The 72089-nt window shown below is 44.8% G+C and overlaps 1 protein-coding gene, 1 long non-coding RNA gene and 1 pseudogene across 3 annotated transcripts; 2 read left to right on the top strand and 1 right to left on the bottom strand.

The window, feature by feature from the left end:
* Positions 1-32147: 32147 nt before the first annotated feature.
* On the bottom strand, positions 32148-62690 carry LOC149372010 (cytochrome P450 3A14-like). 2 transcript variants are annotated; one of them, XM_089566373.1, is made up of 15 exons: positions 62513-62690; positions 52884-53003; positions 50497-50593; positions 49826-49878; positions 46047-46143; positions 45356-45481; positions 43933-44170; positions 42570-42700; positions 39656-39743; positions 38481-38550; positions 37519-37627; positions 37021-37112; positions 35965-36105; positions 34670-34832; positions 32148-32951 (listed from the first exon to the last, which is right to left on the bottom strand). In XM_089566373.1, the coding sequence occupies exons 2-15, from the start codon at positions 52940-52942 to the stop codon at positions 32874-32876; spliced, it is 1542 nt and encodes a 513-aa protein (XP_089422499.1). In that variant the 5' UTR covers positions 52943-53003; positions 62513-62690; the 3' UTR covers positions 32148-32873. The 2 variants fall into 2 exon arrangements, with proteins under 2 accessions (XP_089422499.1, XP_089422500.1); XM_089566374.1 differs by lacking the exon at positions 34670-34832.
* Positions 33276-65680, top strand: LOC149372009 (uncharacterized). Its single transcript, XR_016286951.1, has 3 exons — positions 33276-33438; positions 63972-64045; positions 64425-65680. It is a non-coding gene; the product is annotated as an uncharacterized LOC149372009 (long non-coding RNA).
* Positions 65681-66378: 698 nt separating this feature from the next.
* LOC149372008 (uncharacterized) lies at positions 66379-68657 on the top strand (annotated as a pseudogene).
* Positions 68658-72089: the final 3432 nt, after the last annotated feature.

The following is a 72089-nucleotide window of genomic DNA, read 5'->3' as shown; positions in this document are numbered from 1 at the left end:
TTCAACCACGAGAGTCCGATCTGTATGACCGAATACGCAGTAAAACGCTAATTGTGGGAAATTCGAATTTTTTCCAAATATTTTTTGTATTCTGCTCAAGTTAAAATATTTTTTGCCATGTAGTACTTGTTACAGACAACAATTAAGTTATTATATTTCTCATAAATATGGTGTATGTTTCTTTAAAAAATAAAAAATTCGGTGCTTTTTGGCTGGAACAGTAACGAAGAATAGATTTAAAAATTTGCACTCACCGTTTCTTGCGGATTGAAAGAAAAACAGTGTTTATATACTGTTGATAAAATATTCAGAGCATGAATAAAAAAGGATAAATATTTAGCACATTTTTTTTAATTATACGCAGATTTGCACTCGTCTGAAAAACTCCAAGGGCTGTCAGTGACCGAAGAATTCTTTTTAAGGAAAAAAATTTTCGGGAATGTGTTTCGAAGCCGTGATAAAAAAAGCCATTAATTATAAGCGAGAAATTGGTGAGGGTCAAGAGGAAAGTTCGGTGCGTTTTGGTGCGTAATGAGTAACCCAACTGCATCTGCAAGCTGACATGTGGCTTGTTTATTTTGTGAATCTTTTCGTTCCATCAATGTCGTGGCGGTAGCCTCGGCATTGGATGTACCCTCTCTTCTAAATGGCATTACGCACCAGTGTGCTGCTCAAAGCAGCAGCTAAGATCCTAGTAAATAATCGTCACGCCTGGCTTCACTGATGGCCTAAGAGAATTTGTTCTCCTTGAACGGTTTTGAGCTTAGATGAATAGTGTAAACACCATCATGAAAAAGCTGTCGAAAGACTTTTCGTCGGCTTCGACACGAACGTGAGCTTTATCCCTTCAAGGTGCCGATCGGGCTGCCTTCCAGCCGCTGTCCGACAACAGCAAGCATGCCAAGCGGAAGTGATCCGCTTTGGCGCTTTCATTTCTTGTCCACGGGAGGCACTTGCGCATAAGGCCAGGTTACTGCATTTTCACATTGATGATAGCGCATACGTAGTCATAATAATTTATCGTTCTGGTTTCTAAAGCTGGGTGTTTTCGATCTCTAGGACCTTAGTATAATCGAGAATAGTCAGAGTCGCAAGGCAGCGGGCGAAGGCGTGAGGATGCGTCGCAGTCTGATTACATTTCGGCTTAGCTTTTAAACTAGGCCTGTTCAGTGATGCTCTGCAACAGCTGTTGCCTATGGCTTGACTTTTTTACGTTCATTTAAAAACTGTTGCAGGTTGGCTCGATCCACTCATGCGAGAGAAGCTGACTGAACTGGCAGAGAGAAAAAAAAAAATCACGTGTGTGTCCGGAATGGTAACGATCCGCAAGCGGGACTATTGGAGAGGGACAAAATTGCCAGCTCTGAAACACGTTATAACCTGCACTATGTGGGCACGTTTTCGTGACGTCATTCTTTACGGTTTCACTTTCAGCCAGTGGTTGTTACACGGTGAAGAGACGCAGCGCGGGAGAGATAGGATGGAGTGCGAGACACGGACGAGCGCTCGTCCGTCCATGTTTCTCAATCTGCCCTGCCTTCCCGCAGTGTTTCTTTTCGTTAAGTCATTCTTCTACGGTGCTTCAAGCAGCGCATCTATTTGCACTCTCATAAAGTTCGAACTGCAGCTTGGGTTTGTTGGTTACTCATCTTCAAGTAACAGCGCAAAAATACAGACGGGACACATAAAACAAAAACACACAACAAGCGCTCGTTGTCTGTTCTTGTTTTGTGCGTCCCGTCTGTGTTCTTGCGCTGTTACTTGAAGAAAGTAAAGTCCCTTACCTCACTGAAATAAACACCGTTCATGCACCCCTAGACAGTTTTCTTCTACACCGCGGCTCGTGCAAGAATTGCATGACGGACTGCTATCGTTGACCTGTAACTCAATCTAAATCACACTTCTGCCAAATAATTCGTTATTTCAGAGTTATGCCGCACCTAAGTGACTGAAAACTAGACTGGTATACTTCCCTTTGATCCTTTGTTAAGCCTAGCCTCCCTTCCTGGGTGTTGCTCTAACCTGTTTTCTATTGTTAGGCTGTTTTTATTGCGATACTTGCTTCCTTTGTAAATAGCTGTGCATATTATTTTGAATGTGTTACATTCCGTAAGGATGATGAATATTATAGTGATGGTCTCGGGATCTATACTGGCTACTCGTGCATACGCTGTTGTAAGGCTGGTGCTTTAATTATCATGCCTGCAAAAACTATAAATCAGCCTTACAAGTAGCCACAAATCCCACCGACGCGCACCCAAGTGCGCCGTTCGAGTGTCATGTACAGGCATGTGGACGTCTGTGCGTGCGGACAGCACCCTGTGCTCGGCCCTTTATCAGCTTACGCCAGCGCTGCAACTTCCACAGCAGGGACCGGTATATCAGCGAGACGTGGCATAGCTCACGTCGACCGAAGCCCACTTCCGCCACCCGTCCATCCGGCGGTCGTGCGGATCAATAAGTGGGCGAACAGCTCCTGCAAATTTGATGGCCGGCCGGCCTTGTCAACAGAGCGCGCTCGGCCAAGTCGCCCGTAAAGCGCTCCCGGCGGCGGCGGGCACAGACGCCAAATGTGCTGACGTCACACCCACTGCGCCGAGCGGCACCTTGTTCCCCCGAGCTGGCCTGGTCAGTGGGCCGGGGTGCGAGCTCCGCCCTGGCGATATCAATTATTCGGCCCCCGCCGCGCTCTTTGTGCGCGCAACCCCACCCACTCGTTCCCCTGGACATCGCGGCGGCGCAATCCACGGGCTAAGTGCCCACTCCGATGGCCAGCCACTTTGCCACCGAGCGCTTCGTCCCAGCACGCCACTCGAGCGCGTCTATTTCCTGGCTGTTCGTTCCCTGTATGTACAAGCCTGGACTTCCTTTTTTTTTCTTTTCTATGTCAGGGGTATTCCTGGCGAGAACATGATGTCACCTGCCGCTCTACAAAAAAATATCACTAGAACCGGAGGCTGTCTTCGTGACACATTTCCGACTTGTTCCCAGCCGAAACAATTGTGGTACGCAACCAAAGGTGCGCGCTGCGCGGTGTGTGCCTCATTGTAAATTGAAAAGCGTGAGGCCAGGGGCAAGCCGCCAGCGGCGGTTTCGGGACCAGTGATCGTCGGGTGCGCCCTTCAAGAGTGGATATCTTCCCATAAGCACAACAGAAAAGAGAGGCAGCGCGAACGCAAGATGCGGACGGCAGCTTTCGATATTCTCGATTAAGGGCGGGGGGACCGCTATTCACAGAATGAAAGCCTTACATTATTAACTTTTACCGGCTGTTAAGAGTGGACAACGTGGTCCTGAGAGCCGGGTGTGTCTCATCGCAAAGCAAGGGATATGACGAGGCCTGGCGCCGGCGGCAGAAGCATAGACGACGACGGCCGGGGCTGTTGCACTCCAAATCACCGAACCTCCGAACCGATCGAAGGAGGCTGTCTCCCACGGACCTGGGAGAAATTACTGTCAGACGAGTGTCGTCGTTAGGCAAAGATGCGGCGAGAACTTGCGACAGCAGCAGCAACGCTGGAAGCAGAGATGCACAGGAAGCACGGCGAAAGCAGCGGTATAGACCAGATTTTTTTACCCTCACACGCAGGCTGCGGGCGCGCTCCTACTCTCGACACCAGTCGCCATCTGTCGGCGCGCGCGGCCCGAGGGACTGCGGGTCGCGCCGGCGCCGCGCGCAAAACGCATGTTTACGTGCTCGCTTCTGCCGTTGTTGTGCTCCATCAGCTAACGTATGAGGGTGTGTGCTGTGCGTCACTACTCACATTTTCCCTCTTCCAGACAGTACTGCGGTTATCTTGTGCGCAGTTACTCGTTAACGTGACCTACGAGGGTAGTCGACCAGGTAGTGTGCGGACTGAAAACCGTCACTTCTAAGCAGATTTCTGCGCTGTCGTTTCGTTTGTTGTCGCCTTTTACGTGCGATATCATCTATGATAATTTTATGCATCAGAATGTAGATCTATTGATTTGACTCAGTGGAGTAGTAACTGGATAGGCGAGCTGCAGACTGAAGGTTGTCCCGACGGAGCGCGTGTTTTCGATCACAAGTACGTGTTCGGCATCCTTGCGCTGAGCTTGCTCTTGTTCCCATTAAACACATTTCATGTACAGGATTGCAAGCACGACCGCTACCGATTTCAGCTGCTTTTTCCGCACGCATGTCAGAGGGATCTGGGGGGTAAAGGTTTATCTATAGTATCTTTCTGCTGTTGGTATCTACACTAATTTGGTTTGGTTTATTAAGGTATTACGTCCCAAAGCGACTCAGGCTATGAGGGACGCCGTAGTGAAGGGCTCCGGAAATTTCGACCACCTGGGGTTCTTTAACGTGCACTGACATCGCACAGTACACGGGCCTCTAGAATTTCGCCTCCTTCGAAATTCGGCCGCCGCGGCCGGGATCGAACCCGCGTCTTTTGGGCCAGAGCAGAGAGCCGAAACCACTGAGCCACCGCAGCGGTGCGGTATCTACATTATTCATAGGAAAATATGCGCGATTTCATTACATTTTCCACACTTAGCCAAACGCCTACGCAACGCTCTCACACGCGGCGAGAGCTCCTGAATAACATAACGCGACTTCGGACCTCAGAATTAGTGAAAGCTGGATTAGCTGCTGATATCTATTCAAGCTTTTATAAATTAAGCGAAAGTACGTTTTTATGCACAAGGTTGCATAAACCATGACAAAATTTCTTTTCTGTTGGCGCTGCGACTCAGTTGAGCTAACAGCGGTAATTTGTTGATAAACTGGCGCGGCGACAAGAAAGCCGTTTGTGGAAGTGGGGGGGGGGGGGGCTTTATGGCCGGCAGGAAGGAATAAGAGTGCATGGGAATTGGAACTGCATACTAGCCGCACACCTAATTCTTGATATTGAATAAAAAGTTTCTTTGCGGTGGAGCACCAAGACGGAATTCGATATAAGCACGAGCGCGTTCTAAGCGCCGGCACAATTAACCTGAATGTCAAACTAAATGTCATTAAAACGCGTCAATGTTATCGCTTTGATAACGTAAATACTTCCTGCAACACAGCCACGCAGCGGAAGTATGCTCGACAATGTTTTTTTAGCGCCCGAAGCGCGGCTATATGCAGGCGCGGCCGCGGAACTGCCGCAGCCCCGCAGTCCCCAAAGAAACGCCCGCACCGCGGCGCGCCAGTCGGTGCAAAATGGCCGCGCCCAGGAGAGGCTCAAAAATCTGGTCTATACGTTGGCCGAGTCGGCCTTCGGGTCACCGAACGGGATGATGCTACTCAAGGTCACGCTGAGCGAGGCTGCTAATTGAAAGACGCTGTGTCGAAGGGGTCTCGTGCTTCGGCCACCCGGCGGGGGAGTTCGAGAAGGTTCAACCACCTGCGAGAAGACTGCGGGATTCTGCTTTCCCACGGAGGCAACGTACAGAAAACTTGCGGCAGTGGTCAAGGTGACGCATCTGTGTTTGATGACTGTCTTCCCCTTCTCATCCCCCGAGCTGTGAGAGAGCGAGAGAGCTTCAGCACCGCCCCGTGCCGTGGGTGGTACCGCCAGCGTCATCAATGGCCCATCCGATTGGACAACGTTATTCGAACTAAGTTCCCCAGTCAGGGATCTGGGGAACGCGAACCGTATTTAACGGGATGTTGTTGTGTGATCGGATATTGCATTCGCATTGCATTCGATTCGATTCTCTTCTGTAAATATGTAGAATAAACCCTTCTGTACAGTTTCCTCGATAACGCAGTCCGACAACGTCATTCGGAGCCGGTACCTGTGGGGCTAAACGAGTTAGTCATCTCCAGGACCCCTCCGTCTCCAACACTGGTTCCAGCGGTGGGATAGAAGCCCCATCTTTAACACTGGTTCCAGCGGTGGGTGTGTGGCCCCGTTTCCAACACTGGTTGGCAGCAGCTGGGATGGACCGTGCGACATCGTACTTTCTCCACGGGTGAGCGTTTTGGCTTTTGCTATGGGATTCACCAGGCTGTAAGATTCAGAGAATAATCTTGACTGGGAATCAGGGCTTTGTCATTTGAGAGGGGTTATTCTCAAGGCATTGTGGAGTTAGCAGAGCCAAAGCGGAGAAGGCGTTGTCATGGACCTAATGAGATTGTACAAGTCGGACTTGCTGTTGATATGCGAGGAACTGTCGGTTGAAGTGCCTAGCAAACTAACCAAAATTGAATTGGGCGAATTCATTCTTAAACAAGTCAAGCATAACGATCAGTTGCTGGTAGATACGTGGAATTTGGTACAAGGGGAAAAAGCCCGCAAAGAAAAACACGACCAAGAGTCTAAAGAGAAAGCCGAGCGGGAGAAAATAGCAGCTGATCGGGAGTGGGAAAAAGAGAAGGAACGGCAACGGCAACAGTGGAAGGCTGAAATTGAAACAAGGAAACTAAAGATATTAGAACTTCAAAACGAAATACGAAGAAAGGGCGGTAGTGTGAGAGCCGGAACTCCTGAAAGAGCAAGCGATGCTTACGAAATAGGTCCGCAGGCAAGACCCGCAAAGTCTGTGACCGTAGCCGAGTTGGTAAATCGCGACACCACGAGGGAAGTGGCAGAGAACGTGTGCAACCGGTACGGTAGTCCAAGGAAAGCCGCAGAATCCGAGACCGTGTCCAGTGTAGTTGGACGTAATGCTAAGAGAGAGCATTCCGAGATAGCGTCTCAACGACACGAGTGCGAGGATTCTCCTCCAAGTGAGGCAGGAGTGGCAACGGACAACTTTGTCGGGACTGTTACGAGCGCGACCCTTTCAGTAGAGTCGATACAGGCGTCAAACCGGCAGGACCGCGAAAATGGAGATTTTAATATCGAAAAAGGTTTCGAAGTTGAAACAGCGGAAACCCCTTTTGAGAGTAACAACCGCGGTAAGATCGAGTTGAGTTGTCACAGTGGCTTCAGTGACAAAGGCTCGGGAGAGGCTACCTTGGCAAAGCTGGCACAAGAAGAAGGCGAGGCTGCCGAACATAAAGATAGAAGTAAGAGCCAGACTTCTAGACAAAGAGAGAATGGCGCGCAGAGCGACAGCCAGGCGGGCTCAGTTGTAGCTGAGCACTGCAGTAGAGAGAATGGCGCGCAGAGCGACAGCCAGGCGGGCTCAGTTGTGGCTGAGCACTGCAATGTAGACAATGGCGCGCAGAGCGACAGCCAGGCGGGCTCAGTTGTAGCTGAGCACTGCAATGCAGAGAATGGCGCGCAGAGCGACAGGCAAGCGGGCTCAGTTGTAGCTGAGCACTGCAATGCAGAGAATGGCGCGCAGAGCGACAGGCAAGCGGTAGAGGACAACTCCCGAAGGAATGAGCCGGGGATCTCGGGGGAAGCTTCATATCCGGCTGTCAGCTGCGTGGAGCTGGCACTCTGCTGCGAAGGCACAGAGGCCAGTTTTGAATTCGAGGAAAATTTCCAAAGTGCGACGGAAAAACTAGAGATAACTAGTTGTGATCAAGAAACGCACGCGGTACAGGCTGGGCGCAGAAAAAGGAAAAGGGCCAAGAGGAAACGGATCAAATTCAAAGCCCTAAATTTGGTTGCGCAGACAGGGGCGAAAGAAAGAAATGCGGTGGAAGGAAAGGCGAAGTCTTCCCGCGTTGCGCCTCGTAAACTTACGCTTGCAGTTACTGGTCAGGCGGCACGCGAGTCAAAGGCTGACCGCAGTAATGAAAAGGGGAGAGCACGTCTTCCGACCAGAACAAGCGCGAAGTGCTTCAAGGGGCATCGGCCTGTAAGAATGCCTAGACCGCGACGTCGGGACAAAGAGCCAGTTAAAAAAAAAGCAAAGCGGCCCAAGAGATCAGAAAGCGCAAGGTTGCGCGGTACTCAGCGCATGCGAACGCAGGCGTCGAACAACCGAGACGACACATGCAGGCGTGTTCGGCGGGCGCACTTGAAAAGGAATCGTCGTTCACTTTTGGCCCCGCATTCTAAGAAGCGCGCATGGCGAATGAGTAGCCGAGCTTCCTGCTTGGGGCGAGAGAAAGAGGTACCTTCTCGCGCTGGTCACTGCTCCTCGTCCAGAGCCAGAGTCGGTTATCGACATTGTAGGCACGACCAAGGTTTTCGGAGAGCCTTGAGGGGGCGCGGAAACGACAGTGAGAGTCGGGGATCGTTTTTTTCTGCAGCCTTTTGTCACGAGTTGACCGCAGTACAATCAGTCAAAGCGCGACCCCGGCGGGCGCGTCTGAAAGACTAATCCTTTCAACTCGGCGGCGGGGAGTTAGCTTCCCCCCCCCCCCCCCCCCCCCCCCCGCGTGGCGACTCGAAGTAGCTGTTTCGTTTTTTTTTATTCCTCTTTTTTTTCTGTGTGTGTTTATGAAATCAGGCAGGGAAAGGCTACTTTTGAGTTAAGACAAGTTGATCGGAGGTTACTGTTTTTTTTTCCTTACCTTAGAAAGGCTATGGTGTCACTGAGTTAGAAATCACAGGTGTCGATTTCACATGCTACCAAGAGATAAGGGCACTCACAGGAGTGCAGCTCGAGTAGAACTACGCTTAACGTCGCGTAGACGGAGCGTAGATCCCTTGATTGACTGACACCTTACGAAAAGGGAGCCTCACTGACGTACACTGAAATGACCGAAGAGAAAACTCGTCTGGGGGAAGCGCTCGTGTCCAGACCTTTGTTTCGGGCCACTTATTTCAGTAAAGTAGTCCAGTGTGACGTCAATGATAGAGGACTGGGTGCTATTTTAATTAAGTCAAGTTGGCGACGGCCACGAAGAGCACCATGTTCAGTACGTCAGCCGCAGACTGACATGTAGAAAAGCGTTAAGCGCTTTAGACAAAGAGCGCGCGTTTGGTTTAGGCGGCACAGATGTTGTCGGGTTACCAGAGCTACTTGAACGGCGCGAAGTTCATATTTGAGACTGACCACCGTCTCAAACGTGCTTATGACAGTTTTGTCCCCCCAAAAATGGTCGCTTGCTTAGACGGAGTCCTGCTCTCCAAAACAATTTCTCGATGCGTTTCAGGAACGGAAAACCGCACGGAAATGCTGATGGATTCAGCCGATTGTTGTAGACAGGAGTACTTGGTAGGACCACCTACTGTGTGTGGGTTATTGTTGTTAACCTTGGTCCAAGCAGTCCGTCTTTGGCGATTTCAAAGGGGATATTTTGCGCTTTCTTGGCACCAAAATTACGCCAAAATTCAGTAATGTTTTATTAAACATTTATTGTCATTGTGGGAAGCCTGGTGGGTCTTTGGCAGATTCCGAGCGCTTGCTTGTGGGTCAGTGCCCTGTCTCGTGGAACAGTCCACTGATGCCATTCTTTGTTGAATGTTCGAGCTTGGATGCCATTTCTGGAAACCAGCCCTTCCACCCGACTCCGGCCTCATCTCTTCCTGCCCAGCGGTCGTGAACGCTGGCCATTCGAGATTTTTCGGGCCGCGGACGAGCTGTTAAGAGTGGACAACGTGGTCCTGAGAGCCGGGTGTGTCTCATCGCAAAGCAAGGGATATGACGAGGCCTGGCGCCGGCGGCAGAAGCATAGACGACGACGGCCGGGGCTGTTGCACTCCAAATCACCGAACCTCCGAACCGATCGAAGGAGGCTGTCTCCCACGGACCTGGGAGAAATTACTGTCAGACGAGTGTCGTCGTTAGGCAAAGATGCGGCGAGAACTTGCGACAGCAGCAGCAACGCTGGAAGCAGAGATGCACAGGAAGCACGGCGAAAGCAGCGGTATACGTTGGCCGAGTCGGCCTTCGGGTCACCGAACGGGATGATGCTACGCAAGGTCACGCTGAGCGAGGCTGCTAATTGAAAGACGCTGTGTCGAAGGGGTCTCGTGCTTCGGCCACCCGGCGGGGGAGTTCGAGAAGGTTCAACCGCCTGCGAGAAGACTGCGGGATTCTGCTTTCCCACGGAGGCAACGTACAGAAAACTTGCGGCAGTGGTCAAGGTGACGCATCTGTGTTTGATGACTGTCTTCCCCTTCTCATCCCCCGAGCTGTGAGAGAGCGAGAGAGCTTCAGCACCGCCCCGTGCCGTGGGTGGTACCGCCAGCGTCATCAATGGCCCATCCGATTGGACAACGTTATTCGAACTAAGTTCCCCAGTCAGGGATCTGGGGAACGCGAACCGTATTTAACGGGATGTTGTTGTGTGATCGGATATTGCATTCGCATTGCATTCGATTCGATTCTCTTCTGTAAATATGTAGAATAAACCCTTCTGTACAGTTTCCTCGATAACGCAGTCCGACAACGTCATTCGGAGCCGGTACCTGTGGGGCTAAACGAGTTAGTCATCTCCAGGACCCCTCCGTCTCCAACACTGGTTCCAGCGGTGGGATAGAAGCCCCATCTTTAACACTGGTTCCAGCGGTGGGCTTGTGGCCCCACTTTTAACACGGCCTAATAGGACAGCTTGGGCTGCCTATTATCGATACTACAGAAGGCTCAGCCACACAAGACAATGAGAAAAAGTTTACTGACAAGAAAAAGAAAAATTAGGCAAATTACAGGCATTCTATAAATTATGAGCTTTGTTTGAGACGGACCATCTGAAGTTCGTAGTTTCATTTTTTTATTCCAGACTGTGACTGACAGCGCTCTTTTCTTTGGCTGTAAACCTTACAACACTTTTTTGTTCTCGACAGCTTGGTGCGTGCTTAAAAGTGCGCCTGCAGGTTTCTCAAAGAAATGCGTCGGACAGTTTGGTCTTCATGGACTTGCCTATTAACGTTTGAGTCCTGTGAATGGCTTATTTTCTCATTGTTTTTTTCTACGCTACCCAGTGAATAGTTATGATTCAGCGTCAATTACCGTTGTATTCATTACAGGCTGCTTTCTTCCAATGAGCCCTGATGCACAGTTTCCCTATGTCCTCAGCCGATAACTACAATTAGATGTCTTTGGAAGGTTACGCAGGGGCTTTTTTGAGCTGATCTCGTTCCCGAAGGAGGCACAATTTTCCCACTTCACTCTCAAATCGGATTGAAACACAAACAGCACCTGTGAACAATAAAATATAGACGATTTTCTGCCTTCCTACTTCACCCGTTGTGCACAGCTAATTCTATTCATGTTTGTGGATGATGGAATCGTTTGCCAATGAATGTCTCACCGCACATTAAAAAATAAGGCATGTACAGTATTTGTCAAAAGTAACCAGGCTGCACGTTTTTCTTCATAGTCGTATATTAAAGTTATTAGGTCAACCCGCAAGCTCTAAATCTCTGCATGGTAAGGAGAACCCCTGTTCTCACCTTCAAAGAACTTTTTGATCTTTAGGGAAGCCGTGAGGGCTCTGTTATACGAATGAGAAGCAAACCATAGAGCCTCGTTATTTTTGACAGACTGTACATGTTCGCACCTCAATTCGGCCTTATATTTCATATTTGTTAGGGGGCGTAATCATTTATTCATTTCCTGTGAAAACTCCCCCCTGCTTAGATTCGTTCTCGGCACTATTAAACGATAATTGGAAATTCCTGAAATAGGTCGAGCTCCAGAAGTAAAGAAAGAAAGAAACCACTTCAGCCTCAATGTGCATTTGGCTTCGAACAGTGGTTTGTTACACACAATGAGCGCTAACAGATTAAAAAACGAATTTCTTGCTTATACAGGGTGTGGTGCCTAAGACTTTACACATTTTTTTTAAATATTCTTTTCTAAAAAATTAACTATTCCAAACGTAACTGCAAAATATTAGTTAACCAGCCTGCTAGTTAGCACATCTTAGCTTATTCTGACGTGCTACACCAGTGATAATGCTACGCCGAAAAAAGCGCTCTTCTAACTCGGAAACCCTATGCTTAAAAAATTGTATAAAGTCTTAGGTGAAACACCCTGTACAGTTCTGTAAGTGATGCCGCACAACAAATGATGACTGTAGCAATACCAACCCAGTAAACCACTCTCTCTTTCTCTCGGAAATCTCGAGTCAGCGGTCTGGCTGTGCCTATCATTCTTTACCTCAAGATACATTTCAACACCTCAGCTGTATCAGAGGTGTGGCCTTTTTTTTTTGTGGGTATTAATTTCCGAGTACTCAAGTTGTTCCTGGAGTCGTTGATATCCGTTCGAGCAGACTTTGATGCTGCGCGTAGAAGGTCCTATCAAAGAGATGCCTTCGATTCCTTTCTTTCCTCTCCCAATGAAAGAAAACTATAGCTGAGTTCCACTGACCTATAGCAAAATCAGTGCGTTCTTACTGAACGTGTTGCCTCGGCTCCTCCGGGGACCTGCATTGACGGAAGGCGTTTCTTTCCTTTGAGTCACCGTCTCTTCTCTCTTCCCCTCACTACCGGTCCGGCTTTACCGCCCCCTCTTTTCTTTTTTCTTCGGCCTCCCCCGCCTCCCGTGAAGGAAGCACGGCCGGCTTACGGTGCTTCCGCCGCCGCGTCCACCGCACCGGCCTTCCAAGCTCGGCCCTGGGCTTCGTTCCGGAACGGCGCGCATTCCTTCCGTGGCGGCGGAATTGGACAGCTCGGCATTTCGGCCGGCCGCCGGTCTTGCTACTCTTGTAACCGGCTCGGGCTCCGTTCTTCTTCCGGCACACGACGACGACGAACAAGCCAATTTCAGCCCCCGCGCTGCTCCGGTCCCATCCCCGCTGCTCTTTCTTTCTTTCTAGAACCGTCCTCCTGCTCGGTGGAGCTAGTTACAGATTTCTCTCTTCCTTATCACGTCTCTTCGCTTTCACTCCATGATGGGCGCTTGCCCGACCGCACTGAAATTGATGGTGGCCCTTCAAAAACTTCTTCCGTACGTTTTTTCATTCGCCTTTGTGAAGCTCTTCCTATGCTCCGAGGAGGCCCGCTGGGGTCCGTGACCGCAGCCTTAAAAGCAGACTCCGGCTGGGCAACTACGCAGCGAGCCAGAAGAGAGGAATAAAGAATGAAAATAAACAGGGTCCAAGCGATATTCCTTTCTTTTTTGTCTGTATTCCCGTTCCTTTCGAGAGGATTTTCAATTTTTACGCGTTCCACCGCACCAGCCGTTATAACTGGGCATTTCAGAGAAGTTGGTTTTGGGGAAACCACCATTATAAAAAGGAAGTTATCGAAATTTTCGCTGGAAGAGAATTTTCGCTGCTTTCAGACGCTGTGAAACGTGAATTCGCATTGTTACTTCATTAGGTGTAACACATCTTTTATCATTTCAATGTATACATTCAAGGGTTTCAAAACACACTCGCCAGAGTTTGAATACTTTCGCTTTAACTGAATCCGTACACATAGTTTCCACGAACATAGCAACACCGTTCTTCGTGTTTTAAATGCGCTTTCTCATCGTAAGCTGCACTCAGATTGCGTTAATCTTCACTATGTGGATTCATTAGCAACAATTCACTAGTATATAACTCTGATGACTGCTGTATGCGCTGTACATCGGCAAAATTATCGCCTCATTAGTACACTGGCAGCAGTACTGTAGCAGTGACTTGCCAAAATTAAGTGCGAAGGAAAGTTTCCATAATCGTGTAAACCTGAGCAAACTGAAACTGAAAAAAAATGACGACTGATATGATTCCTCGATTTTCGGTTGCTAGCGGGAGACTAACAGCACAGCGGGAGACATCCTCCTCCCTCTGATCTAACTTTATGCATGGTGTGGCTTCTTTTTTGTTTTGCCTGAACTTTCTTCATTGTTACGTACGTTGGAACTTACCATCTTGTGTTTTTCGTCTTGTTCAGTATGCGTGCAAATATGTGCCAGTAGCACCCGCTCTTATCTACATGTCATTTCTTACCTCCCCGTGCTCCTTTCTATCGAAGGGCAGTACATGACCCTCTTGTGGCGGGCAGCAGCTTCAGAGGGGCACTTAGGAGTATTTTTTTTATTTCAAACGAAAATCCATTTACAACGATACAGTACGCACAATGCTCTAGGACCCATAGCCAGAGGCTAGTTTCGGGTCTCTGTTGCTCTGTTTTGATGGATTGTACCATTTTATGGACAAAGACAGTACTTTATCTGAAAACGGAGCCTATTTAAGTTAGAAAAAGGCAACAAAACGTAATTACTGATGTTGCCGTCACAGGTCGATTTCACTGGTAAACTGTGGTGCGTCGACTTATTTTATTTTTTATTTTTGGCGTCGATTCCAGCACCTGGGACACACCTTCATTCGCTTGAAAATATTTATCAAGCAGTCTATTTGGGTGTACAAGTGACGGATTTGAATCGAGCTGTGGGAAAATTTTGAAACACCATTTTCCTAGGAATAAATGCTTGTTTTATTTGTTGGATAAACATTCACATTCTCTAAGAGAGCCATCGATTTATTTATTTATTTATTTATTTATTTATTTATTTATTTATTTATTTATTTATTTATTTATTTATTTATTTATTTATTTATTTATTTATTTATTTACTTATTTATTTATTTATTTATTTATTTATTTATTTATTTATTGATTCATTCATTCATTTATTTATTTATTTATCCATACTGCAGCATTAATAAGGCTACAGCAGGAGTAGGCAGGAAGAGAAAAAAAAAGTCATCTAGAAAAATAGAAACGTGTAAAAAACGAAGACAATAAAAATGTCAATTAACAAGTGATGGCCACCAAAAACTCTTCAACGGGAAGCGAGCAGTCGTTTCCATGCTGTGAATTCCAGAGCTCAGTTGTTGTCTGTCGCTCCTCCTGCGCATTCTTTTATTCACATGGTGATCCAATCGCAAGAGATGGATTAAACATAACTCTGTCACAAAAGCGAACGTCACGAATGCACGAAGACCGAAATGTTCCAAATGTGTCTCTGCCTGGAAGGGTATGCCCGAGGGTCCCAGTGTGTGTTCCATTCTTCAGTGAAACTGGAGGGAACGTCTTAAGCGACTCGCGTACGTATGGTTCGCGTTTCGAAAACATATGCTGTACTGATTCTACTCACCAGCAGTCGTCAAACTGAAGAACGGCGGAGTTTTCTAAATAACGTAGGTCATTTTTTACAAGTTCATTTTCCAGACTTAGCCGATAACACTGCAGAACTGACGAACAAGTGGACAGAAAGCATTGTATTCAAATAGCCGTTTTGTCGGTACAGTGAAACACAGGATGTTAAATTCCTGGCATCTCGCCTGCAGAAGAGTGCGAGCAAAAAGAGTTCGAATGACTATTTGCTCACAGCGTGGTTGGTCTGCCGTCGACCGTCAGAGCGAGTGAGTGTGTCGTAGGAGTAGAAGTCGGCGGCGTAAACGCTGGTGGCGATAGATCTGCTCGGGTAAAAGTCGCTGTCACACATTACCTTGCGGTCTGTGGCTACAGGTGCGGCAGAAGGCAAAGGGAACGGTGCTTAGCTGGCTGAGCCTGTTCCGAGCTCGGTTTTCTAAACACCGGAGAAGAACTAAGAAACACACTGTAAAGCATGGGTACTAGCCTGCCTTTCCTCACGGCGTTCCATCTCAGCCGCTTCACGAAAGCGCGCGCGCTTTAGTACCCGCTCTTTCGTCTTTGCTCGCGTAATTAAATTTTATCTAATGCCTTCTGCCCTCCTCGTTTTTCGTTAGTCTTTTTCTTGAACCGACCATTTTCCTCTTCTTGGATTCTGACTATTTATATATTTATCTATTTATTTATTACGTAGGCAGAAATACCAAATAGAAGCATCAACTGCAAGCTTGCAGTAGTTGCCGAGTGGTTCGGCCGCCTGCCATGTACCCGATAGGCGAGGGTTATAATCCCCATGCTGCCTAATTTTCTTATTTGTATTTTCTTTTCGCGAGTTTTACAGTAGTGTGGACGGGCGGGAATCGGACAGACAATAATTTGGGGACAAATGAGGTGAGAATATAGCCGTTAAATGCATTCCTCCATTATAACGCGCCGCCGTGGTAGCGCGCAGTGGTTATGGCGAAAGATGCGGGTTCGATTCCGGCCGCGGCAGTCGAACTTTGTTGGAGGCGAAATTCTAGAGGCTCGAGTACTGTGCCATGTCAGTGCACGTTAAAGAACCCCAGGTGATAGAAATTTCCGGTGCCTTTAACTACGGCGTCCCTCATAGCCTGAGTCGCCTTCGGACGTTAAACACCCCATAAATCATAAGCCATTAAGACGCAAATGTGAAGCAAAGGACAGAGTACTTAACGGTCGAACAAATAAAAATGGTTCTTTGCACTCGTCAAGCTGTGTAGATCTCGTTACCTGATTCAGCCGATAGAGAGCTTCTAGCCTGTATGGCGTCACAGAAAGCGCAGTTGTGGTTTAGGTCTCTGCTAAATTAGTAATGTGTTGTGAAGTAGCGAGGCTTTTCACAGCCTCGTAAAAGCCAGAATCACCGCGTGCTGTGGCAGTGCGGCTGAAGGAATTTGTCTTCTCCGAAGATAAATACAGGCAATGAATATTTTGCGTTGATATAATGCCTCCGGGCATGCAAAAGCTGCGTCAGGTAGGCCATGGCTAGGTATTGAACGCGCTACACCATGCTTAAAACGTGAGGTCAATAGCCAATGAAAACACTCTGCTGAGCTAGCTGACGCATTGACGTTGTGTTTCTCAGGACAACATGAGACACCAAGACACACTAGACAGGACAAGCGCCTGTCCTGTCGGGTATTTGTATTATCATGCTGTGCTGAGAACAACTTCAAAAAATCCGTAGCCTTTGAGTCACCCTGGTCGGTGCAAAGTGAAACAGCTACTGCTGGAATTCATGGTGTCCTACTTATTTGAATCCTTACGATAACTTTTTTGTTAAGAGGAGCATGACAAACAAAAAGACGTTCAATTGAATCGAGACTAAACGAGAAGAAAGGTAATATTTCCTCGTTTATTTTTTTGGTCCGTTTCCTGGAAATAATGTCCTCCCGAAGGAAGTTGAGAGTATGACTGCACCCTCAGTAAAATTCAGAATGTACTAAAACGAAAATAGAAAAGAATAATAGGTTTCCGTGTTGATATTTTCCATATTCGCTTCCCTATATCCTTATTGAAGATCAGCAATTCCCCATTTTCGCAGTTTAACATGTTTATTGCTTGTGCATATTGCATATGCTTTATTGCACACTTATTGCTTGTGCATTACTGGTCGTGGAAATCAATAAATAATAAGAGTGTTTGGCTTGCTCAAGAACCAGGCGTTCATAATCATATAAAAATCAAAACAGTGGTCACGCATTACCCCGGAAATTTAGACAGGGCTTCTTCATGTGGCCGTACGAGTAGTAAGTATGGGTTTAGGTTTACGCTTATGGGGTTTAACATCCCAAAGCGACTGAGGCTATGAGAGACGCCGTAGTGGAGGGCTCCGGAAATTTCGACTACCTGGGGTTCTTTAACGTGCACTGACATCGCACAGCACACGGGCCTCTAGAATTTCGCCTCCATAAAAATTCGACCACTGCGGCGGACGAGTAGTAAGTACGTCTATTCGTAGGCCCACAACCATATTCCCTCTTCTTAAAATAGAAGATTAATTTAAGCGGATTAGAAGTGCTAAAAAGGACCGTAATTCATCTGATCTCCTGTAATGCCTTCAGAAACTCTTCGCATTCAGAAAACCAAACCAGCTGAATGACTACCACGAGCCACAACACTTTGGACGCCTTAATTAATTATCGATTTCGCTCCTTGCTCTGAAGCGTGCAGACAAAGGCTTCTGCAGAGAGCACTTTCGCGTCTGAACGAGACGCCGTTCTTCTCCCAGACAATGGTCAGCCCATTGTCCGGGCTTTTCAAGCACTCGCCAGGCCTTTCGTATTTCAACGAGTCCGAGTGTCCTTTCACCTCGACACTCTTTAACTGCGTTATAACAACCCTTCGCAATGGCTCCTTCTCCGTTCCAAATCTTTAGATAAAGCTGCCTCTTCTCCATGAGGTTACAAGTCCAGTTTTTCACTTTACAGGGATGTCGAGCACTTTTGTCTGGCCCTAAGTATCTCGGCCATTTTCCTCCTAAAAGACTAAAGCGAGTCGCAACGTAGGGGCACCCACGCATCGCCATCTTAGCTCCTCCTTTCATATCTTAAAAGGCGAGTGCTTTCGACAGGCACAAAACAAAGCCGCCGAGGATTACGTGTGTATTTTTCTCACGCTCCCTTCACTGTCTGGTAACTTTGCCGTCACCTTTCAGCGTGGCGAAAAATACACGCCCTTTGTTTCAAGCGTTGTGTGCTAGTGTGCCCCTTTTCCTTTCCGCTTCTTTCACTCCCTTGCTATTCAGTGTCGGCAACACAGGGCGCGTCGAATTTCCTTCACGCCCGTTACTGGCTGCGGTAACTGAAAGGCTCATTCGCCCAGGTTGCCTGATGAATCCCCCAGCGCAGAAAAAAGGTAGAAGGGTTAGTTTGGCCTGTTGTCTTCTGGGCCTGTCACCTCCCACGTGGTGATGTTATTAACGTTTCACAAGCGCCAATAGTTTAAAAAAAGAAATCTGAAAAACTTTGCCAAATTTACTAGTCTAACAAATATCTTTCATTCTGTAAAGTAATTCGGTAAGAGAGCACATCTATGAAAAATATAGTTAAAAAAGCTAGACTGGCGAGTGAAAAGTTGTCCAGCTGTATGGTCGGAAAAGCGATTGAAAAAACATATAAAGGCAAGGTTTACTTGGACTTTAACATTGATTTCTGTATGATGCGTGTCTCATTTCTGGTAATTGTACACATTATTTATGGTCAAAGGGGGCATATGTGTGGGGTTTGCAATGACGATGCATTCAGGCATGGATAATTTCGTTTTACTCAAGTTGTTTTTTATGTAATCAGACCGAATATCAGATTAAAAAGAAAGGCAGTGAAAGGAGCGGAATTTATTTGGTTAGTTATTCACTTCGTCAGGGAAAAAACACAGCGCACAGGTTAAGGCAAATGCGATCTAAGAACAGTTAAAAATAAGCGATAAGACTTTATGCAAGAAAGACGCAAAATCTGGTTTGGCGTTTTATAGCAGTCAGAGGTGACAATTCAGTAAGTCTTCTGACTAAAATAAACGTACTAATAATGCATAAATATGACAGATTGTAATCTGCTATGCAAAATGAACCAGAGCAAATACCGTGGTTGAAGAGAAAGACTAATCAAATGGAACGGCACAAAATTTATTAACCTCGAAGCTGCTTACGTACATGTCGTCTGTATATTTGCTAGCAATCTGTGTAAGCTATCATATTAATTATTGGTTTTTAGAGGTATTCAGTGTAGTTGCATAGTTGCACTGTTATGGTACGTTGAACGTTTTTAGACTATTTTGGTGATATACGGTGTTGCACAGATACCGCGATGATGTAGAGTAAATTATGGTCGTGTATTTGGTTAGGCTGTAATGACCGGTTTAAACTAGATTTCATATTGATTTCAAGTGCAATATAATACTAAATAGGGGTAAAGGTGTGATCGTCAACACTCAGGGCTGTCTCCATAATTTTTATAAATACGCAGAATTCGACATCAGTCGAACACTAATCATGCATTTTTAAGCCACAGACAATATTTTCACTGAGGACTATTTTTGAACCTTGGGCAAGGTAAGCGTCTTAGGTACTTTAAATAGCGGCCGCCGCTTTGAAGACTGGCGATGCCTCGACTGCGTATCTCGGGCTTAAAACGAAGTCTTCTGCAGCAGCCTCAAGGCTTCTTGAGGTGCTCTGACATTTTCTGCGGTATGGTGGATGCCCAGTTCATTTGTTTGTGTTCATGTCTCCTTAACCAATGTTATATTTTCCCTTTTGTCGCTGTTCCGATGTGATGGTGAACAAAATTTGCCCCGACGGCTTTTCTTTGTGGCTGCTACGTTGATGTGATCCTTGGGAGTTTCTTTTTGAATGAATGAATGAATGAATGAATGAATGAATGAATGAATGAATGAATGAATGAATGAATGAATGAATGTGCGTTCATTTTCTTCTATAAAACAACTAAGAGTTCGCTCACATTACACAGGAAACATATTGCCTTGAATCTCCGGAATCCTCTTATTCTCTGGAATTTAAAATTCTAGCCCACTCTGAAGAGAGTTATGGTTGCTGCCTTCCGGCAGCCCATCTATTCTGAGACACTGACTTCGGTGCTTTTGGAAGCGGGGACTCAGGCAGTCAAGGAGATTTAATGCTGCCTATTCTGGAATGCTACTCTGGGAACCTGAAAGGCTTCTGCGGACCCGGCCAATATCCGTGACACAATGGTATGGCGCGTGTTATCGTGGGCCCATTTATCAACGTTTTTATGGCCCAGTATCCATCAGTTTATCAGTTCTACGTAACAACAGAAAATACTGTAGGATGCGTAGAACTTATTACGTCATTTAAAGAATGCTATGTTTTCAGTCGTAATAAACAGCAATATTGCACATAGTAAATATTTCGTGTTTTAGTGTCAAAATGTTTTTTCTGTTCTCCACTTTAGGCGTTCTTATACGTTAAGCACTTCAATAGTATACATCTGCTCTGCGTTTCAGCTTAATGTGATGCTTTGCATGTGTAGTGAATCCGCAGGAACAGAACTATCACCTAAAGAAATCAATGAGAAGAAAATATGGGCGATACATGTTTAAATATCAGTTGAATGAGACATATTAAAAAAAACGAAAACAAGGCTGACGCACTCCTTAATTGCACTTTTAATTAAGACCGAACCATAGACACGGAAACAGCTGTTATCGTTTGCCAAAAATGGTTATATCGTTTCACTCTGCCTTTAATGAAGCAAACAAAATAAAATTACTATAACGAATGCGACTTGAGGTGCCCCAATCCATACGGCTTTTCAAAGGTAACAGCCAGAAATTAGCGGCAAGCTGGACACCGATATGTGCAGCTAATCAAGAGGTGATTCGGTCGGCATCACGAGAAAGTTATCGCGTCGTTCTCTTTTAAATGCCGTGTGGTCAGGCACTAGAATTTTGAGTCCTACCCACTAGAGCGGACAGACCATACTTTGTAATTATGCCCTCCTGACACGAGAAAACGATAGCAGCGTACTTTTTAGCAGAATGAAAAACCAGCCTTTGCTGGAAATAGCGACGATTGGCACCTGGCCAGGGCTACGATGTCTTTTATACCGCTTGTATAGAGGCTAAAAAAATGGAAGCTCTCACTCATGAACTCAAAAGTATGATCCGACGAAAAGTGAAACTCGTGATTATACTGACAAATTTTTTGCGAACACGTCCTCTCAACTTTCCTAGAAGAAATTTGTTCTTTTCATCTTTAGAATTCACACGTCAACCACGTCATCTGCTCATCCGTCCACAGCTCTTTCACAAATTTTAATCGAATTTTCCCCGAAGCTAAGAGCTTCTTAACTCTTTCGCTACCGCGGAAAAATGAACGATTTGGAGCGTATTGAAAGAAAATTTTTTTTCTCAAGAACTAATACACCCAGCACATATTGCAATGCATGAAATTGTAGCTTATTAGTTACACTTCTGAATGAAACAAACACCAGAGTTGTGTGTGCAAAAGTAAATGAACATTTATTTGTGAAATTTGCTAAAAACACAAAAAAAGTAAATAGCAAAAACAGAAATTACCGGCTGCACTAAGCCCGAACTTGATTAGAGGAAAACTGGAATATACAAACTGTTGCACATGTTTATAGCTGTCATTATTCACAGTTTCAGCTATGAGAAAAATTTACTGCACTTTCCATGGCTTGTCAAGTCAGGGGTCATGACTGTGGTGCCACTGTGAAGAGCAGTCAGAGGTGAAGATGTGAAGTAGAGGTAGACTGACAAGTGCTTCACATAAGGTTTTATCTTTGTTCCTCCCTTGTTCTCTGATAGCCGAGCTTGTAGTTTCTTCTTTTTTTCATTCTTTTCGGTTGGTGTTGAATGGATTCTATGAGAGGATTGGGGGCGTGGACTTCTTTTCCCTCATCATACCCGAAGATTTCTCGAATGAGCTGCTCCCTGAAAGCCAGCTGATAAAATTTGGCATTTTAGGCACGCTCTAAAACATCAGGATCGATGAAATAAGTTTTATCGATGTGGTTCAAAAGCCAGGACACTTTTCAAGTGTTGCCAATAGAAGCTGCCGCCACTGAATCATCCGGGTCCGTTACGTGCAAAAAAACAAAAACAAAAAAAGCGAAAAACCAATTTTGAGAAAAGATTTTTGGTGGCAGAGAGCCAGAATAGATTATTCTGGTATTTCAGTAGAGATACAGTCGTGGCAGGTCAACAATTCCAATGTATATGATGATTCCAATGAACATCAGAATCTCCAACAGATGCACGTCTTCCCATGAGCCGTCACGCCGAATTTGCTGAAAATCTTCATCCATGCATACTTATTAGTGTTTCCGCACACGATCTTCATCATTTCCGCCGTGACGAGCATCAAAAAAAAGTCGAGAACTCGAGCGAATCTCCGAGCGCCGCTCCGCAGCGATGTGCCGATATGGACACCTAGCTGTCGTCTTGGTTGAAAAACGCGACGCGACCTTGAGCATTTGGCAAACTGTCTTCGCCATACGTTGTCAAGACCCTGAAGCACAAAAATAAACCACTGTCATCAATTACAAACCGTAAGCACCGCAGAAAACACACAGCGAACGAAAACAGAACTTACATGCAAGTACGCGCTGACGTTCCAGGCTCCCGAGGCGAAGTCTTGCTGCCGAAACCGAAATCCAACGTTTGTACATTGTTGCCCGACTAATAACCGCTGCTTTCGTCGCAAAAAACGAAACTGAAACCGGCCGACGTGCTCGGTGTCAGCTTTCGCTTCCGAGGAGCGCGCGGCGACGCGGACGCCATTTTCTCCGGCTGACGGTGCTGCGGCCGTTCAAAGTTTTATTTTTCACGGCGCCCCCTCATGTCAAAACACTGAAACCAAGGCTGCAATCGAAAGAGCAGTTGTTGAGCTCGCTAACTAGATGGCGGAGCACGTCCACAACGCTCCAAAATTAGCTTTTTTGCGCAGGCGATTTGAATCGATCATATGCGAACGATCGCCTATGGCGCGGTAGCGAAAGAGTTAAACCATATTAATTAGGCTGCCTTCTGACATGTTGACCTCAACCACCCGATATTTCATTTCCAGTGCATGAAAATGTAAACACAAAGGCACACTCGAAGTAACAAAATACACTTAGGGTTGAGTTGACCCCACAGAATGTTCGAACGAAGAACATGGCGTTAAGAAAGCACAAAGAGAAGTCGGGGACAGGACAGGCGCTGCACTTGGAACTTAATGAAATCTGAATACGTACGAAAACAATGTTTCTAACAAACCCTAAAGGTGAACCATTGAGAACTGAAGAGAAGAATCATTGTACAGGAAAACTGTTTGGTGAGCATATGTGCATTTCAAAAAATTAAGCATAATTTCTGCGGGAGGTAAACGGAAGATACGCGTGTCGCTAAGTCATTTCTAGATTTCATGTGCTTCTAAAATTTTTCTCGCCAACTAACCTTTGCCAGTCCCTAAAAGCTTGCTACGACTGAGAAAATGGAAACGATCTTTACAGTTCTATCAGTGCTCGGGCAAATGTTCGCCAATTTTCATGCAAAGCCTTGAAGCGTGTTCCCCCAGCCTTACGTTAAGACATCTGCCCACCTGCCTTACGTACACGCTTGCACAATGAAGTGCATAGCACAGGGCAATTAAATCCTAATGGTACACGTTTTGGCGGGCTAGTTGGCTAAGCATCTTGAATAAACAGCGCGAACGAAGACGAGCACAAAAGACAAGGAAACGGACGACCAGCGCTGTGTCGTCCGTTTTCTTGTCTTTTGTGCTCGTCTTCGTTCGCGCTGTTTATTGAAGATGCTACTGGTACAGGTAATACATCAACTCCAAATGTTACCGCCACACCCTCTTCAAGTTGTGCGCGAGCTTGTGCTCATAAGGCAGTGGCTAACAGCTTTTTTTTTTCTTTTTCGGTGCTGGTGTGTTTTCCTGCGGTAACTGGACTTTCTTTTTATTGAAGCTTTTTCTTGAGAATATCTGCGACTACCACTAGAACATCGGTGGGAAAACGAGCCTTCTTCAGTCCTTGAAAGTCGCGATCGAAACTAATTGCCGTTTTGTGAGGAGAGGACTTCAGCAGGGCCGTTCTTACACATACATCGGTTGCTGGCCACCGCTTTATATCGTTCAAATGCGAGTAGCAGTAAGGGAGTAATGTTTTCTTGCACCCAGGCTCGGAAGCCCAGCATTTAATATCCAAGGTGATCAAAATGCAGTTGATATTTAAAAACTGAATTAAATCAATAACCGGTATAGTTCCATGAAAAAGTTAAAAAAATTTATGGTCACTCGGTCATTTGTGGTCATTCCCGTTGTGTTAAGTCCGCACTTAAAACGAAGTTATCACCAGGTTAAAGTTTTCAGAACAAGAACGTCGTTGACATATCTAAAAGCGCATAGTGCGCTCATCACTAAAATGAAGCAAGCGATCAAATTTACCCGCCAAAATTTCGCAGAGCGCAGCATACTTGTGCCGATTCAAGTTCCACATTTCTGAACATAAAAATGACCTCCACGGCTCATTATCCTGAAATTTAAATATAGGGTCAGCATTCTAAAAACGTCTGACTAGTCATACCGCAAGCATTCTGAAAAGACACAGTTTCCGCCTTTTCAATGCACTCCCTCTATGCGATTAACTCCTCATTCTGCTGTGCCGAATAGAAAAGTTATCCAATATCCACTGAGAAAGCACAGTTTGCATACCATACAAGAGCATAGCAAAGCATACCAAATAAAACACGTCCAAGCTGGCAATCTTAGAGGTCCGCAATGATAAGTGTGCTCAGATGACATCGCAGAAACCTCCTTTGTCGGACTTGCCAGGTGTGTAAGTATGGTTCTACAGGGGCGCTCGGAATTGTGTTTTTTGGGTTTTGCGGTTTTTCACTTCCTCCTCCAGCCTGTCTAACTTGCAGTCTTTCAGCAGCTTTAGCGTTGTTGTCCTAGTATTAGCCGGCTTGAGGAGTGAGCGGATGAGGTTCTTAATTGCATTCGAAGCTCTAGCTTCAGACACGTCACGAGGAAGAGCCAAAAGCAACCCTTTCAGGATACAGCCTCAGTACTGCCACCCTCATATGAAATTTCATTCGCTTTCCGTAAATCGTTTGAAAGCTTCAGAGTCATCGTCTTCAAACAAGATATTGTAGACGGAACGCCTTTATTTGTACATGGTCCACTTCCCTTGTGTGCATTTGCATGAAATTTTTATACGTCTGTTAATAAACTCTAATGGCTGATATAAATACATTTTGCTGCCTTCGTCGGGGCTTTTTTATTCATTGATTTTATTGGAACATACTGTTAATCCCATTCGGGATGATTACAGGAGTTCGTTTTTCATACTAGAACATAAAATCCTAGTACATCCAATTCAGTTTTGGGGAAACATACTGTCCAGTGAAGAAATAAATGCACAATCCAGTATACAGTGAAAGAAATTGAAAAAACCTCGTAATGGCGTACACATTAAGAAAAGAGTAGACAGTGACCATCTAATAGACAAACTTTTGTGCAAGTTATGCCATAAGCTGTTTTCCTGCTTACCGCCAGTTCTTTCGAAAGTCTGGCGAATCAGGACGATCGGAAGGTATTTGAATCATTTGTAGTACGAACAAGGAAAAGATTATTCTTTTCTGAGCTGATGACGTGTCTGAAGCCGAATTTATTTCGTCAAAGATGATTTTGTGATGCGGCAGTGTTATTAAAAACATTTCAAAAACGTTCCTTCTGCAAAAGTCAGACACATTGAGCCTTTCTCAACCAAAAAGACAAAATTGAAATCCATATAACTTCACAGACATTATGAAACGAACCTCAATACAGAGATGTATGTATGATGCAAGAAGGATGCGTATACTATAGATTAACTAAATAGGCAAAAAATTGCTGCACTTCGCTCTTTGTTCACTTTTTCAAGTTCCAAGAGGACTGTGAACAAGACATTGTAATTTGAGCACTTGTTTTCACAGTATTCACGTTTTCATTTACCTTGTGTAGTTTCATAGAAATAGCGTTCTACTCTCGAGCACATCAACAATCCTGTTGAAAACACGCGAAGGTATCTTTCTCCTTGTTTGACGGGGCTGGTCGCGCCGCTCGCCGACATCGATTGTCCATTAACGACTTTCTCGGTTCACCGCCACGGAATCCACACGAAAAGAGAATTGCTGACGGTAATCGCTTTTTCTCCCACATTTCTCGCTCTCGAGCTCAAGCTTTGTTCTTTTTCAGTGCTACTTTACTACCCTCTTCGCCAGTTTCACTGGCGCTTCTATAGTATTTACTTTTCCGAAAATCGAATACGAGGATTGGATGAAGGCAATTTTATTTTCCTATACTCACTTGATGCCAGCTGATTCCCATTCCCGGTCTTCACCCCACTCATCGCCTCTATAACTTCGTGCATCTTTCCGCCGCAGGTAAAGTGAAAGTAGAGAGATCAGTGCTTTGCGCATGCAGAATAAATACAGTGGATATGCACCCAAAGATTTAGCCAGTTAAATTATGGCGTCGATTAGAAACGTTACCCTGCTCACAAATGGAATATCTTTGTTTATGCTTAGACGCAGACCTTCCGGTACTTTTTTAAATAAAAGTGACAGTTATGTAGTGCTATATATATAATACTAGCGAAGTGTAAGCTTCGTTAAAGGAAACATATTTGTTGGACTCGACAAACAGAATAATACGGCCACACTTCGCAGTACCAAATCTTCTCTTGTTTTGCGTAACGAAAACAGATAGGTTTGCTGATTTTATGCGTCAGCGCACAAACAAGATTTTGCATAAGTTTAAACACCCATTATTTCGGTTAAGTGCCATCGAAGCGTTGTGTAAAACATTCTTTTTGCGAGTGCGTTTATAGCTACGATTTTCTGTGTCGACAATCAGCGTGCCTTAGATTTGCTCTAAGTATTGTCTTTGCCAACAGAAACCAGGCTGCATGGTTTGGTTCTAAGCCGTATATTGGAGCACTTGATGTGTCTTCCAAACTAAGTCTCTGTAAGGTTAAGAGAATGTTTGTCCTCACCTTTTGAGACTCTATATTTTGGTGGAAGCTGTAGGGCTCCACTTTTAAGCCCTTAAGAAAACCATAAAACTTCGTAACTTTTGTCAAATACGGTGCACATATCTTTTACTTTTGCGCGTTTTATTACATTTTCTTCGGTAACGGTCCTATTTCAATCAAAAGCTTATGAAATAACCTATCATCACATCCACCTTCGCCGCACTGTGCCAGACATGGTGGGATTGCTGGAAGGAAAAGCATAATTTTTTGGTGCCAGAATTGGTTCTTTCGATGCATTTAAATTGTTTCAATGGGTAGAAAATTGAGGGGCTCGTATGACGGAAGCAACAGCCAGTGAACTTAAGACATTAAGTTATAGGCCAGTTGTTAACTCATAATCACAACAAAAAACCTCAAAATACATCGGATGGAGGCAGAGGACAACATAAGATGCTAGCAGCAAATATGCATGTTTAATGCGCAACAGGAGTCAAGATTCCACTTCGTTGATGTGCTTTTTATATTCCGCATATCGGAAGGTGCATAAACGACCCTTTACGAGAGCACGGGTGTTCTTTGTATGCGGCTGTAGGGCACATCTGGCAGGTCACTGTCTTAGTTGAAAGTAATGCTGCCCAATTTCTAATGACAACAAAGTTATCAGAAGAAGAAAGAGGCACTTAGAAGCAGAATTTGTCGAGGCAGCCGCCAGCATAACCTCGCAGCCAGGCGCATGTGACCGGTGATCTTCTGTTGCCGTAGTACAAAACGAGTTATTATTTATTTGCACCTGAGAATCTGGTTGGTTTTTTTCGTATTTCATCCATCCCACCTGCGGGTTATTGTGTTATATATTTTTTTTAATTCTCTCGCATGTTTGCGTTAAATTTGCGTTAATTCGCGTTAAATTTCATTCGCGTTGTTCATTCGCGTTTTGCTCGTACCGCCTTGTGTTGTCCACTGGCTCCATCCCTTTCTTGCAGTTTCTTGTCTTCATTATAAGTGAAACTAAGGGCAGCATAGGGAGCGCATTTTTTAAATAGTAACGTTGGTCTATGGCAAATTAGTACTACGATAATTTCTACCTCAAATATCACTCATTATAAAGCTCGAAAAGAATAAAACCAGCTGCATCCAGTGTGATCCGATCCTAAAACCTCCATGTCTTGTGCACGGCGCTCTATCAACTAACTGAGCAACGGTGGCGGCTGTCTAATCTTCTATTTTCTAGTGTATTTATGTTGCGCGTAGCCTTACTCTGAGTGTGCTCGGCAGCGCCTCCCTCGACCAAGCGGCGCACTTGGAACGTCCTTTAATTCTGCAAGTGGAACGTGGGTCGTGATCGAATGGTTTGGGCGGCAATTGAGCGAGAACCTTTTTATGATAGCCAGGACGTCAAGACGTGGACAACCAAGGCGCCCTCCACCTTGTGAGCAGACAGGGCTAGGAAAATAGAAACTTTTTACGACACAGGTACGAAGGAAGCCAACAGTCATTGAAACCCAGAAAATCGTACGAGAGTGTCGTTTCTTTTTTGTTCTTGGTGGGAAAATAGCAGTGGTATTATTTTTAGTAGGGGTGTGCGAATATTCGATAATTTCGAATATTCGTTCGAATAGCACGGTATTCGATATTCGCTTCGAACCGAATTCTCGGTATTCGAAATTTCGAAGTATTCGCCTCGCGCGAATAGTGTTTCTGGGGCGCTTGCCCGCTTGCTTTATGTGGTTTCGGTTCCGAGTATTGCCGCATAGATGGCTTTTTTTATCGCGCTTTCAACGCTCGAGGGTCAGTCAATACACGAATCACAACCAGGTCGGGGTGCGAACCCAGCTACAAACGAAATAAAGCTGAGGGCGACGCGCTCTTGCGGAAGATCCTGCGTTCTGGCCGTCTCCGAGCCTCCGCACTAAGGCTGCCATAAGCCGCGTCGCTGCCACCGTGTCGAGGCAGACGCAAAGAAGGAAGAGCTTCAAAACAAGAAACCTCAGTTTACTGTTGTTGTTGTTGCGACTGAGCGAAGCATGAAAAGGAAAGTGTACGGGCCTGCCGACTGGCACGAGCCGAGCCACCACCGCTGCCACGTGCAGATAGAGGAGAGTTCAAAGATAAGAGGAAAGAAAGAAAAACGAAAAAAGACGCGCGTCACACAACGCAACAACCGCGTCCGCCGCGGCGGACGCTGGCTGGAAAATCAGATAAGCACCGAAGCCGCGCCCGCTCCACCGCCTCTCGTTTTTTTTTTCCCGTTAGAGTTGCGGAAAAGATTACCAGATAGGACAGATGCCAAGATAAACACGCAGCCCTACCGCGCTATCGCTTCACCCAGTCAGGTGACGAATCATGCGTAGGGAACATGAGCGACCGTTCTCGGCAGCATTGAAGCAAGCCATCATATTACCGGCGGAGGCGCGAAAAATTCAGCGGCAGCGCGGGGACTCGATGTCGCCGAAGTGTATACTTCAATGGGAAGGGCGCCTTTAGCGTGTGATAACGCTAAGCTTATTGTGCACCCGTGGAGGATTACTGCCGTTAACGCTCGGCATCTACGACTGGCGTCTTTTCTTGCTATTCTGACTGCTTGCGCGTTGATGGGAACGGAACGCCGCCGTAATTGAGCCATCTTCGGTGGTGTGCTGAACTCCGTCGCCGCAACTCGGGCACTCCCATACGTTGGAGGCTGTGAGCATTCTTGATGGAAGCGCGATGCTGAGTGCTGCTCGGAGTTACGACCGGGGACAATTTTGCCAGGACGCGCGAGCGGTGCGAATGACGTTGCGCTTGCGGCGCTAGAGTTTTGTACAGCCGTTTCCATTCTTGCTCGAGGGAATGCAAGTCTGGGAATGTAAAAGTTGTTCTTCCAGTATAAATTGCCAGTAAAAATTGTTCTTCACTCTAGGTGTTAAAATTTTGAAGTGTGGTTTTATATAAAGCCTCAGTGCAGTGTGTAATGGCATCGTGTGTTGGGAAAATAAATGGTTTTGGAAATGCCTACTGTCACTCAGCCTCTTTTTAGTGCGAGAAGTACTATTCGAACTATTCGCTTCGAAATTATTCGAAGAAAATTGCTATTCGCTTCGAATTCGCTTCGAATCAAAAAACCACTATTCGCACACCCCTAAATTTTTTAGCTCAAAGACGATTTATTAAAATCGGAGCAAAAGGCAACCACATGCAGCCGTTGTCATCCTAACCCATGGCCATTCAATCTACTTTTAAGCAGTTATATTTAAGTTTAAACGTTATGAAACTTTTAATTCCCTGTTAACGACACCACGAACAAAGAAAGACATTTTCCTTTGCTTACTTTGGTTTCAATGACTGCTGGATTCCTTGAGTGGTTTTCTTGGGCCATAAGCCCATGTGTACGTTGAAAAATATTGCATGATACTCGCCGCTCAAACCTTTGCGCAGCGCTCTGCCCGTGAGCCCGTGGCGAAAAATATGTGAGGCATCTAGAATATTGACCTTTTTCTAAATGGTGGACTATGGCTGCCAGACTGTTTTAATCGAAACTTAAGATAGATAGAGAAAGTCGTGTCTTATGCCTCATATGTCAAATAAGCCAGTAGTTGAAGACTAATCAGTGCAGCATTTGGTCATTTAATTGCGTTTGCTTTTTCTTACGCAGTACATTAGGCCTTTCCGTAGCATCACGTATCGATCTGAAGATAAATAGTGCCACACACCTTTGGAGTGTCAAAGCCATATGTTTATTTTGGAGCATAAAGAATTTTGAAAGCATCATCTTTTATCTTCTGCAGTTTCCTTCTCCTTTAAATGCGGCGCTCATTGACCAAGCTGCTCTTGAGCCATTAGAATCCAAGTTTGGTCACCAAAACTGTATTCTCATCATATCGCACTGTAACATTTGTAAGCTTTGTATCATAGAAATCCAGAACTTGTTAGACATTAGTACAGTGATCCTGTCCACCTCTGCTACTGTCTTTGCGTATTTCTTTGTGTTCACAATTTCCCACCTTACGTAAGGCTCATTCATGTCAAGCCATAAATTTAGGCACCATTTCTTTCTAAATTCCTTATCGTAGAACCGATAACGGCAACCCAGAAGCGGCGTGATTAGATTTGTAACTTTTCTCTTTTTCGTATTTATGGCTCCCAGAAGACCAGAAATTGGACATTATGCGCTCACAACCGTAGCGTGGCGAGACCTGCATTACCACTGTCCAGGGACAAGAGCCGGTACACCTGTTATAGCCCTCGAAGAAGAAAAATTTGTTGCCAGCCTACTTACGGGAGCTGACATGCGATAGGGTCCAGGGCGCGGAACAATACTAAACGGCATTGGAATGTTGACATCCCCTAGTGATTTTGCTTTATTATATGACACAAGACGTTCTTGCGCACACTTACAAGTTATTTAGAAATTTTCATTCGTCTTTAAGTGTCAGCAGATTGAGTGGTAAGTCACTATTCGCTAGAAAAAACGATTGGATGAGCTATACTCAAAGCTTGCATTCAAATGGAGCCATATGGTTGCATAATTCTGCAATATATAAGCACGCACGTTCAGCGTGATGTACTAAATGTCTCAAATTTCAGTTTCAAATTATTGAAACCTCCCTTACACCGTAAAAGGATGAAAGCTTGAATTTCTTTTTTTGATAATAGTTCTTGATGATGAGCTTGCTTTCCAGGACATACCATTGGCGCAAAACATCGACACCCTGCGATAATGGGGCATCTCCTTTCCTGAGAATGCTTTTTGAAGTCTGTACTTCAGTCTTCTGTTGGTAATGTGTATCAAAACTAGGCTGCGCCTGATACGACAATGGACTGAGTAGAAACCTGCCTTCGTCTCCGTCCTGCCATCTACCGCTGCTATTTACAGCGAAACCAGAAGGTGCTGCTGTTTCCCTGCAGGCGGCGCTTTCTGCGATTGACGGGCTTCCCTGGAAGAAAAAAATCCACTGTCTGCCTTGGATTATTTTCTAGTCGAAAAGCTTCAGTTCATGAGCTGTATGCTTAAATAAATGTGTTAGTGCTCGCAAATTCTGCGCAGGCTGTCGTATTAGTTGTCTTCAATGCAATCCTGCTGTGCAGAGAACAGTGGTAAAACCACTGATCTCCACTAGTGGCAAAAACAGACCCCTGATAATAAAATTCTTAGCATGTTTATCTGTTAAGATAACCTACTTGCCCTGCAAATCAATAGTCGAATTCAAATTTCAAGTTGAAATTTATTCGGCATCATGACGTGAAGCTTAGAGGGCGTTGAAAAAAAAACAAACCAACAGCGCTGACTTGAAAAATACCACGCATGTGTTTACAAGGCGGACAGCAACAGGTTTATTCCAGAAACAACTGCGCAAGACAAGTTTCTCGAAAAAAATAACAAAGATACAGTATTCTCTAATTTCAGAGTCATGCTTATAAGTAAATGAGCAGAATGTGTTAAACAGTTGCGAGGACAGTGTAAATGGCAGGTTAGCACTAAACGATCAGAAATAGCTTAAAGGACAACTGCATATGTTTTAGACATCGGCGAGCTTAAAGCGGTCGAATGTGTGAAACTTGGAGGTAAAGCATGCGAATTCCTTTCGGGCTAGCATTTTAAATGGTGACGTAATGGCCGATTGAAATCGAGACTTCCATCAAGCTCCTCCGCAACGCAGAGCTCCAAGTGGGGGGCGCGTCATGACGTCACCGAAGGTACCAGTGCGTTTCCAACTCATAAACACTTGCTTTCAAAGGAAAAATCAACGAAGGCGACGGACTCCAGCGTTGTTTGGCAGCATCCAACTAGGCACGGCAGAGTGTGGTTGGCGGCAGCGGAAATTTGAACTCTCACCTTCCGTGACGTCACACTGGTCTTCTCCGCACTCCTATAGTGCTGTGAGGAGAAGCCTAAAACTTGATAGTCGTTTACGTGACAATTTTAAACGCTAGCGGAAAAACGCCTGGCATTTTTTACCTGCAGCCGGCGCATCCATTGTTACAGGTGTCTGTGGCAAAAATATGAGTTCAGTCATAACCAAGCTAGATTATATCACAGCTTGTGAAGCACTATCCAAGGTCCTTTTGCCGGTGCGCACAGAAAGCAATATGCGTCCATTTCCATCACGCCCTGCAATCAAAATTCATATATGGCATCACGACCAAGCTAAGATAACATGAAAATTTTTCGCCCACTTACCGGCGACAGCCGGACAAATGTATTTTGACACCACAATTATCACATGTTTACTCTGTATGTCGATGTGCCCTTCATAACACTCCGTGAAAACACGTTTCGCAGACCTAATATGTCTAATCTTTACGCATCCGGTGACGGAAAGTGGGATTCTTTGTTCGTGCTGCGAACCATCATTGTTCTTTTGTCTGCTCGACACATTCCGCTCGACACATTTCCGCTTAACACGTTTCCGCTTAAACTCGAGCTCCTCTGCCAGTAGGCACAGTTCACCTGAGGCATCTTGTCGTACACTGATTTCTCCCAACACAAGCCGTGAGGCTTTTTTGTTTTATTTCAAGCGGCCGCCCTATTGTACTGTGATTTTATTGTTATTTCTTCTCCATACCATGCCCCTGGCGTGCAGGCGTGTCCGTGCCAGGTTAGTAAAATAACTTTTCCGCTCCAGCTGTAGTGCTCAAAACCTGCTTGTGTGAGTGGCAATGTATCAAACCAGCAATTTTTTTGAAAATAATCTTTTACCCCCAAATTGCCATGGTAGCAGTTCTCGTCTCTTATAGTGACATTGTAAAAAAAACAAAATCACGCAGTTCATCCCATCAGGGGATCTGCCTGAAGTATTGTACATGATGAAAAGGTAAATGTGCAACGGATTTGATGACGGCAGTAATGGTTGCGGTTGTACAATGATGATAATGCACAAATACCTTCGATGAAACAAAAATGCGCTTATATTTACCGGCTGCACTTCTAAAGCTTCAATATTTTGTGTGCCTTTCGCTGGCAACCCAGTGAATATATGTGAAAAAGTTTGCTAGTGAAAACACGAAGCAAATAATTGGGAAATGCCTTTCTTTATGTGTTTTTTCGCGCAGTCTTTGCAAATTTTGTCAAATGCAGCTCTGGTGCTATAGGCTGTCTTGAAGACAGTTTTTTTTTCAGTGTGAATATTATGCTAACAACTCTTGGGGTTAGCCAATAACTACTTTCGAGAAGTAATAGGATCAGTGCAGTGAAATAATAATGCTTATCACTGAAAGCAGCTAAACGCGACGTGAACACCGGAAAAATAAGAATAATCGTTCTCCGCCTGTCCAAAACAAAAGCTGAATACAACAGCGGTGTTTCTCATGTAAAAACAAGCGCAATTTTCATACGAAACATGGTTTGTGGTATTTGGCGTGTTTTGTAGGCTCCGCTATATCATATTTGATTCATTCTTATGAGCCTCTCCAATAAATGATTGCGACTTACATATAAAGAATTTTTTTGTGAATTAGTTTAAGCTTTTTCTCCTAAAAATGTACTCACAACTTGGTGTCGATTACCTTAAAGAATTAAAAACGTCAGGCACTGCCGCTGTTCTGGTTAGTTCTGGAAGTAAAACGCTTGTCCTAGTCTAGTTGTTTCAACTCTAAATAGCAGCTATATTCTCAGTAAGAGTTCCTGTGTTCTTTAGGATGACCGTGTCCTTATTGTGGCCATATTTTTGTAAGTCGACAACTAGTCTGCGTTCAGCTTGGACTTTTGTGCAGGACTGGCATCATTTGTCTATCTGGTGTGCGCATGCATTTTGAATGATGAATACTTCCCTGCACCAGGAAAGAAAATAATTTTTGTCAAAGCTGTGGCATACGGAAGAATTACGTTACCTCTTGCGAAGCGCCCAGTTCAAATCGGAACTTTTGCACCAGCCTGGCGACCGTGTACTTCAGCTGGAATAACGCCAGCCGCATCCCGACGCAGTTCCTTGGTCCCATGCCGAAAGGCACATGTGCCAATTTGTTAAGCGTCGACGCGTTTTCCGGCGAAAACCTACGAATTGAGCAGGGTTATAACAAACTAAGTGCACTGATTTTATTAGTTGAAATGAAGGTCCCGGACAATGCAGGCTTTATTTAAGCTACTGAAGCAGTGGCAGAAATCAATTTGCTCTTCGATGTGGTGAAGACGTTCTTTTATTTCTATATTTGCGTGTATGGCAACGTGAGAAAATTCTCCACAGCGAAGGCCCCACTCTTTTCTGATAAATATCTGTGACATTCACAGACCTCACTCCAAGAACACCGGCATGAAAAAAAAAGGCGTCCGCACGCTACGAAGGCTGTCATTATGCTCCGTTTACATAGAAGCTCTCTTGGCATATCCAAACAATACTGCAATGATTCTATACGGACAGTAGATTGGATGTGGGTTTGTTCATACATGTAACTTAGTATACGAATTAACGCTCTTGGAGATTCCTTTAAACTTGACCATTTTGACAGGGCTTGCTTGCCCCTCCCTTCGTATCATGGATCTATTCTAATCTCATCTGCTAATGCTGTAAGCCGCTCATGCGGCACTGAATTATAAATGCTCTGAAAACAGTTTTTTAATACAGTATTTTTTATAATTGGCATGTCTGTCTGCATATTTGATGTAGAAACCTTGATCGCGGAACACATCCTTGCGTACCTTACCCAAAAGGCTGCAATGCTTGGCGCTATACTTTCGCGGTATGCTTTTAACTCTTCCCTCACACCTCTTCCGTTTGATTGAGACGATTGCTTTTCTAATCGACACGAAAAATTTATTTCGTCGCTTTCACAAATGTATACTTGTCATTTGGGATAATTAACCAATTTTCACGCGCCAAAAGTCCAAGAGCATTTACCAGGAGCACAATAAAAAGGTTAAGGCAAGAGCAATTTCCACTGCATGCAATTCAATAATGCGGGCGGAACTTGTGCTAAACGCATCTTTTTGTCATATATAATATATATGAATGAAAATGCGGTTACCACCATTATAAGTGAGCTGATAATCTTTCACTTTGAAATTCAAATATTCCTTGCATAATGGTAATAGTGTATTTACGCCTACAAAAACAGAGCACAATTTGACAGGACACTCAGCACTAGAAGGGAGACACCACTAGCGCTGGTTGTCTCCCTTCATTACGCACCTGCTGGGATCAAACTCCAGAGGATTGGGCCAAAAGCGTTGGTCCATGTGAATGTGATACTGGGCAATCATGAAGCATGTTCCAGCTTTGAACTTGTTGCCGTTGTATTCGAAGTCATTTATTGCTCTCCGTGTGATGGACCTAAAGGACGCATCGAAATGTTTTTGCAACTCATGTATTTTTTTTCTGCTCCAACATCGGAAATGTAACATGTTATTCTTGAAGACTTGCACAAAACCAACCGGACAGGTATTTTTTGAGGAAAGAAACTCGCAGTTTTGTAGTACCTATAAAAGGTGATGCGATTATTACTAAATTTTTTCTAAAAAGAAAATTGTTGCTGCAATTCTATGAAGCACTGAAATTGTAAGTCGAGAGGACGGAGATATAAGGCCATCAACTTAAATCTAAGTATCGACAGCTGTCTGCTCCAGTCAATTTCATAATTCTATTAAATTCATATCTGAGTTACAAGATAAATTTAACGCCTACCAGCGTCTATAGCTTATAACAATGAATATCCTGTTCCATTCTTTTCACTCCCCGACATCCGAATTTCATGTCTGCCTATCGCAGTCACTACTCAAGGGGCATGAGTATCAATCGAGGAATGAATCATTACTAAATAGGGGCCTAGACTTGCAAATTCGTCCTTGTCATTGTTGCCTACCATGCGGAGAAGGCTTGTTTATTGAGGAGCTCACTTACAAAGGCTGCAGTTATAACGAACGTTTGCTTATTACGAACGAGGGCACAACTAAGGTCCAAATATGCACTAAGGCAATGGCACTTCACCTCAATAAAACGAAAAACCTCGGCCACACAACTGGGTTAGAGTGAATGAGGAAGCGCAGTAAACTCGCCCCGGCAACGGATAAACTACCGCCAAGCGTGGAGGTCCAAGTGCATTTCGCAGCTTTGAAATGAAGGCTTGAAAGAACGAAAGAACATGCACATAGCATGCGAAATATTACACTGACGGCAACTTAGGACGCCTGACGGCTACCACTTAAAGAAGGCACTTATCGATGATATGAATCAGAATAGCATACGTACGTTAGAGCAGGAGGGTACCGACGTAACGTTTCTGCGATCACTTCTTCGAGGTACTTTAGTCTTCTGGTTACGGTTTCGTAGTCCAGCGAACCCTAGATAAAAGAGGAGTTAAAAACTCAGGTTTCATCTCCATCTGAGAGTGTAATGATAAGCCTGTGGATCTAAAGATCATAATGCATTTTTTTTTAAGTCTCAACAGTTCATGTGCCTCGTTTTGACAGGCGTCCAAAGCGGCTTAGGAGATACTTGTGCACAAGGAAAACCCTGCCCACTGCTCTAGAACGATTTATTGAACAACTGTGGGTAGGTATTCCAACATATATATTTCCCGCAGAATGTGGTTTTCATTACTCTACCTGTTTAGTACTCTCTGCCTCCTATCCCTGTCTTGTTATGCGGCGCTCTGCTTCCAATATGAAATCTCTCTTTGATAAAGAAATTTACTGTGCCAACAGTTGTATCAACACTCATCAGCATATACAGGCTAGGGTAACTCACCGAAGTGGAGATGGCATCGCAGACTTCTTTTCTAACCTTGTCCTGAATGTCTGCGTACTTTGCCAAAACAAACGTTGCGTAGCTTAGTGCTGTAGCGGTCGTTTCAAATCTGCAAATATGCGATCACTCAGTGATTATATGCGTGCAGTTTAGTGATAAATATTGTAAAGTAAATCTACAGCTACACAATAAACACTTTCTAGGGTTCTTAATTTAGATTTTTTTTATGGTTTTGCAGTGATTACAGGTGTGTGGTAAAAATTCGGTAAAAACTGTGGTGAAAACGAAAACTATAGGTACGGTTTTAACGTAGGTCAACCGAGTAGGCGTGCGAAAGCATTTGTTTAGCCTGGTTGGCTCATGGTTTAGTTTTGATGGGTCGTCACAACGTCTGGCGACGATATTAGACTCAGGTTAAGCTCTGACCGAGGTTAAGCTGATCTGATTTGTTCGCGTCGCAGATGGAGGTTTGTTCGTGCCGCCGTGGGTTCGACTCCCAGTCGTGAACATTTATTTGATTTCTCTTTAACTTAACGTGGTGTCTCGGTTGCTAGACAAGAGCACAAGAAAGACCGTGACAAGATTCTTGTTCGGTATTGATGAGAGTATGACTGCTCTCGCATTCAATGAAAGAGGCTCGCTGTTGCTCTTCTTTCATGCTGGTGTTCGGTGCTAATTACTTCGTTTTCAGCCGAGGACAAATATAACTATGCTCAAGCATAACATAGCGGATAGCTGATGGGATATCCGTAACTTTTATGTACGCCGGTTATACAAGCCCTGTGGTGAACGTCCACTGAGACACCGAGCAAATTAGCTTGTCAAACACAAACACAACTTATTGCTCAGAAAATAGGATTGCTTAAAAAAAATTATTTCACTGTTAGCCTAATTGACATGTTGGCTGTTTTTATACTTCAAGAATATAGATAGGAAAGATAACATCGTAAATAAGGCATTACCCAGCAACGAACAAGGTAGCTGCGTTGACGACAATCTCTGTGGTGGTCAGTACCCGAGGCTTTGCGATTACTGCACAGAAAAAGGCAAAGGAGAGCTAAAGCCATGACATATAAAATATATTGGGCGCGAATTCGCTAGCTTTAGGGGGGCATACTAAATGCATCTTAAAGAAGGAAATCGGTAGCACAGGGCAAAAGTCAAGATAATTATGGTTGCTTCCCATGATACATTGAGTTATATTTTGCGTTACGTCGTAGTTGCGTTCGGAAGAGTCGTTACGCCGTAAGCCTGTTCATTGTCCGAAGAAAGTCTTAGCGACACTGGTACTTGTATATTACTGCAGCTAATTAGAATTCCCTGCAACATCAAGCCGAAATTTCAAGACAAGGCTCATTTGTGTCAGCGTAGGTAGTTTGCCGTACGCGTGTTCGGCTTCACTAAACGAAGATAATAAAAATTAAATTTAAATTCACTTCCGTGGTGGGAACAGCCGTTTACGCACAATATTTTCCTCTTCCTGTGAGCTCTAGTGAGTACGGGAGACTTCAACTGGTAATTACATTGGTCATCATCGTCAGCGTCATCATCATCAGCCTAACTACGCCCACTGTAGGGCAAAGGCCTCTCCCAGGTCTCTCCAATGAACCCTTTCTTTTGCCAGTTGCGGCCACTCTTTCCCCACAATCTTCTTAATCTCATCCGGCCATCTAAATTTCTGGCGCCCCCTGCTGCGCTTGCTTTCCCTTGGAATCCACTCCGTTGCCCATAAGAACCAGCGGTTATCTCGCCTTCGCATTACATGCCCTGCCCAAGTCCATTTCTTCTTCTTGATATCGACTAGGATGTCATTAACACACTGCGCCAGCAAGGTGTGTTGCTGGGCGAGTTGGTTGGGGAACATCTTGAGAACAAACAGCGCTTACAGACAAAGGACCAGAACAAGAAGGACACACCTTGTGTCCTTCTTGTTCTGGTCCTTTGTCTGTAAGCGCTGTTTGTTCTCAAGATGCGCCAGCAAGGCATTATATTTCCTCACATACCTTTACTATCCATTACAAAAAAATGACAGGGTATACTCTTTAATCTGTGAAACATATACTCTTTAATCTATGTAGAAGCCTCCCATTTCATCACAGATGAGCATTAGAGCATTAAGACAAGGACATCGAATTACCGTTTTCATCGTCCGTCTCTTGGCGCCCTGGTTCTTCGTCAATGTATTCCGCTTCTAGAAGATTTTGAAGCATGTCATGTCTTCTGAACTATTAAGAAAGTATTATCCTGTCAATTACATTATTAAAACATACTCAACTTAGGAAAAGTGCTGGTTTTCTCAGGATGTTCAGCAACTTCACAATATTTATAAATAGTTCTGGTCCTGGAGTTGAATATTACCTTGGATAAAAGGGACAAAGAGGCGTTGCCGACAGAGTCACGACCCTCCCCTCCCCCAGTAACGCAATCCACTGGGCACACAACTATCGTGCATATATAGCGTATATTGTGCGCATCAGTATTGCGTTCACGGAACCTGTCATTTAAGAAACGACCTGTTTGTACCACGTATTGCATATCGCGTGAAAGACGTATCCAGAGGTATCCGATACACAACATGCATTGCCGACACACTTCACAAATCTTTTCGCGTATTTCTTTGTACAACCACTCATTTCTTCATTTCCCATTTCTGATTCACATACCAAGGAAGCTTCCAGGCGCCGAAAAAGCAAACTTCATCATTGCGCGTTGCAGTAGCTTATTCAGGTTATGGGACAAGTCGTGGTGGTACTAAATTGCGGAGATTTCTTTTTTATTACGTGGAGCTTTTCGTGACCTTAATTTCCTGAGGACACCTTCCGCGACAGAGGTAACATATGCCAGGGTAGCCAGCCTGCTCCAAACGTCTGCTCCATCGTAAAACATTTCATTGATGATGGTATTACTATTACAGTGATGTGCAATAACATTTCTCGCCATTTAGAATGGGCTCTATGGTCAGGTAACGTTGATTTCTCTTTTTTTTTCTGCCCTCGTCCTTTTGCGATAAGTATTTTATCTTCCAAACTGCACCAACAATCCCAATGTCTGATGTACACCAACTAGCCCACATGGGTACCTTGTAACAATCCCAAGTATCAACACTGGTAATCTTTATCCAGCTTCGCACGTGGGTGAAGGGGCGGTCAAGGCAGCCGAACGCGTAGCTAAGGCCGAAAAACTACGGCCGAGCGCTAGGGCACGTCAAACAGCGAAAGCAGCGAGAGACACTAAATGCACGACCCAGCACCAAAAATAGAAGACCCGGAACACTGCAGCACGTAAAGCAGCAAAAGTATCAAGGAACGCTGAACGCTCCACCTAGCAGGAACAAAAGACGGCTGTTGGCGCTGGCACCTCAAGCCGTGAAAGCAGCCACGGAGGCCATGCACGCTGCACAGTTCGAAGTATTTCTAGACGAGGCCGAAAGCGGTGCCAAATTCAGCGATCAGACGACCTGACTTATAGCCGAAAGCGGCTAGCGACATACAGGGTCTGTTCTGAAAGTAGTAGGACTGGTTTTTTCCTGGGCGAACGGACGGACGAGAGGCTGTCTGCGCGTGTAGGATCGTTGAAGGGGGATATTGGGAATGCTGGGGAAAATCGGCAGTAGGCTCTCGGCCGTTGAAGAGAGGAGGTCGCTTGTACTGTGAACCCCTGTCGAAACGTCTCGTCACGCAGAATCGTCGAGCGTTTACTGGATCAGCGATACGCGATCAAATTTTGAGTATATCTTGGTAAAACGGGCAAAGAGACTCACAAAATGATTAAGTAGGCCTACGGTGACGCTTCCATGGGTAGATCAGGTGTTTTTTGAGTGGCACAAGCTTTTCCGAGAAGGTAAGGAAAGAGTGGAGGAAGACGACCGCTCCAGACGCCCTTCAACCAGCAAGACCAACGAAAATGTGTAGCGAGTGAAACATTTACTTAACAGTGATTGTAGAATGAGTATCAGAATGATTACTGATGACTTGAGCATTCCTCAAACCCAAGTTTTCGAGATCGTGACAGAAAACTTCTCCATGAGGAAAGCGTGCGCGAAGTTGGTGCCGGGAGTGTTGTCAGAGGAGGAAAAGGCCAACCGGTAGGATCTTCTTCGTCATCTGAATGAGGACCCCGATTTTTTGTCCCGCACAAGGCGGCAACGCTGCCTCAGCCCCCCTACAGCCTCGACTTGGCCCCGCCAGACTTTTTTCTATTCCCGAGAATAAAATCGACGCTCGAGGGGAAACATCACGGATCGGTAGAGGTGGTTCAACAGGCCGTGACGAGGGAGCTAAACAGCATTCCGGTCCAGGCGTTCCTGGAGGCGTATGAAAACTGTAAAACTCATTGGCAGCAGCGTGTAGGTGCGGAAGGGTGCTACCTTGAAAAATTGTAATCGTTTGTACTATTCTCTTGAATAAATTTTGTTTAAAAAAATGAGTCCTACTACTTTCAGAACAGACCATGTATATGAGCTGTGCTATATTGCGATACACCTCTTCTTCAATGCATTTCATCTCCTTTCGTGTAATGTAGCCAACCGGGCGCCACCTGGTCAACCTCCGTGCTTTTGCTTTCTGTCTCTCCCTTCTTATCAATCACTTCGGCTCACACCAGCGCTATGATACTAAGATGTTTGGAGGGTACTGTATGTTGTGCGCATGATGAAAATTTATTGCATCTTTCGTGTTCACTTTGCTTCAAAACGCTCCTCTAAAACATTACCGGCGTTTTTCGACTCAGACTTGCTAGCAGCGAGTAATTTCAGCAGTTTCTTACAGATGAGAAACCATAAAAAGCACTGATGTTCGTCACTTGTTACATTCCTAATATTTATTAAACGCATATTGACGTGCGGTGCTTGTGTTTGCGAAGTGTGAAGCAGTATATGGTGCCTGAAATAAACCACAGTTAAACAAGGAAATTTTTGTTTCAAAAGCACTGCTTTGCCTTGCGTCGCTATTGACGCAACGCTTTCTTGTTTTTGATATTTTTGCCCGGAAATTTTATTGCGGATATAAAACTGTGATTGCGTGTGACATTATAATAGAAACCATATATCTTACCGAGGAATCTTTTCTTCTCGTCTCGACTGCGTCTTCTGTTGCATTCGACAGTGCCTGAAGTTTGAAATCTCGTAAAACAAGTGAGAGCCAGAAGAAGGGCTTCATAAGCGAACCGAGCATTGTTGTGCTCTCTGAAACAGAGAGATGCAATGACTCTTTAGGTGTGCAGACCTCTTGAATCCAAATCGGGAAAGGTGAATGGACGTATCATTAGAGCATACAAGTATTACATCACAAACTTCAATTTTCTTTCGCTTTACTCTCAACCTAGTATCGACTGTGTGGCGTTGGTTTGGAGACAGTCGAAACATCAGGTTGCCTCGTTTTGCGGTCTTGATGACATAAGTGATTTCACTGCCTAGCTTGTGAAACCTGAAAGGCGTTTGCCTAAAAGGTAATCAGCTTATCTTAGAAATAATTGTGAATTCCAGTTACCCAACAATGATAATAAGCAGAAACCTGTTTACTTTACTTACAATAAGCCTTACTGTTTACTTTACTTACATTAATTTACATTACTACATTAAGCATGTAGCTCTAAAAATGACGACGTACGTACATTTACTGAAGTAGTCATGAATTAATGCATACCGTTCTAAGCTCCTAAGTAAAAAAAGGTCAAGACACTGTACCTAATAGCAAATTATATTACGCGATAATTCTGGACAACAGATTTTTAGCGCGAAACCATTTATTAAAGTAATTTTCTTCATATAATGTAAGACACCCGCCCGCGGTGGCTCACTGGTTACAGCGCTCGGTTGCTGGCCCGAAAGACGCGGGTTCGATCCCGGCCGCGGCGGCTTAATTTCGATGGAGGCGAAATTGTAGGGGCTCGTGTACTGTGCGATGTCAGTGCACGTTAAGGAACCCCAGGTGGTCGAAACTTCCGGAGCCCTTCATTACGGCATGCCACATAGCCTAGTCGCTTTGGAACGTTAAGCCCCAATAAACCATATAATGTAAGATTTCACTATAACAATCAATATATCCGTAGGTCACACGACGGCACTTTTGCATTTTTTTTCCCCATTAACGTTTGTACTATCGTCGAAATCGTTCCCCATTGGTTTTCTGTGGCGGCCTTAACTGTTCGATGGAATCGATGGAAACACTCTAAAAGTAAGATTTTCCTACATATCAGAAGAACGAACCAATATTATCAATACTTCCGTAACAGTGTCTTACAATTTTTCGATTTTCAAATTTTTTGTCCGAGACTCTTGCACATGTTTTACTGTAACTAGAGAGGTGTAATCTGAAAGTTTCATGCACATCATATGGTACAAACTTATGCTGGAATTAGACAGTAGTCCGGTGCCATATTTTTCCCATTAGCACCAGCAATTCAAAAGCTACTCACGTCCGATAAAGTGGAATGGTCCCTTCATGAAACTACGGAAGACGGACTTGGCTACGCCCAGCATAGGATGATTGGGTTTTCCGAGAAAGTGCTCATCAATACCGAACAACCCTCGTGCGATGTATTCCATTGACAGTTCCTCGTATTTCGGCAGCAAGTCCACTTCTTGGCCCGAGCCGGCGTGGCTCTCCAGAGACCTGATAAACATATCCGTGTCTTCTTGAAGCGTGGGCATCATCTGCGCATCATGGCGGAGTTAAATACAAAGCCACTGAAGAAACACTGTATTACAGCCTTACACCAACCAAAACCTAAGTCACAGGAGCGGAGACCTTGAAGTCTTGTAAACCTGCGTACACTAACCCCATGGTGTTGCTGATAGACGAATCATACGTAACCAAGTAAAACTGTCTTTAATGTCGAATCTGGCTTCAAACCTCGGACTGTAACGAAGGAAAAGTCAGTGGCTTATCGCGCTGATGAGCCCTTTCCATGTGCAAAGTAGGGACGCACCCCTTCGTCATAGTAACAAAGCGTTACGTCTTGCTGCTCCATTCCCCTCACCTCAAATCCATTGAAGTTATATCTCTATCGTAAGCTCCAATGATTATGTTCTCAAGAGACCGTATTCTCACTTATACGGCATGTGTTGAAACGCGGATAAACATCCTGTATATCTGCAGTTGGATGCGTGGACTTGCTTCATGATAATTTTTGAAATGTCTTGCCCGCAACTGCGCTATGTGAATTGCCTTAGAACGACTACAAGCATTAAGCAAAAAAACATAACGTACAAGCGAAGACGACAGATTACGGCCGATTGAGAAAGTGCTTAGGGTCGCCTTGTGTGTGCAAGCAACTCTGCGTTCCTTTTGCTGCTTCACCTTGCTTGCTTTGGGAGCTGTATTTATTGTTTGCAATGCAGTGTTTATTATCAACATCTTAATTATTGTGCGTTTTAATCTTGCTGTATTTTTCATTGCCTCGCACGAAAGTGTCTACTGTAATATTTTTTACCACCTCGTTGTTCAGCTTCATAGCGACAGGAACCATACAACACGAACGCTTTCAGAGGAACACTGTTTCAAATGACGCATTTCACTTTTCTTTCAAGAAGTATCTTTTCGTTTTTGATTGCACTGTCATGTTTTCCTTGGTTTGGTCCTCCCTCCAACATTATTGTTTCTTGAAAAAAAAACCTTTGGCTCAAGCTAGGTCACCTCCAAGATACGCTTTAATTTAAAATTAGATAAACCTCATGCAGCTGCCTGCGCCTATTAATAATAGAGTGTGGCATAAACAGTCCTGCCCCTTAATAGTATATCTACTTGGCAGTCCTTGGTGCATTCATGAAGCAAACGACGTTTCTAAATCACGTTAGTATAGTTTCTAAATTCAATTGGTTAGATGGAAATTGGTTTACGATCTTCAGCTTGGCAGAAGTAAACCCATAAGCTACGGCACTCCTCAGGCTTTTCCAACGAGGAGAGGTTTCATTCATTATCGAGAGCCGCAGGACCGGATGCTTTTCTTCTGTAATCATGATTACCTGCGTGAAAGAAATAGTTTTTTTTTAATTGTGTACACTGTTGCAGATCAGCGGCTGAACCGCTGAGGAAACTATCATAGTCAGCTCTCTCTCTCTTCTAACTTAGTAAACGTTTTGTGACATATTTGTCCCGAAGAGAAAATGTGAGAGTAACGTGTTCTTATGCGCTTTGCTCCACGCCCAATTGAAAGCTCGAACTTGGTTTACTAGCAGCTAATTCCACGCCATACACATTCAGCAACTTTGGTGGCTTGTGCACTGTTCTCATTTAGCATCGTTTTGGGACTGCTCCAGCGTAAACCAATAGGCGATAACAGAATTAAATAACATTTTGAGATAAGATTTTGCTTCCGAAATCGACCAGTGAGGGAGGTACCTTAAATATGTCCTCACTGACCCTTTAATAGGTGGTTGTGATGGAGCCCGCAAAGACGTCTGAAATAGGCAAGATAACTCTCATTCCCAGTGAAAATAGCTGCTAGAGTTCTTGTTTGCTTTATTGGAAAGGGCTCGTAGGTCAAATTGAAGCTTCGAGGCTTGAGGATGGCAATGAATCGGTACTCACACCGCGATCCACAAAATTCTGGAAATTCCGGACGCAGACGTACTCGATGAAGTCGAGATCTTTCAGTGCCACAAAGGGTACGTCACCATTGTAGAATCTGGAGACAATATATAATGGTTTGCTGGCGCAGCATTCCCAAGCAACATCGCAAAAGAAAAATGGTTTGATTGACGGTAATAGCGGACACGTAAGCAACTAAAGCTATCTTGGGCAAGAGCAAAAAATGATCTCTTCTGGGTCATGCTAGACGTTACAACAGATCATGTCACAGGGATGAAACTGAGGTTTTCAACGAATGGTATTCCGAAAGCTTGAAGCTGGTAACTCAATTTAAGAACCTGAATAAAGCAAAACTGCTCACTTAATAACAAAGCGACGTACACATACTTTTTTAGAAATTTCTGAGTATCATTAGCCACAAAGCTCAGCAGATAGGGAGCAATAATTTTTTATAGTTCTTGAAAACCAAATTTTCAACCAATCTGGCTTGAAAAACTCGTCTGCATTTGTTTAGGATATGCATGCGTTATGTCGGAGGCACGAATTTTTCAGAGCACATAATCAGTAAACGATGCGAAAACACAGAAAATGAAAATGATGTGTTTAAAATAAAATATGTTCTTATTTTCTTTCCGTCGTCCAAGTGCCACCGTAGCATATTCCTCCGTCACTGCCTGCCGCACAATGATAAGCTGACCTCTTCAATTTTTCCCGAGGGAATGTTGATACCGCCTTAAAGGGGGTCGTACTTTACTTGGTCTCGCAGAGATTACACCGCAGCATGAACATGACGTATTTCCCTGTCCGGCAATAGTTGCTATTCCATAACTAATACGCGTATATCTGACACAGACCTCTTAATACTATTTTTCGAGAAATTTTAGAAAAAGAGTTAAAACTTTGTTGCATTGATTGAATGTGCATTTCCCACACTGTAACAGCATGAGAGAGCTTGCAGAATTTGGTAATAAATAAATATGTTCTCCTTTTTGGCTGTTGTAAAGCACTAAATGCTTTAGCTCCCATCCTTGGCAGATTCAGGCGGACATTGAAAGGTGTGGGGACGCCTTCGTCCCCTGCGTTCGCTTTCCCGCATTGCACACCCCACTGTTGTTAGCTCCCCCCGAAAAGCACTCCTCTCGGTTCGGTTACTTTTAACTAACAGGGGAAGGCGCTCGCGTCGCAGCGACACCAGCGCCACGGATGGCGTTTTGCTGCGCGCGCGCGAGGGATAGCTGGCTCTCTTCTGCTCGGCACCGGGATAGCTCGCGGACGTTTCGCGAGCCGCTCCGCTCTTCGCCGCGGGCGACGTCGTGTGGAAACATGTTCCCCTCAGCTCGTCCCGTCCGGCCTCGGAGATATTTCCTCTGCCCTACCGTGGGCGAATATTCGCTCGTAACCGTGCTGGTGAGTCGGACATCCTCGATTCCTCAGTGTATTTTGTTGCTAGCTGGCGTTATTGTTGTTATAGCAATCAATGCCTTGTTTGTGTCAGCCAGTGTGTCGTTCCTTTGTTCCCGCAGAGCAAGGCCCGCCGTGGTCGGCGAGCGCTCGGTAGCGTACGCGACCACGGGGTGCGGTCCGGGCGGTTTTGAACTATGTCAGCCGCGCTTAAACGGGGAATACGTGTTTATCTCCCCAATTTTAAACCCCACAAAGGGAACTGCAGCAAACCTGAGGGCGAACGTGAAAGCCAACATGAGGTCAAACATAAGGCCACATTTGAAGCCGAACTTATCCGAAAGCCTTAGAAATTTTGTCTTAACGGTATGCAACAGGAAAAAAAAAACAATTGCTTCAATCAGGATTCGGGCTACTGACAGCGCGAAGAGAGAAGCTTAGTTTGCTGGTGATTTTGACTACTCGGTCGTCGCTTCATTTTCATTACCATCAGGATGATACATTACGTACACAAGAACCGTCAGACGCACTGTAACTCTCGTTTCTAGAAAGGATACAATTTTTAACTGCCTTTGAGGTTTTAATTTACCTGAGCCACTCAAGTGCCGGATCCTCAAGCAATCGCTTTTTCAAATATCTGCTAACTAGAAAAGTGTCAAGATCAGCGTGATGCAATGTCATCGTGCTACTCGCCTCTATACTGTGCAAGCCCAAAGCCATGGCAAGTTCTTAAGGTACACCATCCTCGTTTTCAGTTGAGGGATCTGATGTCATAGGGGGTCAATCGAAAAATCCTTAAGAGCAATTCCCAAGACGTTCCAAAAGAAAAAAAAACGCGCCCCGGCACGCCAACAAAGAGCGCTTAATCGTTTCATCCTTTCTGCAGGGAAACAGTGGACTTCCAATGGCACGAAAAATCACTTCTCTTACAACAACGTTTTTTTACAACACAGTGGCGCTCTGCAATCGGAATAAAATGTTGTTGTTTTTTTTCTGCAGCAGAAATTATCTTTTTTTTTAACCATTTTTAACACATCTTGCCATGACTGTATATTATACATGTTCCTGAACAGTAAAGGAGCAAAGAGGGATTGAGATAAATCCTGGCAGATGTTCTTTCGATTCAGTTGGTTGAGATAATCACTGGAAAAGCGTGGATACAGAAAACAACAGGATTATACAACGTGATTAAAATATCCACGAATAGCTCTTTCACTGCCGTCTGATGTGATGACAAATGCGGCCAAACTCCGCCCACTCTGAACTGAATAACAGCCGTTAAAAGGTGGTCTCTAACGTCACTAAAGAAAAAACATCTGCTTACTAATTGTAAAACAAATACATAGACCAAAACTCCAGTCACGGACCCACCGCAAAAGGCTTTCGACTTTTCTGCTCCAGGGAGGACCCTCACGCGAACACTGCAAGCACTCCGCGCAGATTTTCACATTTAGACGCGAAAAGGGCAGAACCTACATTGCGTACCAGGGTTTTCTGACCCAGAAAATATTGCAAACTGTGGTACGACCTAACACTGACAGGCTCAGTTTATTAAATTCTTCTCTTTTGTCTCGTAATTCTGCAGTCTAGCCAGTAGGGCTCTCTGCCACAATAAAATGCTGCAGGATGTTGGACTCGATGATCACATGGCAGCCTCTCGCGCGGCGAGTTCGATATCGTCGCTTTAATTACCTCTCATTCCTCCCCATAGCGCCAAGAAAAACTGATTTGAGATAAGGAAGGCGCAGTATGCGCCTCTCTAATTTCTCGTAGTGCACCCCCACCTTGCTATGAGCCGAGGGAAGTGTTCAGCTAAGAAAAGCAGCTGATGGCTCTTCAGGAGTAGAGTGCAGGTACGAGTGCCACCGCTAATAAGACGCTCTAGAATGCGTTACGCCTTTCCTAGAATGCTTTTCATGCATTCATCCACTCTCGACAACGAGATCGACTGTTATTTTATTTTTATGTTCGGTCATCTCAGCTCGTTAAATTCGTCTGAGGCGATATTTTTCTCACTCTTTTATAACCTATACAAAGAGCCTTGTATCGTTACAAATTAACGTATCCTGTGAAAAGGTGCACAGCCTTTGAACTCTAAAGCTAAAGGAGTTCGCTTCTAGTCTTTGTCACTGGGCTATACTAGTGTCTGGAACACCCAGGGAAGTGAAGGCGAGAGTTTCTATATTTTTGAGAAATTTGACACCCCACGATGCAAAACGAACCACTCTACATTATTCAGAAGGGAAGCAGCTGTGCTGTGCCAGGTTCAGCTACTTCGCCGACCGATAGTATCAGTGGGTTTAAACATAACTAGTAGGTCAGATGGGTCAGCTTCCGCTGACCAATGAGAAGTCCAAAATACATAAATAATACGATACCCAAAGATATCGCCGTACTTTAGGAACCACTTCTCCAAAACCTTGTGCTGTGGCTGCATTTTTTCAGAAAAGAGAAAGCTTTTATCAAATTTCCGCCGAGATTTTTCAAGGCAGAAGTAATTTTTCCGCACTAAATAAATTTATGCTATACAGCTGAAGAAAAAGCTCTTTTTGGAGCGATCATGGCAAGAACATCGCATTTAATTACTTAACATGTCATCACAGAGCGAGTGTACACTTCAAAGACTGCGTTAGAAATTTCATTGATATAGTCTATAAGATTTAATTTATATTTTGCTTGTTTTCGTTTTTCATGTTTTGGTGTGTTTTATTGGGAGTAGAAGCCGGCAAAAAGACATGCTTCTTCCTTCCGCCAAATTCTTTCAAGAATGTTTTTAATTTAAAGCCCAGCGTTATCTTATGACGCATTTATGGAATAATATAATTTTTGCCCTTGTGTAAATCTTTAGAAATAGTTGCGTTTTTAGTTCTCTTTTTCAGTGTGCCGGTTTCTGCCTGGGATGAAAACTGACAAACGTCGTAAGAGCTTCAGTGCCCTGAACTCAGCTATTCATGAGTGCACGTGCGTCTACTTCAGGTGGCGGACCATTGTGGATCGTCATTTGGGCTCACAGGTCCTTCCTAGAAAGCATGCCAGCATGAACTCTCACCAAGGATTGGTATTCCCAGAGGTTTCCCCAGAGGAGATTCGGCTTCGGCCCGGGTATTCCAATCTTCTCGAAGTAAGAAAAGTGACGCCGGCGCCATCTGAAATAAAAGCTTAATTTGCAGATAACAGCTACAGAAAATTTACTGCAAGATATCAAGATGCAAAATATCGATTCAAGTAAGGCATGAAGTTGGGCTAGTTGGTTCTTGGAACCAGTCATAATAAAAACTACGCGAAGAAGATAGGACAGCAAATGCCTCTTCTTGTTGTCCTGTCTGCGCGCAGTTTTATTATGAGTGATTCCAAATATGGGAGGTGATTTTGTTATCTGCTTGTTTCATGAAAAGTACATGCTTAATGGTGGATGGTGAAAATAGTAGTCTCACCATATAAGCAATTGCGAAAAGAATGTTCCTAATAATGAGCACCTAAAAATTATCCATGGTCCTTAAGTAGACTAAAAGAGAGAATTTGTTAACAGCGAAGTGGAGGTTGGTAGTTACGGGAACATGTCACTGTGTTACGCGTCCCTGTGTTTGAGCTTCTGTATTTACAGAACTTATTTTCGAAGGCCAGTTGTTCATATATCTTTCGCACGGTAGTCCATTTCTCCGGGTTTTGTTTTATGAAAACCACATCTGTACCTAAGGTAAAAAGTGCACTAAAAGAATAAAATGATACACTGCAAAAATGTCTGACGCACTAACAGGTTTGAATGCGATTTCGCTTGACGACTGATTAAATCATATTCTCGTTGCATCTATCACAACGACAGGAAGGAAGGAAAGTGTACGCCATGAACGCGATGAGCCACGTATTTGAGACTCTCTCTGCATTTTTTCATCATTACAGAGTGCGCCCAGCCTTCTTTTCTTCAGGTTTCATTCTTCAACAACATGTTGTTGGTTTGGACGCGTGTAAGCTGGTAGTAGCGTGATCGCGAGCATACTTACGATGTTCAGGAGAAAAGAACGATTGTTGAAAACTAAAGCCTGCCCTGATGTCTCTTTTCTTTGAGCTCACTGACCAACGCACAGCCCCTAAAATATCTTGTTACTCGAGAGATTACCACCATGATGCAAACTACTTTGGCTTAGGTTGTCAGTATATTCATGCTTTTAGAGAAATGTTTTCCTCATGCCGAAACATAAGTAACACCCAACAATAATATATTGACACTATAGGGTCAATATATTAAGCATTTTTTCAAGTGGAACTGCGCTGTACAAAGGGATAAAGGCGAAGACAAAGCAAATACAAGGGGGGGGGGGGGGGGGTTAAACTCATCTGTAATGGACACTGCTTAGGGAGTATATACAGAACACAAAAGTATTCAGAAAATTGAAAGGCGGTAAAGATGCACAACCGCAACGCTGACATCATCTCATCAATATTCACAAATTCTGGTAAAAGACTTTATTCTCCGATGAGGCCACCGACTAAGTTCTCACACAGTGATCAAAAGCTTAAGAAATTCATGCGTCTCGCTTATTTTCTCCTTCTGGTTCTGTAACATGACGGTATCTATAATTATGATTTTACAGAGGCAATCTCCGGAGTTCTTTCCACAGGTGAGCACATCGGTACACAGTGCCGAGATTGCCTCTGTCAACCTTTATATACAAAGACCATCGTGTTGCACAAGAGCGATAATTTAGAGAGATAACCGAGGCACATGTATTATGAAGCGAAGGGATGGCTGCGCGAACACTCCGTGAGTGGGACTATCTGAAAACAAAGTAATTTTCTTATGTGAAAATATATCAGATGATGCCGGTGTAGCTGTTGTGCCTCTTTATCGCCTTCCAGCATTATGAATACTTTTGTGTTTTTTTGTATAATCCTGAAGCAGTGCGCATTAAAGCCAGTTGAAGGCCTGGCCAGCAGCGCCCTTGTGTACGTCTTGTCATCGACTTTGTTCTCGTGTGTAGCACTGTTCCACTCAGCAAAGTGGGTTTCTATATGTGAGTTATTTAACCGAGCCTTGAAGGAAGTGAGGAATTAAGTCTGTATGATGTTAGGAAATAGTGTCCTAAGCGCAATTTCAATTCTTGCTTGAATGTAGGAGCACAACGTTTTAATCCGACTAATAACAAACATCGCTCCTTACTGCAGGACCATGACAGGGAAAACCCGCAAGTTTTCATATACCGCAATGTAAACCCCATCGTCTGTAGTTCTAAAGGTCGCCTCAATTGGGGAAGAGTGCAATGAATCAGATGGAAGAGTATTAAACAGACAATTCCTTGCTTCGCCAGTACATCACGCTCAAAGCTTCGCTGCGTCCTATCCTCTCCGCAGGAGTACTGGGGTGCCTGTCCCAATGAATGAACAACCTGTACCTTTCATAACGCCGTGAAATGATGTGCAAGCAGATGAAGAACTTACATCAGCAGTGCGACCAAAGCAGCCAGAAGTAGGGTCAGCGTAACAGCAACCGCGAACATAGCGACAACTTCGGTCTCTCTTAGGGGTACGAAGTTAACCTCGCAGTGAAGAAACGTTATCCTGCGAAATAAGGCAATGAGTCGTCAGTCTGGGTTGCAGCATCAAGTGCACCTGATTACTCGCACGTAGCTTGTTTCATTGACAAGATATCTCTGATAAATACCCCCCGATAAGTCACTGATTCATGAACAGTGGTCAGTTGCCTCTCTCTGTCCAGTAGCCGCCAGCACCATAGGTTGTTTTCTTTATTATTTTCATGCGTTGTATTTTAATATTTGTGTTTCAGAAACTTTTAGGAACTATAAATTATATTTATTAGCTTGTTAAAGCGAAACAATTAATATACTGGACTAGGTCCCGTCGTCAAACTGTAACGGGAGCCCGCTTGCAACCAATAAAGACATTAGCCAGATTAGTTAGGTGTGACAAATTAAACGTCTAGGTGAAAAAAGCAGGTGATAACATATAACGATTACAATCGCTGACATTATCAGAAAGAATATAATATGCAGTAAATAAAAACACCCTTTGCCGCTTATAAGTAGAAGACAGCCTACCAGTAAGTTTAAAGGTGCCCTAAAGAGGAATCTGAACTCGTATTTTTACCGCTGGAACTGGATCTACACGTTCCGAGCGTTCTTAGAAACTTCGAATTAAGACACACTACGGCCGATTTCTCTAATTTAAATCCGATTAAACGTCCCGGCTTTCGCCTTTCTTTTTTATTCCCCGCAGACGGTGGGAAGAGTCAAGCAACCTTTCAACCGGTCCCGTGGCGGCTAGCCGCTCTGCCATCGGCGGAGTGATACGTAGTGATCGGCGAAAGCAAAGAGTCCACGCGCATTTTTATTTCTGTGGGCCTAATTTCTAGCTGTGTAGTCTCTGACTAGATCTATCTGTTTAGGGAAACCTGAAAAAAAAAAACAGAATTAAAGCGAAAGCAAAGCCGCCACACGACTGTCTGAAAGGCACTCCATGTGTTGGTCGACTCCTTACACCGTCTGCGGGAAATAAAAAAAAATGCCGGGCGCCGGACATTAATGCGATTTAAATTAGGGAAATCGACCGCACAGGTCAATAATTCGCACTTTCTAAGAATGCTCGAACGTGTAGATCGAGTTCCCGCGGCAAAAAGACGAGTTCAGATTCCTGTTCAGTGCACCTTTAAAGTAGCTAAAGTAGAAAGAAATTAATTGTTAGCATCTCAAAAAAAAAATGAGCGTAAAATAGTAAAGGATACAACAGTATAAGAAAGTACAAAAAGTAGCATCAATAAACAAAATGCATCTTTCTCGCTTTCTTTCAGAATCACGGGAATTGGGTGACTTATTAAAGGGACACTGAAGAAAAATTGAAGTTGGCTTGTATCGACAGAATACCCGCTCCTGATTACAAAAACGCCACTCATGCTGACAACAAAGCTCTTGTAACGTAGAAAAGAGCAAGAATCAAAATACAGATATCGCCGCCAGAGGCTAAACTCGAAAGTACAAGCGTGATGACGTCATAGGACAAAACAGTGTTGCTAGAACCAACACTGGGACACGAGAAGCCACGATTCACTGAGGCGCAGCCAATGCGTGTGAAAATCTTTTTGACGTCGCCAGATGGCGCCACGTACCCGGCAGCTATGAGCGCGTCTGCAGCATCGGGGCCAGTCAGCGCCTGCTCACCGGCGGTAGGCGGGCTCCCGGTTTTCCGTTAACGGTAACAAGGTACACGGTATGCTAAAGGTGTTTATTTGCGAGAACTTCGTTGACGACTTGAAGCACGGGATCCATCGTAACGCTGGCAAAACGCCGGTGCAAACGTAAACGAAGCGACGGTAGCGACGGCCGCAATAGCCAACAGATGCCTTCATCGTGCTGCCGGCGGTAGCTTTCTTTTCGGCTGCTGCTAGGCCGCTCTGCTGGCTGCCAGAAATCACGGAGTCTGCGTTACGTCATGTGCACGTCATGTTCACGTCACTTAGTCCTATGCCGTCATAAGAAAATCCCAAGTTTGAATCAGAGTGGTGGGAAAAACTTTTTCAACTTCGAATCCAAATTTTTTAAAAATAAATGCATCTTTCGCTGCCGGCCAAGTGGCAACAAAGCCATGAAATGCCGAACTATCGGATTTTGCTATAAAAAAAATATTAATAGAGCTCTCCTCACTGTTCCTTTAATATCCCGTCGTAGTGTAAACCAGAACGCCACACAAGTAAAATGAACTCTTCGTACCATAATTTGTAGGTGCCTATTGTAAAAGATAATTATTGTTTAAAGCAAGCCTGGCGGCATTACTATTTTCTTAACACATTGGGGTCGCAGGGAGGTAGATTGATTTCTATAAATAGCAATGTACGAACTAAGGATTTAACGAGCTTCTCTAATTGCATGGTTTTACACTGACATTTGTATAACTGATGGTACAAATTAAAAGTTAGCATCCTATCAGGCTGGTTTTGCAGGACTTGAAAAGAGCGAAGGTGGCATACAAAAGAATGGCCCCAGCATTCAACGCAGTGAATAATGTATGACCGCATGAACGTATCGTATAAAATAAGTATTTTATAGTTAAATTCGTAGCTTTGAAAAAATCCTTAGCCGCATGAAATTGTCCGTCTAGATTTAAATATGCGAGGAATAAGTTTTATGTTTTCATTCCACTTCAATGGCAAAGTCATTAACGGGAAAACTCACAGATACTAGTACGAAATGATTACACAGAGAGACTCATCGAATGTAAGACCATGACAACTGATGATATGTGAATGAAACAAATTTAATTTTGAATGCATTAACAAGCAATCGATTGGCATATGCTACAAGTTCAAAAAAATTAAGGGGACACTATCTCTACCTTTAAGGGTATAAGCTATAGCGTTAACAGCTCCCTTTAGCGGTTTCTCGTCACACACAGCCGTTGTTCTTCGTACACACTGACACATTTCTCACAGTTATGATAACTCAGTTTCTCCATTTTTGACTTTTAACTCTTTCATATTGCAGGTTATGCGTATAATGTTCCTTAAGTATAAACACACATACTACTCACGGCACTGCACACACAATCACACGGTCTGAAAACTAAACATTTCCAGAGTATTGCCTGTCTGGTTGCGTCTGATAACTTGTAATGAACTCTGACACGTCCGCAAAGAAGAAAATGCGCCATTAACCATCACCGCACAGCCCGGCAACGTGATACAGCTTTAACCGCCACAGTCGATGTCCTCCCCCCCCCTCCCCCCCGCTCCTTCCCACCTCCTCGTCTCCCAGCATCCTACACCTCCCCGCTTTCCTTATTTCGGCCTCCTGTTCCCCCACCCTGCATACTTAAAGGCGCTAGCCACAGCTCCCAGTCAACCCTGAAGCAAGGGCCGAGCAGGCTTAAATACGTTGGTGTTCAAATTAGCAAGTTTTGGTTGGAGACGTGTCAGAGTTTAATATAAAATCACATGACCAGTAGCAGCGTTCTAGCCGGACCACTGGTTCCGCACTGATAAAACTTTATACCGCTCGCACGCCATCTATTGGGCCAGCGGCGTACATCAGATCGCGCTCTCCTTCCTCCATGAGATCGCGGATATTTTCCGGTGACCGCCGCATGCCAGCGCCACTATGCCACATCAAGTACAGAGGACGTGAAACGCTTCCAGTCATACACACGTAACATGGGTTGTCTCGGTACAACGCCTACGTGACGTGGGTTTTTTGAGAAGACACCGACACTGACTTTCACGCTGAACGGGAGCCTTAAAGCCGTTGCTTTAAAAGTTCAATCGTTGTTGGGTTCAGAAATTAAAGTATTTAAACGTTTGTCGGAGTAAATGTCAGTTACGTGATCAGCGGCAAGTAATTTGAAGGCTCAAAGCAATTCAGGGCGTCGTTAAACGTGCACAGAAAAAGTGTTGAGTAGCGAGAATGATAACTACAGTGGTTTCAGAATGTACCTCTGAAATGCTTAGTTAGATTCCGTCTTTTAAGTAATTATGAAGTTTGGTTTAAGGTTTATGGGGGTTTAATGACCCAAAGTGACTAAGGCTATGAGGGACGGGCTATGACAGGCTGTGAAGGACTTAGGCTATGAGTGGCTGTGGCCTTAACGCCGTCGTTAAAGGCTCTGGAATTTTTGTCCACCTGGGATTCTTTAACATGCACTGACATCGCGCAGTGCACGGGCCTCTATAATTTCACCTCCATTGAAATTCGACCGCTGCGGCCGGGATCGCACCCGCCTTTTTCGGGTCAGCAGACTAGCGGCGTAACCACTGAGCCACTGCCGCAGCTGGTAAGTCTGAAGCAGTTGTATTTCTCATGTTTTTGTTTGTCATACACAGCGGATCAAACATGGTTCAAGGTGATCAGTTTTGTCGGGTGCTTTCAATGGGACCACAAAAACTTATTCCACGTAACCGCTTTTATCGATGGCAGTTTTAACTGCTTAGTTGAACGACAAGAGTAAGTTCGATCTAGTAGCCCAGGCGGCCACCCCACTGGATTGACAAAAGGATGTTAAATTCTGGAAGCTGACATGTTATCCGGTTTTAAACTTGCCTTATGATTATTTCTCGGAACAAAAGGACGTGTACAAGCCAGTTCATATGTACCTATTAAAGATCGGTCGTCATTTTTTAAATTAAACATGATGTTAATCAGTCAAGGATCTCAGATACTGGGTAGGCAATGAGTTTTTTTTATTATTTATTTATTTATTAATACTGCAATCCCAGGAAGGGATTTTCGCAGGGTGAGCATACAGAATATAGGTAAGTACAAATATTAAGAAAAAAAATTACAAAGGCCACAAATTAATAATAAGCAACAAAAACACAACAGCAAAAATGAAAGGCTCAATGACGTAACACAGCAAAAAAGTACAATAAGGTTTGGGGCATATAAATACACTACTATCAAGTCATCAGTGAACATGGTCAACAGGGAATTAATTAAATGAAGAAAGAGCACCAAAACGATCACAATATTAAAATCAGGTCATAAAAAAATGGGAAACGGGAATGCATGACAGAGGACATTATTGTGTACTGAGGTTGCCGATGAATGATGTTACAGATAGCTGTAGGACTTCGTCGTTAGTAAGTTGATTCCACTAGTTTTACGTGATTACGATGGAAATTGTCTAGGAAACGGTTGCTCGTCCTTGAGAATAACGGTGACAACTGCAAAAGAGGGGCTTGGATACCAAAAAGGTTCTCGCGACAAGCGTTTCTAAACTAGACTAGATTGTCTAGATGAATAGGTAGCGTCGCTGAAGAAAGAATTGAACACAAATACCAACTATTTTTGTCTGTTTTGTAATATTCGTGTAACGTTAAGAGCCCGGAAGCGGCCGGAGTGGGTGAGGGAACAAACGCGGGTTAATAATAGATAGCTTAGTCGAAATCAAGAAGAAATGGGCTTGGGCAGGACATGTAATGCGAAGGCAAGATAACCGCTGGTTCTGAAGGGTAACGTAGTGGATTCCAAGAGAAGGCAAGCGTAACAGGGGGCGGCAGAAAGCTAGGTGGGCGGGTGAGATAAAGACGTTTGCTGGGATATGGTGGCCGCAGCTGGTAAAGGACAGGGTTAATTGGAAAGTCATGGGAGAGGCCTTTTCCCTGCAGTGGGCGTAATCAGACTGATGGTGATGATAAAAGTTTTTATAACGGCATGGAGGGCGGCGCAGAAATTGATTGCTCAAGAGAATCGCGAACGATAAACGGAGCTGATATCCCTGCTGATATTAGAAAGTCACTGCTGTTAGTCTTGATACCACCTATAATTATGGGATTTTTGTTTTTTTAGCTGAAGTTTCCATAACTGCATGTAGGGCGGCGCTGAAATTGATTGCTGAAGAGGAGGGTGAACGATCAACGGAGCCTATTGTCGTGTCTATATTAAGAAGGTCATTGTTTGTCACAAGCTAGGGTTGTTCATAATCTGCTCTGTTAATAAAAGGATCGTGTCTTGTTTTATATTTGAGCCATGGCAACTTATCTGAAAGTTTTAGTATTGAGTGTCATAACTTCCAAGGCAGAGGACATTGTTATCATGTTCGGTCAATAATTGTTCGGTGCTTTCAAGAAGTCAAGAAGAGAAACGAAGAGTCGAAAGCAGACCTAAAGAATCTGCATAGTGCTTGACCAAACTGAAGGTGATGAATTTCTATGGCGCAAGGGCAACTTTTGGGTTAGGAGCTCCATGGCATAGATATTTGTGTCCTCATAAGATAGAGTCAGGGACTCTTTTCCCAAGCATGTCACCTCAGATAAGCCAAGCACCAGGCTAGTGGAAAACTTGTACCCATTGCGTCACCGATGAGCACCCGGGCGGCACTGGTGATCGAACTCCGCTCTTCCCGCATGCGAGCCGGAGGCTCATACCACTAGGCCACCGCTGCTGTGTGTTTGCGCAAACAGCTAGAATTGAAATGCAGGACATAACGAGTATGTTTAAAACGCAGAACTGTTCACTGAGTGGAAGCGAAATATGACGACACAGTAAACATAACTCCGTGTTAAGTATTGTGTGCGTGCTGCAAAAAGAAAACGAAAAAGTCGGAGTCACTGGTGATCTGATATTCTCGGTTACCAATACGCGCAAGGCAAGAAAATGGGATATTCTTGACCACACAAAACCAAGGGAACAAGGGTCGATGGGAAGCGTCAGCGAGCTAGCCGACATTTCGACAAGAGCACTTCTCTTCGTTTGGGTTCGTATGGGCTATCTGTAGTTTTCTAGCTCTGAGTTTGCTGTCATCTGCTGAGGAAAATCTGAACTTCCTGTATTTCATCAAGGACAGTGCTTCAGGAAAACGAGCCTTTTGCTGTCGCTATTCTGATGTCACCGTGGCAGAGCGGGGGTTTCTGGTGTCTGATTATCAAAGCGGCGTTCTTCCGCGCCGTGAAGCGGGCATTGTTTTTTTTTGTGCGTTTTATTTGGAGCGTGATGGAGAACGTCGATGTCTGAAGTCTCTCCTGGGCAACCATTTTTGTTGCCAGCGGACTGCAAGACCGCTAACCAGTCTCCAACTTCAGCGCATGGATTGACCGTGACGTTGTTTCAACTATTATTGTTCGAGGTCAGGGTCCTTTTTCCGCAGCGTATTATTTTTGGCCTAGAGTGCTTTGTTTCCTGTCACGAGCATAAACTGTTGGGCTGGTTGCTATGATATATTTGTACTCATGTTTATAGCAAAAAAAGTACAAACATAATACAAAGATGACAAACAAGCGCCCTTTTTTATTATCTTTCTGTTGTCGTCGCTTTTCTACACTAAAAATATTCCATCCCTCAGCTGAGCTTTTTCGCCGCGCAGCTATTCAACCAGCGCCTCTATAAATTCCATACTAGATGCTAGACCTTCATTTTTTTTTTTGGTTTCGCCAGCTACCTCACCACTCAAATTCTCAAGTTCAGATTTGATTTCCCCTATTTTTTCTTCCGAGCTGCCCCGTCATGCTCGGGATAGTTTGCAGAAACTACGAAGCGAAAGAAACTTAATACGAAAGTGCGCTTGAATGTTTAGTTTCGAAAACTGCAAACTAAGTTGAAACTTCGCAGTAGCTGCGGCAACGCTGGCGTTACAAAGAAGGAATCAAGCCGCTGTAGCTCAGTTGCTATAGCGCTAGGCTGCTGACCCGAAAGAAGCGGGTTCGAACCCCGGCCACTGCGGTCACAATTCAATAGCGGCGAAATTCTAGAGGCCCGTCTACTGTGCGACATCCGTGCACGTTAAGGAACCCCAGGTGGTCGAAATTTAAGGAGCCCTTCACTACGGCGTCCCTCATAGCCTGAGTTGCTTTAGGACGTTGAACCTATACATAGTGTTTTACGTTCCATGAACCAAGGATTAAAAAAAAAAGTGGCTCATCGGAGCTGGGCGAAACCAACGACTTATTGTTTTTCGTCGTGTACGCTCCTGACATTATTTTTTAAATTGTGCCTAATAAGCTAATTAGCTAAATTAATTATACAAAATTTCTAATATTCACTTCACGGTCAAGTGCGTTACCTTAAGTTGTAGAGTGAGTTAAGAAAAAACCGATCCAGTTTTTTGCAGCAACGTATCTCCTGGCTGGTCCTGTTTTCCGGCATTTAATGAAAGACCGCGAAATATGAAAAAAAACCACCGGACTGCGCTCATGCGCTACGGTATTCGAGCGCCCCCACCGTGTTTCGAAAGAACGAAGCATGCGCGCTGACCGTGCCTAAGTGAGCGGCCGCCGCTCAGTTCGAAGGGCTGCTAAATGATAAAGATGAAAAAAAAAAAACGGAGGCTACCTTGAAATAGGCGACTTTACTGCCTTCCCTTCCATTTTTGGTTTGCCTATGTGATGGCTCGATAGAAATTGCGTCTTAATTGGCCGTCGATGGCCTGCTTATCGATTATCGCAGATAACGAAGCGCGCTTTCCGTGTTCAGGAAGAATGTGCGGGCGAACTTTCAATACTGCTGAGAGCGGCCGCGTGCGCTCACTTCGAAACGGTGAGCACTCACGCTTCGTTCACTCAGTACAGGCTTGGCAGCGCTACATTACGGTATCGCAAAAGCGCAATCAGGTGGATTTTATTTTATTTTCGGGCTCTCTTTAAATGTTGGAAAAAAGAACCACGTAGAATATATGTTGCTAAAAAACTGGATCGGTTGTATCGTAACCCCCTCTACAACTTCACGGAGCGCAAGTGACCCGAAATTGATTATTAAATTTTTTTACATAATTAATGCAAGTTAACCAATTACGCGGAATTTAAAAAAACACTCTGAGGTGCGCTACACGACGGGAAACAATATGCATTTGGTTCAACCCAGCTCAGGTACGCCACTTTTTTTTTTGTTAATCTTAGGTTCAAGTTACGTGAAACACCTTGGATACAGTGTTTTTCATCTAAGACTTTACACAATTTTTAAAAATGTACTTTTTGAGTTAGAAGAGCACATCTTTCTGCATAGTATTATCAGTGCTGAAGTACATCAGAATACAGGTAAGACGTGCCAACTAGCAGGTTGGTTAAATAATATTGAACAGTTAAATTGTCTAATTATTACCGTTGGGCTCCTTAATTATTGAGGGGCGTGTAGCCCACCGTAAGTACTACCCATATCAGTTTTAGAATCTCAAAAACACGGTTACCGTCAGCGCTGTGGCCGAACAAATTTTGTCTCATCGTGCCAAAATACATGCGCTTTCGAGAGGCTTCCAGGCAAAGCAACCGCTCCAGTGCACGTCACTCGTGGAAATAGCCAATACTTGTAGGGCCCCAGCGCCGAGGGTAAATGCGCTTTCGAAATTCTAAAAGTTGATATGGATATTACGGTGCGCCTCACACCTCTCAATAATTAAAAAGGCTAACAGTAATAGATGAACAGCTGACTATTCAATACTAATTAAACAGCCTGCTACCTAGTAGTTTGCTAGTTAGCCTTATCTGTATTCTGATGTACTCCACCGCTGGCAATTATTTTCCGAAAAAAGCGCTCCACATATCAAAAAGCTTCTTTTTGAAAATTGTGTAAAGCCTTAGATGAAAAACCGTGCATAAAACCAACCAAAAAAGCAAACAATGAACTATCGGAAGGTCTTACCTGCAGACGAAAAATAAGTTGATCAGTGCGTGTTCTTGCGGTCGTAACCGCTGCCAGAAGCCGCTGCCGGTGTTGCTGTCGCTTCTTGTAGCCCTCCCGTATTGCGGGCGGCGTAAGCACTGAAGCTGCTCTGTTGGGCCCCAAGTATCTTGAGTTGTCTGCTCAGCAAAAGCTCGAACGCACGTCTAGGCCGATAGCCAAACGCTGATGAGACAAAACCACCGGGCTGGACATCGAGGGAAGTCTGGAGATATCTGTTGTGCAGACGGAAAACGCGTTGAACTGTGTGCGCTCATGTCCCTGGGACCGCTGCCAGAATCGCAGCCAACTTACTGCTTGGGTTAGATGGTCGACAGAGCTGTCTGCATCGGTGCGTTCACATTGCACCTATTTTTGCCCTTGAGCTAGAATCAGAGCCTGGGAAATAATTTTTTTCCGGTTATGTTGCCTTATTTTTCTATGGAGTAATCCTTTTCTTCACTGTAGAAAAGCGTACATTTTCACTTTAATTTTATCAAATTATTACCGGTTTGAACAGTAGAGCTAGTGTGCCCGCATATTCCTAGTGACGCGAAGGTGCCTTCTTAGCACCGCCGCTCAGAGTGCATCAATATACAAACGTAAACGAATAACCACTTCACCAAACCTCTTAATATTTTGTCAATAAGCATATTTTGTGGCTTTTGATTGAACTCTTCAAGAGAGGATATCATCGCAACTATTTGAGCCACCACTGCCGCTGTACCGGTATACGTACGAGGCGGGTGGCGTCTTTGCGACAGTTTTGACCGCCTGCACTCGCTGTTTAGGGGCATCACTATTCGAGCGCTGTATCTGTTATGTACAATGCATTAATTAGATGTACCCTAATATTACATCGGTCACTAGGTCCTAAATTACCGAAAAGGTGTCCCATATAACAGAGCACTGCAGACTCTAAAATGCAACCAGCTTTTCTCGAACGAACCAGTTTTCAAAGCTTGTTTCGATAACTAAGAAAATTCGAAGCAGGTTTCCTTTCTTAAAATTGGTACATAACATGGCAACAGGGAAGTTTGAAAAAAGCCGCTCATTGAAATTTTGCTACCTGCTATGACACAAAATTTAACGAAAGGCTCGAAGGGGCTGAAAATTAAGAAATTTGGAGTGTGCTTTCTAAACTTAGCAGTGAAAATAAAAAACTGAAGGAAAGCGTGCTATCACCTGAAACAAATAACAAGTTAACCTTCACCTGCATCTATCCCCGCTCGCATCGCAACCAATTATGCGTTGATGACGCCAATTGCGTAACCTTATGCTAAAAACGTCCAATATTTCGTTGCAACTTGCCCAAAACACGGTAATCCTGAGCCGCAATGTAGCTGGGGCTGGCTGTTGTTCTCCAGAGTGAGCTATTATTGTTGCTGCACCGGGACTATTTTAAGAGCATGTCCATTATGGCGGATCTGATTTCGTGCAGGCTGACCGAAAGAAGAAAAAAAAACAGCGCGGACGAGCCACCATAAAAGCGAGATCATGGATCGCGCTTCACAGGTGGGCTATCGATGTAGCGAAGGCAATTAAAAACAAGGAAAGCCGAAATAAATACAACTGGTATATCAGACATTAAAGTACGCTTGCCCGAGCAAAACAACTCTTCATTGACAACTGCTATTTGTGCATCTCACATGAAAAACAAGGCCAGTCTCACAACATGACAGGCTTGTATAAAATCTCTTGGTTCACTTCACCACAACAATGTGTCTCAAAGAACTGTGACAAACGACTGTTCTTGCTGCCGGGCCTTAAATGCACTTCTAGGTTCACAATGTATTTTCGTGCCGCATATTTTGAAACACTTTACATAAAGAAGCTTCTCGTAATAAAATTAAAATGCTTACCCTGACCTCCTGTACATGTTTGAACTTCACAGCTGGCACAAACTACGATAACCTCTGTGACGGAATGTGGATGAACGCGGTGGATCGTGTACACTTCAAACACGCCACAAGGGACGCTGTGCGCACGGACCAGCTGGAAGAGAAGCGAAAAATGGTAGCGTCTTCTGAAGGTATAGAACCAAGCACGCTGCCCAGCTCGAAGAACGGACGTAGTCGAATGCGGCAGCACGTAAAGCAACTGCAGTGCCTTTCCGATGCCCTTTGAAAAAGTGCTGCTTCCACCAGCTATCAACCATCCTGGATTGTGCAAAACCTTTCCTACAGTGCGATTCATGCTTACACTCTTCTCGGCGGCGAGACAGACTGCAATTTTTGTGCGTGATCAGTAAAAAAGTTACAGCTAAATGCCATTGGAACGAACTTCCGGGATTCGAAAGAACCGTTATGTAAACTTAAGTTATCTTGATTGAAAAAAGCACGAAGCCGCTCATTTTGCCGAACCAATGCAAATTTGAAGCATTGCAATGTACCACTAAGACTATTATTTCCCAATATTGAAAATTTCATGCATACATTTGTCGCCTGAAACTTTTCGTAAAGTGTAGTGCTTTATTCCTGACTTCTATGGTTCACCATTGCTAACTTTGCAAAACTGGATGAGTTCGCCTCTGCTTCCATGAACCTTTTGTGGTTAACATGCTTTTTCTGTCTTGTGAAATTCGTTCCTAATGTCAATAAAAATCGCGTTATCGCCCGACTTCTTTATGAGAATGAAAATGAGGCAAGCGTGCTAGCCAGTACGTTCGGCTAATGCTTAGGATTCTAGCCTGCTTCGTCGCAATGCCGATCAAAAGACGATCTGGATCTAAAAGTATTGCAAGCTACAATTCTTCAAAACTGCAACCTACAAGATTTCGCGTGCGATAATTGCTACATGTCGGCCGAAATCATGCATTAGGGCGGTGAAACAGTGCTTCTAAAATTATTTGCTGAACTGTAAGTTGCAGTGTGTTAAAATTCGTTAAACTACAACACTTCTGCGCAAGATAGAGGGGGATGTCGGAGGAAAACTACACGAAAATAGGCCGCGCGGAAAAGTTGGTTCAAGCTGCAATTTATCAATACTGCATATCGCTGCGTTATATAATTGAACTAGTACTTTAAAACACGACCTATCTCTTGCCCATGTGTGGCTTCATACAAGTCAGATTACGCACCAGGTGGCCGACGATTCCCCGATATGGTTCAAGAAGTGGCAGGCTTCATCGATGTTTCTGGCAGCGGTAACCACTTTATGCCTATCTATTCTCATTTCGAGAAAGACATGAGAGCACAAAACGGGGACACGGACGAGGAAGGGAACAGGACGAGCGCTGCACTTTCAACAGGATTTATTCAGGGAAGAACGTTTAAATAGCCTTTGCTCTTATCCATGCTCTTGATCGCAGACAATCGCCTCTCACAGATACGCATCAAGAAACAGCATTTCACTGTGGCGAAGAACAACTGACGTGTCACTAATACAACTATCACCTCGCTTCTGGATATAGAAGGCTTCCACAAGCTCACGTTCAGTCCTGTCTCGGCTTTTCAATAGCACTTTGCAATCATATAGTCGAGGCTTGCAGGCTACACGCTTCTCTTTCGAGCAGGCTTGGCAGTGGTCTGGAAGATGTCCTCTCTTGTTTAAAGAATTGAGCTTAAAGAAGTGAGCTTGTGGAAGCCTTCTATATCCAGAAGCGAGGTGATAGTTGTATTAGTGACACGTCAGTTGTTCTTCGCCACAGTGAAATGCTGTTTCTTGATGCGTATCTGTGAGAGGCGATTGTCTGAGATCAAGAGCATGGATAAGAGCAAAGGCTATTTAAACGTTCTTCCCTGAATAAATCCTGTTGAAAGTGCAGCGCTCGTCCTTTTCCCTTCCTCGTCCGTGTCCCCGTTTTGCGCTCTCATGTCTTTCACGAATATGCACCAACAAGCCCAGTTTCAAGTACTTCTTATTCTCATTTGTTTAGTGCTCAAAAATGTTATTTGTTAACGATAGAGTTTCTTTTCTTTTTCAAATGTTTGGCATCCGACTACGATACCTCAATCTTTTTCAAATGAAGGAATAAAAGGTGGAAATGTTTACTATGAATTGTCAGTATCCAAGCCACAATGGTTGTCTATTTAGCTTCTGGCCTCCACTCGCGTAACACACAGTGAGGTCCTTCACGCCAAGGTAACGAATGAAATAAGCTGGTCAAGCATCAGTTTACTGAGCTTCTTATTTTCTTGCTTTTGAAGACGGACTGAGATCATATTCTCTTCCCCTTGAGGATAACAAAAATTTGGCAAATAGAATTTTTTTGTGCCGCAACATATAAAAGAGCGGCAAGATTTTAACGTAGTTAAAGCGAGTAGACATGCGAAAGCATTTATTTAGCCTGGTCGGATTGTCGTTTTGCTTTGCTGGGTCGTTGACACGTCTGGCGAAGGTATTAGCTCGATAGTAATATTGATGAAGACGACGAAATGCAATGAACAGCGCGAGACTATTGCAGTTCAACACGAGGCGTGATCGGATGGGGCGATATCACAATAGGATTCTGCTTTCGGCCAAGGTCGTGAAAGGAGGCAGGATGGCTGGCTCTTCGCGAGCCGTGATAACGGCCGATGCTGGCCACGGAACGTCGTTTTTGGACGGTTTGAAAGATTACAGGATTGTACTGCCCCCTCTGCCTACCGGAGAAGCACTGAAAACAATGGTTGTTCTTCACTGCGACTCTGCTGGAAGGCCTACAGGATAGAAGATTTTCGCCAGCCGACGAAGGAAGCTGACGTCATCGACAGGTGGGTGGTATCGGAGCATACGAGATGCCGCACGTCTGGTTAGTAAACTTCCGTAGCGAAGAGGTCAAGAAAAAGCTGCTCGACGTAGGACCCATGATTGTTAAAGGGAAGACTTGCGTAGTTTTTGACCCTGAAAGGAGCGAAGTGCGGATGCAGGTGCACCGGTGCACCTTCAATGTAAGCAACGAAACCCGGAGGCAGGCGTTCGCTGAGTACGGCGAAATGAAAGTATACTCTCGGGCGACAGATGGAAGACGGGCGGGTTTGAAAACGCTGACTCGACTACTCGAGTTATGCGGCTGGTTCTACGAGAAGGTGCCAGCCTCGAGCGCCTACCCCACCAGATGCTTATCGGGAACGGGGCAGTGTTATTCGTCGTGCCTGGGCGTGCGCCGATAAGCCTCCGCTGCCGCAACACAGGCCACAGTAGGCGTGACTGCAAGGTGCCCAAGCGTAGACAGTGCCGCGCATACAGGCACGAAGAGGCTAAAAGCACGACTCAGTGCGCCCGCGCTGCTGGGCGAGGAACACTCACCGAAAATAGTGAGCTGCATATGGACTAGGATGAAGCAGAGCAGGCCGCCTCAAACCCAGTGGTCGAGACCCTAACGGGCGCATCGAAGCGCGACGACAAGGAAAACAACATGCCACGAACTCCTCCGCTATGCACCCTGGCCAATCCCCCGCCGTGGGTATCTGCCATTAAGCCTGAGGACATCATCAACCTGAATCAACGCTTAGCCCACCCGAATCTGCAGTCATGAACACGGTTACCGAGTCCTCGCAGGGTACCCCACGCCCCGTTAAAATGGGCAGTGGGGAATCCATGGTCGTCGACCCTACTGCTGCTAAACGGTGCCACGACGACGTCACTGCAACCAGCCAGGAGCAAAGACAACGTCCATTAGAAATCCAGTGGGACGCCGGCGAGGTGAAAAAAAATGGCTGAGGCTTAACTTGGTTAAGCCTGGAGAATGCGAAGCATCATCGTGTCGCGTAATTTGGAGGCGCACAACCACAGCGACGGCGCGAGGTGGGCCCCCGTTTCTCCACTGCCGTGACGTCATCGTGTCACGTGGTGTGGCATCATCGTGTCACGTGATTTGGAGGCGCACAACCACAGCGACGGCGCGTGGTGGGCCCCCGTTTCTCCACTGTCGTAACGTCATCGTGTCACGTGGTGTGACGTCATGTATCACGTGATTTGGAGGCGCACAACCACAGCGACGGCGCGAGGTGGGCCCCCGTTTCTCTACTGTCGTGACGTCATCGTGTCACGTGGTGTGACGTCATGTATCACGTGATTTGGAGGCGCATAACCACGGTGAAGGGCTGAAGTGGTAGCCAAAGTAGTATGCTTCGCATAAAAGCGGCGCGTCACCAGCGGGCAAAGATCGTCGTCGCTTCCTGGCGACTATAACTGAAAGTCCTAATAATGGCGGGATGGCACTGCACGGCGCGACGTTTTGCGTACAAAGGTAAGCACAGTACTGGCGGCCTGTTCTTGCTAAGCGATGGCGGATTTTGAAAGGCACCTCGTGGTAACCACGCTTAATGTCAGCGGTCTTTCAACCAGGAGAAGGCTAAGTCAGCTGTTATGGCTCGCGACTGAGCAGGAATTGGGTATTGTAGCGATACAAGAGACCAAAATCAAGAGTCAAGACCAGACCGAGAGTATGGCGCGTCCGTTCAACAGCTGATATCATGTCTGCGTGTCTCACGCGGGTGGTACTTCGGCAGGGTGCATGCGTTTGATTCGCCAGTCCCCGGGAGCGATTGCGAAAAGAGTTCTGACGCGTTTTCGGTCGTTAGATTCTCTGTGACATTACATTTGCTGGTTGGGAATTTACGCGCACACGAACATGGAAGAGAGGCGAAAACTTTGAGACAGTTGGAAACTATTTTGATACAGACCATCTGGTAGACTTCCTTGCCGGTTTCAACTGCGTTAGCATGGCATGCTACAAGACTAGTTGGACGCCCTAGAGAGATGCGAATACTGCTTGTTTGAGTGACGTAACTTATCGCTGTCATCTCGAAAATGTGGGCGATTGTACTGGGTGCGGTTCTTCCATTTGTTTTACCCATTTCCATGGAACTTGCCCCGAGCGTTTGGATCGGGCGTACGTATCTGTCGAACTGATACCATTCTGCGGCGAATACCACGTGCAACCAGTGCCGTTTAGGGACCATTGTATTGTTGTGTTATGTGTGGGATAAATAAAAGGAAAGAAAAGCAGATTCGTGTGAAAAAACTGGAAACTTAATGAGAACCTGCTGAGAGATGATATCTTTATGAAACGTGTAGCGTTGACGATACACGAATTGCAAATAGAGGACAGCAAACTGCTTGCAGTGAAGTGGGTAAGATTTAAGCAGATAATGAAAATGACAGCTATTGAACGATCGTGCGATGTAAAGCAAAAACAAATAGTGAAAGAAAATATGTTTAGAGACGACTTTGAGAACGAAAGAGGGCAAGCAGCCAGAAGCATGCATAAACTAAATTCGCTCCGTTAAACGTAAACTAGAGGCAATAGATACGGAGTGGTATCAAGGAGCGATCGCGATGGGAGGGCACAGAGCCTGATAGCGGACGATACGCCCACAAAATGTGTTCTCTGCTTGGAAAAGAGGCACGCCCACTGGAATGACATACTGAAAATAGATTAGAATGTTGTAATTTACTCAGATAAAACAAATATAGATGAGGCCTATTATGAATACTATAGCGGGCTTTTTCGTTACACCAAAGTAAGAACCGAAGACTGAAACCCATTTCCTGTCTTTAATGCCGAAGCTTAGTGACGAAACGAAAGAACGGTTAAAACTGCCCATTTCAACCGAAGAAGAGCGGAAAGTCATAAAAGACCTCAGCCTTGGAAAGTCTCCAGGACCAGACTGGCTAGTAGCATCGCTCTTTAAGGCATTCGAGAATGATTTCGGGCAAGTTTTGACTGCACTCTTTAATGAGGCTTATGACAAGGATATGGCAGGGATACCAATTGGTCTCTTCGATTTGTCATCCCAGTCTGTCAGTGTAGACAAGAATCCGCACGGACAGTGAAAGCACTCAAGAAGACAAGGACGACAGAATAAAAGAGACATACAAAGCGTTTACTTGCAACTGATTTTGTTGCACGCAATTGATTTCAGTTTGCGATTTAAAATAATTTTCAAAAGCAAATGTCCGATAACTCGAGAGATCCTGGAGGCTTTTGAGATAGCACGAGCGGGGGCGATGGTTGCGTAAACGCTCCATCAATTTTGTTGTCCGAAAAAGAGATATCTTACATCGGGCATGTGGGTTGCCCGATAAAATGTGCCAGTCATCACTCGTTGGTAATGGTCTTATAAGCATGCGCAGGTGATTGCAAAGAGTGTAAAACTGTTTTTCGCGTAAATCAGTTGCAAGTAATCGCTTTGTATGTCTCTCTTTCACTGTCAGCATGGAAAACTAACTCGCCCACTCACTTCCATTGTTCAAGAATTGGCTACAGTCTCAAGACGTCGGGACAGTTCAGAACTTAGCTACCAAATCGAAGACACCAGATGACGACAACAATCTTGTTTAAAGCAGTTCTCAAGGTCTATGCCAAGTGATAACGTGCATCAAAGCAGGGTACTTACGATGACTTCCGCGTGCCTTTGGTGCTGCTCACAAATTTTATGCCGCTGTGGATGCAGCAGTAGCGCACTTGATAATACTTCAGTGCTTCCGGCATCTTCTTGGCGATGAAACCAACGCGCTTTTTTGCCGCTTCGATTGTCCGCGTGTCCCTTTTCCACAGCTGCACGCAGTTCGCGGCACTGAACTTATTTATCTTGTCTTCAAGTTCCGAGAACGAAGAAAAACGGTCGCCGACTGCGAAAACCACTTCGCTGTCGTCACTGTGCGTTTGCGGCTTCCCGCAATTGGGCACGTTCGCCATGTTCACTGATAAACCGCGCACGATAGAAATAAACGCTGCAGGTCACAACACATGCGAAGCAAGACGGGGCAACTATCCGCGCATCGACGCACGTGGCATCGGGCAGTGGTCACGTGGCAATGCACAGCCAATGAGGTCGGGCAGTGGTCACGTGGCAATGCACAGCCAATGAGGTCGGGCAGTGGTCACGTGACAATGCACAGCCAATGAGAAGTGAGTGCCGTGAGAAATTCGCAAACACAATTCTCACGGCTGCCGGGAGAATAGCCACTCCCTATTTCTAACACCCCCCACAATTTTAATACCAAAAAGCGACGATGAAGCTTGACTGCGACAAGTTACCCCTTTCCGACTAGCATCCTTCAGGAATGTGAATTATAAGATCTTCATAAAAATTCTGGCTAAACGGCTCCAGACTGTGATGCAAGAATTAGTAGGACCACGAAAGACATGTGGTATTAAAGGCCGCCACATAGATATATACGAGCATGTACACAGCCAAATCTGTGCTCGATTATTACGACGCCATGCATGAAAGCATCGCAGTGCTCCAACTTGATCTAGAGAAACCCTTCGACAGGGTGCCACGTGACCTCTTGTTCTCTCTGTTACAGCACGTGAATGTCGTATGAGTCGTTTTCCAAGGCGTAGCCATGGCGTACAGGAGATGCACGACGAGGTTGATAGTAAATAAGGGGGTGGGTGCGCGCATCCGAGTGCAACGCTCTGTGCTTCAGGCTTGCCCCTTTAAGCGCTGCTATTTGGTTTGTATATTGAAAAACAGTCGAGGATGTCTGATTTCATCAATGCGGGGTGACGAAATTCCTCGTCGAAAATAAAATTACTGAAGCACAAATTTATGAGTGTCTTGAGCTTGCTGATGGCATCCCATGCATGAGATCGGGCATACATGACGTGTCAGGCGTCTTAAAG

The sequence above is a fragment of the Amblyomma mixtum genome, chromosome 1 (assembly GCF_055824585.1).
Source record: "Amblyomma mixtum isolate Tamu chromosome 1, ASM5582458v1, whole genome shotgun sequence".
In the NCBI taxonomy this organism is placed as follows: domain Eukaryota; kingdom Metazoa; phylum Arthropoda; class Arachnida; order Ixodida; family Ixodidae; genus Amblyomma; species Amblyomma mixtum.
Note: the sequence above shows the minus strand (reverse complement) of the source record. Positions and strands in the feature narration are given on the sequence as shown.

Excerpts from the sequence above, each read along its gene's own strand:
- LOC149372010 (XM_089566373.1), bottom strand. The coding sequence starts at position 52,942 with ATGTTCGCGGTTGCTGTTACGCTGACCCTACTTCTGGCTGCTTTGGTC. Across the intron at positions 45,482-46,046 it reads AGAATTTTGTGGATCGCGGT|GTAATCATGATTACAGAAGA; the intron begins GTGAGTACCGAT and ends TCTTTCACGCAG. Across the intron at positions 44,171-45,355 it reads CTTCTGCCAAGCTGAAGATC|ATGATGCCCACGCTTCAAGA; the intron begins GTAAACCAATTT and ends CATGATGCGCAG.